The sequence below is a fragment of the Phyllobates terribilis genome, unplaced genomic scaffold (genome assembly GCF_046119375.1).
Source record: "Phyllobates terribilis strain yellow unplaced genomic scaffold, ASM4611937v1 Scaffold_98__1_contigs__length_5973952, whole genome shotgun sequence".
NCBI classification, from domain to species: Eukaryota; Metazoa; Chordata; class Amphibia; order Anura; family Dendrobatidae; genus Phyllobates; species Phyllobates terribilis.
The window spans coordinates 4628722-4700810 of NW_027362858.1; the positions used below are offsets into that span (position 1 = coordinate 4628722).

General features: G+C 47.2%; 1 protein-coding gene across 1 annotated transcript; it reads right to left on the reverse strand.

Moving 5' to 3' along the window:
* Positions 1-21232: 21232 nt before the first annotated feature.
* LOC141198620 (uncharacterized) lies at positions 21233-25986 on the reverse strand. Its single transcript, XM_073663057.1, has 5 exons — positions 25717-25986; positions 25510-25633; positions 25329-25426; positions 25054-25144; positions 21233-22500 (listed from the first exon to the last, which is right to left on the reverse strand). Exons 1-5 carry the CDS (start codon positions 25969-25971, stop codon positions 21380-21382), a joined length of 1689 nt encoding a protein of 562 aa, XP_073519158.1. The 5' UTR covers positions 25972-25986; the 3' UTR covers positions 21233-21379.
* Positions 25987-72089: the final 46103 nt, after the last annotated feature.

Here is a 72089-nt window from a genome sequence, read left to right on the forward strand (position 1 = left end):
TTGCTGGTTGAGGAAGCTCAGCGTCAAGATGAAGCACGGATGGTGGCCAGGAAACGGGCAACTCCATGGGGGGATGCAGAGGTGCGCTACCTGATAGCAGAGCTGGATGCCAGGGACTATGAGTGCCATGAGCACCCAGGACATCCAGTGCTCCATAAGCAGGCGGTGCTGCGGAGGATAAGTCGGGGCCTGGCCCAAAGATTTGGGGTTCAGCGCTCCACTACCCAGATCCGAAAGAAGCTGGCGGATCTGAGGTTCAGATCTAGTGACCGCATCACCAGCATCCGGTCACAGACCCTGCCCCATCGTGGTGAGTGGTGTTAACATAGGTTAGCACAGTATATGGCAGCACATTGGTTACAACTGTAATTACAGTTCAGTACCTCAGGTATGTAATAAGTTATTTTTTCTCCAGCACCTGCAGACCCGGAGCCCCAGCAGGAGTCACCTGCTGACCCAGAGCCCCAGCAGGAGTCACCTGCTGACCCAGAGCCCCAGCAGGAGTCACCTGATGACCCAGAGCCCCAGCAGGAGTCACCTGATGACCCGGAGCCCCAGCAGGAGTCATCTGCTGACCCGGAGCCCCAGCAGGAGTCACCTGCTGACCCGAAGCCCCAGCAGGAGTCACCTGCTGACCCGAAGCCCCAGCAGGAGTCACCTGCTGACCCGAAGCCCCAGCAGGAGTCACCTGCTGACCCAGAGCCCCAGCAGGAGTCACCTGCTGACCCAGAGCCCCAGCAGGAGTCACCTGCTGACCCAGAGCCCCAGCAGGAGTCACCTGCTGACCCAGAGCCCCAGCAGGAGTCACCTGCTGACCCAGAGCCCCAGCAGGAGTCACCTGCTGACCCAGAGCCCCAGCAGGAGTCACCTGCTGACCCGGAGCCCCAGCAGGAGTCACCTACAGGCTCGCCAGCATCACTCCATGATATGGGTGTAGCTTTGACTTCCGGTAATACTTTCACATAAAATAAGGTCCATACAACTTGGAAAGTATAGGGTTGTCATGTACTATGAAGTGTTGTGTCTTTCCCTAGCCGGTGATGCCAGAGGATCCCGGTGGTCCATCAGCTCATCATCACCTGAGCAAACCGAAAACCGTAAGTGTTAAATAACAAACATGTACCTGTTAATTAGATGAATGTACAGAATTATTCGTCTTAAGTTTTACCATTCCCTCTGTAGAAATCCCTACATTAGACGACCTCCTGGCGTCACAGCGGACACTAGCAGAAGCAGTCCAACAGCACGGAGTGATGCTGGCAAGGTTTGCGGCGGCCCAACAGCGGCGCGGCAGCCACTAACTTTTTTGTTTTTTGTTGTTACTATATTTTTGTTTGTTGTTGTTGTTATATTTATTTTGTTTTTATAAAAAACGTTAAAGTTTATATCTACTGTTGTGTAAGCTTTGTTACAAACAAATAACATGTTTCATCACTCACACCCATTATATCTATTCATCTGTATAGATGCACCCTGCCCATTACCCCGCCTAGTAGACCTGCTAATAACTATATGCTGAATTCAGTAAAGCAGGCTGCAAGTTTTAATCCAAAAAACATTTTTATTATGAACAAATATTTTAATAAATAAACAATTAAATTAACTATTAAATAAACAATAACTTAACAATTTAAACATTTTACTTAAACCCTAAAAGTAAAATGTCACTAAAGATCTTGATATTGGTTTTCTGCATTCAAAAATCCTTTCCTGGGCGGAGAAGATAGTTCTTCAAGGAAAGAATGAGGAAACCTGGGATATTGTGGGGGGGGGGGGGGTGGCAAGTGGCAGGTTTTGCTGAGGTACAATCCGTCGTACTGGTGGGCTACGCAGTAGCTCCGGCATTTGGGTCCATGACTGCCTTGCACAAGGATCACGGTCGATCCTACTATGTACAGTTGACGTTTCATCCAGTTGACCGGCGGCCGCTTTAATTAAAGTCTCGAAAATGACCCTTTCGGCATGGATCCTCTGTGTGTCATCCAGCTTCTGAAGTCGATCAGCGGCAAAGTTGGCAAAGCTGTCCATGCCGGTGTTGGTCTGCTGGCTTAAAATTTGCTTTGCCAAAGAGACTAGCTCTGTTGATGGCGACAAGGTGGCCTTTCTCTTATGTGAATTGATTATTTGCCAAGGTACAGTAGCTGAGTTGAGGGTGCAGGGTCTTCACTCGACCCCTCAGTAGCCTCCGCCAGGCTAGGTTCATCGCCCAGGATGTCATCACTTGTTGTGGTTGACAGATCTTGCTGATGTTGCTGCGGGAACAGAAAATTAATGTTAAAGCTAAACCCAAAAATTATTTTACAACATCCAGCACCACACCACAGAAATGTGTTGGCATTGGATATATCATGACCAGCATGGGTAAACGTGCACTGGAAACAAATGTGTGGGGAAGCACTAGCAGTACAGGATATGAAATGGCATTCAACAATATGAGAAGTGAGTGGGGCGAAAATAGTAAAGGAGTGTACTTATCTGAACTGGAAGGGATAACTTTTGTAAACTGCAGAATTAAGCAGGTAAAACATTAGTTAATATTTTCTATTCAACTATGGCATGTACATACCAAGTTTAAATGCTATTTACAGGGAAGCAAGCAAAGAAGCTACTTACATCTCCAACAGGGGTGTCAGTCGGGATCACAGGGTCTTGATCCAGCGTCTGCCGCATCGAAGATACCATTGTGCGCAGCAGCTCCTGGTCACGGGTGAAGCCAAGCAAGTCATAGTACCATAACGAGGGCACATAAACCTCATCTGTGCCGGCACCAGACTTCATTGACTTCTCCACCTTGTCCAGCTCTTTTTTATAGACTGTGCGAAGACCCTGGATCTTTTTCCGAACAGCAGTCTCATCGACCTTCTCGCAGGAATTATGCTGCTTAAAGAGAGCAACTAGTTTCCCATATGCCTCCCTTTTTTATTTCGGTTACTGTACTTGGCAGGGACCGATACATCTCGATTAGTTCACGGACAAATTCCTCGCTATTGTAAGACATCTGAAATAAAAAATAGCATACAGTGAGCATACATGGAACATTTGAAAAAAAGAAAAAAATACTGTTTGAACCACACTACCGTGTACACACGAGACCCCCTAAAATGGCTGCCCATGCAAAAGCATATGTACACAGATAGAAGCCAAGCCCTCCCTCCCTCCAGAGCAATGATTACAGATGCATTAAGCATGTCCTATTCTAATCCTCAAAATTGCACCAGAACAGGACATTCTCTGACCCTCTTAGATCTCATTCTCAGATACGTGATTTTCATGGATGTGTGAATGGATCTATAAAACTGTACGAGTCCATGGACCATCCGATAAAAAAATCTGGCAGCACATGAACATTTCACACAAATGTGAAAATGCAGCCTAAGGGATTTTAAGATCACGCCTAGTCACACAGTGCAGATACAGAATAATATCTACATCCAGGCACTTACCGCTGACGTGATCAGAGTCGGTTTCTGCTGCTTCTTCTCCATCTGGTCAGACCTTCATGTCGACATCTCCCAGCCACGATTAGTCTTGTCATGATGCTCTCCAGCCTAGAAAATAACAAGGTTACATATATTGTATACATACATGTCTCCCCCGCACTGCGGTCCTGAATACAGATATGTACCCCCCCATTAATATACTATTAGCCACTTAGTAATCAAAATATAAAGTGATAAGCAGCACTGTGCCCCCCCATTAACTATAATCTCCACCGGCCAATAATATAAATTATTCAGTCTCTGTGACTCTCCCCAATTAACTGTAAGGCTATGTGCACATGGAAAATATACAAGACTTTACAGTACAAGCAAAGTGAAACCCCCATCATTGCTCTCTCCCAGCACCCTCGTCATTGCTCTCTCCCTCCATCCCCATCATTGCTCTCCCCAGCCCCAGCATTGCTCTCCCCAGCCTTCTCTCATTGCTCTCCCCAGCCTCTTCCAATTGCTCTCCACAGTCTTCTCTCATTGCTCTCCCCAGCCTCCTCTCATTGCTCTCCCCAGCCTTCCCTCATTGCTCTTTCCAGCCCCTCATTGCTTTCCCCAGCCTTCTCTCATTGCTCTCCCCAGCCTCCTCTCATTGCTCTCCCCTGCCCCCTTTCATTGCTCTCCCCAGCCTCCTCTCATTGCTCTCCCCAGCCTCCTCTCATTGCTCTCCCCAGCCTCCTCTCATTGTTCTTCCCAGCCTCCCCTCAATGCTCTCCCCAGCCTCCTCTCATTGCTCTCCCCAGCTTCCCCAGTTTGTTAAAAAAATAAAAAACACAACTTACCTCAGCTCGCTACACCTGCACCTCCTCGTCTCCGGTAACTTCCTCCCTGACACACAGGCTCGCACCAAATGATGACGTCATCAAGCAGCGCGGGCCTGTGTCAGGGAGGAAGCACAGGGCAGGAAGCAGAAAACGGATCTCTGCAGCTCTGCTGCCATTTTCCTCCTGTCAGCAGCGGAGCTGCAGGGATCGCTCCATGCCCACCACATATGATGATGGCAATCTGGCCATGGGGCTCCGAGAAGCAGGCCAGATTACCCTCATTATCAGCCGCCCGGCAAGGGCCCCCCTGCACCGTCGTGCCCCGATGCAGTTGCACCGGCTGCACCAGCAGTAGGTGCACACCTGGTCAGGACTGTCCATTAATTGAGGTAAGTCGGTTATTCTACCATTTGATGATATCCCTAATTTGAGCATTTTAGAACATACACGAATACAAACGGTTGAGAAATTCTAATACCGGGTATAAATATAACAAAAAGATCTCTGGATTACATTGTACTGAATCTATATCTTCTTCTGGAACAGTTTAACCCTTTCGCGCCAGAGCCGGTTTTCGCCTTCGTGACCGGGCCAATTTTTTCAATTCTGACCACTGTCACTTTATGAGGTAATAGCTCTGGAACTCTTCAACGGATTCCCCTGATTCTGAGATTGTTTTTTCGTGACATATTGTACTTCATGATAGTGGCAAAATTTCTTCGATATGACTTGCGTTTATTTGTGAAAAAATCTGAAATTTGGCGAAAATTTAGAAAATTTAGCAATTTTCAAACTTTGAATTTTCGTGCCCTTAAATCAGAGAGATATGTCACACAAAATAGTTAATAGATAACATTTACCACATGTCTACTTTACATCAGCACCAATTTTTTTTTATTAGGAAGTTATAAGGGTTAAAAGTTAACAACTGATTTCTCATTTTTCCAACAAAATTTACAAAACCATTTTTTCAGGGACCACATCTTATTTGAAGTGACTTTGAGAGGTCTTTATGACAGAAAATACCCAAAAGTTGACACCATTCTAACAACTTCACACTAGAGATGAGCGTTGTTCGACTCGAACTGTTCGCCAATCTCAAATTCGAGCTGTTTTGGGCGGTGTTCGAGCCGTTCGGCGAACACGAACGATTTGAGAAAAATTCGGCTGTTCGAGGTTATGTTCGATAACTGTTCGTGCACCAAAATCATAACTGGATTTTTTCTCAGTAATGATGAAAATTAATGTTAATACGCAGTTTGAGTGTACAGCGGGGTGGGGGGAGGGGCAGGGGATGGATCTCTGCAGGAACAATGAAGATCTCCATTTTTTTTTCTCTTTCCCGCATTTACAGTGGGGAGGTGCAATCTGTCAGCCTATCAGCAGCGCACACACGGAGCGAAGTGCTTTTTTTCACACAAGCAAGGGCATGTGTCATTGGCAGTGTATGTCACATGTCCTTGCCCTATAAGACCAAGCCATTTTCTCCGTCGCCACCATTTTCTCACTGCTGCAGCTGCGTGTTAGACGGCACCGCTGTTGCTGTGTGCGCTATACCTTGTTAATTTCAAGCCAATTTTCGCACAAATCTACAGATAGCTTGGGAGTAGGGAATAGTTGTGATTGCAGTCCTTTTAAGGACTAGGTTACAGCATTTCCTATGACTTTTATCAGGCAGGTCTGTGCTCTTAAATAGATAGATTGTGGGAGTAAAGACTAATTGTAATTGCAGTCCTTTTCAGGACTAGGTTACATCAGTTCCTATCAGTTTTTGCCAGGCAGGTCTGTGCCAGTGCTGTGCAAGTTTTTTTCACAGCATTTGGCTGAATCTATAATCCTTTTTGGCCTATTGCAGAGTGTGTTAGTCAGTGGAGTAGCCTATCTGTGTTGCAAGATATACCACCTGTGTATAGAATACCAATTTTTTTACTGCACCTAGTGAAGTAAAATCTTTTGGGCATAGCATCATTCTATTAGTCCATCTATACTGACCTCCATCAGGTTGCAAACTGAATATAATTTTTTTCTGCATCTAGCTCTGAAAAAATATTTGGCCTTCTAGCAGTGTGTGGGACTTGTTCTATTAGTCCATCTATACTGACCTCCATCACGCTGCAAATTCAAAATAATTTTTTGTCTGCATCTAGCTCTGAAAAAATATTTGGCCTTCTAGCAGTGTGTGGGACTTTCTCTATTAGTCCATCTATACTGACCTCCATCAGGTTGCAAATTAAAAATAATTTTTATCTGCATCTACCTCTGAAAAAATATTTGGGCTTCTAGCTGTGTGTGGGACTTGTTCTATTAGTCCATCTATACTGACCTCCATCAGGTTGCAAACTGAATATAATTTTTTTCTGCATCTAGCTCTGAAAAAATATTTGGCCTTCTAGCAGTGTGTGGGACTTGTTCTATTAGTCCATCTATACTGACCTCCATCACGCTGCAAATTCAAAATAATTTTTTGTCTGCATCTAGCTCTGAAAAAATATTTGGCCTTCTAGCAGTGTGTGGGACTTTCTCTATTAGTCCATCTATACTGACCTCCATCAGGTTGCAAATTCAAAATAATTTTTTGTCTGCATCTAGCTCTGAAAAAATATTTGGCCTTCTAGCAGTGTGTGGGACTTTCTCTATTAGTCCATCTATACTGACCTCCATCAGGCTGCAAATTAAAAATAATTTTTATCTGCATCTACCTCTGAAAAAATATTTGGCCTTCTAGCTGTGTGTGGGACTTGTTCTATTAATCCATCTATACTGACCTCCATCAGGTTGCAAATTAAAAATAATTTTTATCTGCATCTACCTCTGAAAAAATATTTGGGCTTCTAGCTGTGTGTGGGACTTGTTCTATTAGTCCATCTATACTGACCTCCATCAGGTTGCAAACTGAATATAATTTTTTTCTGCATCTAGTTCTGAAAAAATATTTGGCCTTCTAGCAGTGTGTGGGACTTGTTCTATTAGTCCATCTATACTGACCTCCATCAGGTTGCAAATTAAAAATAATTTTTATCTGCATCTAGCTCTGAAAAAATATTTGGCCTTCTAGCAGTGTGTGGGACTTTCCCTATTAGTCCATCTATACTGACCTCCATCAGGTTGCAAATTTAAAATAACTTTTTGTCTGCATCTAGCTCTGAAAAAATATTTGGCCTTCTAGCAGTGTGTGGGACTTTCTCTATTAGTCCATCTATACTGACCTCCATCAGGTTGCAAATTCAAAATAATTTTTTGTCTGCATCTAGCTCTGAAAAAATATTTGGCCTTCTAGCAGTGTGTGGGACTTTCTCTATTAGTCCATCTATACTGACCTCCATCAGGCTGCAAATTAAAAATAATTTTTATCTGCATCTACCTCTGAAAAAATATTTGGCCTTCTAGCTGTGTGTGGGACTTGTTCTATTAGTCCATCTATACTGACCTCCATCAGGTTGCAAACTGAATATAATTTTTTTCTGCATCTAGCTCTGAAAAAATATTTGGCCTTCTAGCAGTGTGTGGGACTTTCTCTATTAGTCCATCTATACTGACCTCCATCAGGTTGCAAACTGAATATAATTTTTTTCTGCATCTAGCTCTGAAAAAATATTTGGCCTTTTAGCAGTGTGTGGGACTTTCTCTATTAGTCCATCTATACTGACCTCCATCAGGTTGCAAATTAAAAATAATTTTTATCTGCATCTAGCTCTGAAAAAATATTTGGCCTTCTAGCAGTGTGTGGGACTTTCTCTATTAGTCCATCTATACTGACCTCCATCAGGTTGCAAATTCAAAATAATTTTTTGTCTGCATCTAGCGCTGAAAAAATATTTGGCCTTCTAGCAGTGTGTGGGACTTTCTCTATTAGTCAATCTATACTGACCTCCATCAGGTTGCAAACTGAATATATTTTTTTTCTGCATCTACCTCTGAAAAAATATTTGGCCTTCTAGCAGTGTGTGGAACTTTCTCTATTAGTCCATCTATACTGACCTCCATCAGGTTGCAAATTAAAAATAATTTTTATCTGCATCTACCTCTGAAAAAATATTTGGGCTTCTAGCTGTGTGTGGGACTTGTTCTAATAGTCCATCTATACTGACCTCCATCAGGTTGCAAACTGAATATAATTTTTTTCTGCATCTAGCTCTGAAAAAATATTTGGCCTTTTAGCAGTGTGTGGGACTTTCTCTATTAGTCCATCTATACTGACCTCCATCAGGTTGCAAATTAAAAATAATTTTTATCTGCATCTAGCTCTGAAAAAATATTTGGCCTTCTAGCAGTGTGTGGAACTTTCTCTATTAGTCCATCTATACTGACCTCCATCAGGTTGCAAATTAAAAATAATTTTTATCTGCATCTACCTCTGAAAAAATATTTGGGCTTCTAGCTGTGTGTGGGACTTGTTCTAATAGTCCATCTATACTGACCTCCATCAGGTTGCAAACTGAATATAATTTTTTTCTGCATCTAGCTCTGAAAAAATATTTGGCCTTTTAGCAGTGTGTGGGACTTTCTCTATTAGTCCATCTATACTGACCTCCATCAGGTTGCAAATTAAAAATAATTTTTATCTGCATCTAGCTCTGAAAAAATATTTGGCCTTCTAGCAGTGTGTGGGACTTTCTCTATTAGTCCATCTATACTGACCTCCATCAGGTTGCAAATTAAAAATAATTTTTTGTCTGCATCTAGCTCTGAAAAAATATTTGGCCTTCTAGCAGTGTGTGGGACTTTCTCTATTAGTCCATCTAGGGCCGGCGTCAGCACCCGGCGTACCCGGGCAAGTGCCGGGGCCCTGGAAAATCAGAGGGGCCCAGCCGCCTACTCACTGTCGGGGCCCGTGCCCACACACCCACCCGCCCACTCACTGTCGGGGCCGGGCCCACACACCCACCCGCCCACTCACTGTCGGGGCCGGGCCCACACACCCACCCGCCCACTCACTGTCGGGGCCCTGGCCGCTTCCTCGGCACCTGTTCAGGGACGCAGGCGCTGCTTGATTGCCGGCACTCCCCCCAGACATGGCCGCGCGCTGTCCGGCTGTGTCTGCTAGTAATGACACGGCAGGGTCGACGGCACTGCACCTTTAATTGTGCTTGTGTGTCGCCCCTGCCGCGTCATTACTAGCAGACACAGCCGGACAGCGCGCGGCCATGTCTGGGGGGAGTGGCGGCAATTAAACACCGTCGGAGCGGAGGTCCTGCACAGATGGGCGGGAGGGGCCCGGACCCGACCGCAAGTGCCCCGCAAGTGTCCCGCAAGTGGGCCCCTCTGATGTTCCAGGACCATGAAGTCTGTGACATGCCGGGGGCCCTGCACTGCCCCATACCTGAGGAGCTGCTGGACAGGACACTGGACCGGGGACAGGTGAGTGAGGCTTCCCCAATCCCCATATTAAAAATACTTGTAATGGGTCTGTGTGAGTGCATGTATGTGAATGTCAGTGTATATGACTGTGTATATATATTTGTCTGTTTTATCTATGTGTATGTCTGTATGTGTACATATGTCTGAGTACCGTGTGTGCGTACCGTGTGTCTGCGTACCGTGTGTGCGCGCGTGTTTCTGCGTACCGTGTGTGCGCGCGTGTGTCTGCGTACCGTGTGTGCGCACGCATATGTCTGCGTACCGTGTGTGTGCGCGTGTGTCTGCGTACCGTGTGTGCGTGCATATGTCTGCGTACCGTGTGTGCGCACGCATATGTCTGCGTATGTGAAGGATGAGGGGGCAGGCTGGGCCATGTGTACTATATATATATATATATATATATATATATATATATATAATATATATATATTTCTCCGCCGTATCTGTGCATCATGAATCGTGTATGTGTTAAAAGGGCCCACTGAGACTCTTTCGCCCAGGGCCCAGAAAAACCTGGAGCCGGCCCTGAGTCCATCTATACTGACCTCCATCAGGTTGCAAATTCAAAATAATTTTTTGTCTGCATCTAGCTCTGAAAAAATATTTGGCCTTCTAGCAGTGTGTGGGACTTTCTCTATTAGTCCATCTCTACTGACCTCCATCAGGCTGCAAATTAAAAATAATTTTTATCTGCATCTACCTCTGAAAAAATATTTGGCCTTCTAGCTGTGTGTGGGACTTGTTCTATTAGTCCATCTATACTGACCTCCATCAGGTTGCAAACTGAATATAATTTTTTTCTGCATCTAGCTCTGAAAAAATATTTGGCCTTCTAGCAGTGTGTGGGACTTTCTCTATTAGTCCATCTCTACTGACCTCCATCAGGTTGCAAATTAAAAATAATTTATATCTGCATCTAGCTCTGAAAAAATATTTGGCCTTCTAGCAGTGTGTGGGACTTTCTCTATTAGTCCATCTATACTGACCTCCATCAGGTTGCAAATTGAATATAATTTTTTTCTGCATCTAACCCAGCCAATAGTTTTGGCCTAATACCACAGTTTGGCCACTCAGCTCTGCTCGGTTCCCATCCATTGTTTTTTTGTGCAAACAACTCCAGAGTTGTGAATTAGTTAACCACCAAAATGAGTGGAAAAAGGCCTGCTGCTGGTGGAAAGGGGAATAGGCGTGTTGGGAAGGGGAAAAAAGGTTGTGTCCGTGGGGTAGGTGTTAAAGCAACAGTAACATCTGCAGAAGAAAGACCATCTTCCAGCCAAACTAAAATGTCTACTTCTTTTAGCGGACAATGTGATAAGATCCCTTTCTTACGGCCACGCCAATCGCTACAAATTCCAGATGAGGCACAAAAACAGCAGGTGCTTCAACGGATATCAAGTGCTCCTTTAAGTGGGCTCTCCTCCACATCAACTTCAACATCACAAATACTCCAGTCCTCAAAGGTGTCACCCCAATCGCACTTGCTTCCTCACAGCTCCCAAATCTCCAGCTGCCCGTCTGAGTATGAGGTAGAACAGATGGTTGAGTCTGCAGAGCTGTTTACTCATACTATAGCCTGGGAATCAGAGGTCGACTCCAGCGCTTCTGTGAATCCAGACGAGGAAATGATCTGCACTGATGCCCAGAATCTTTATGAGTCGGATCCAGGACCAGACGCAGAAGGTTCTGACCATAATGTAGACCCTCATTCCCAAACTGTAACTCCTGTTGGTGGAGACAATGAGGAAGACGATGATGAGACTCAAATACCTGATTGGAGCGACAACTTTAGTTTTTTGTCAGGGCAGGAACAGGTTGGCTCTGAGGACGACGGGTGTGATAACGCACAGGGTGATGATGATGAGGTTGGAGATCCCACTTACTGTCAACCCACAGTCAGCCAAGAGATGAGGTCAGCAGAGGAGGTGGAGGAAGATGCTAGTGACGACGAGGTCAGGTTGCGCCTTCCTGGACAGAGACGTAGTACTGGAAGCACGTCAACAACTGCATCCTCAAACACAACTCTGCCTCTCACCACAAGTCGTGGTGGCTCTTCAGGTCGCATGGGTGCTAAGCCTTGCATAGCCTGGGCATTTTTTCAGATCGATAAAGATGACCCAACTCGTGTTATCTGTAACATTTGTCAGCAAAAGCTAAGTAGAGGCCAAAAAATACATAGTTTGAGTACTTCATGCATGAACCGGCACATGGACATGAAGCATAAGTTGCAGTGGGAAGCTCAGTGTGCTACAATGCGGCCTAGCCGGCCGGGCCAACCACCGTCTGCCATATCTTGTGCATCTGCGGCCTCTTCATCCTCTGTGACTGGGGGGACAGCAGTCACACCTGTTTTGGGGCGCAGACCTGCCACCTCTTTACCCGCAACAGCCAGCGTGATTGGCAGGTCATTATTTTCTTTGGAGGTGGTAACACCAGCTGGTGTTGAGCGCTGTCCGACATCGATAGCACCACCTTTGGATCAAGGCAACCTAACATGTCCGCCTGCATCTTCCTCACAGACCGGCAGTTTGCCGGGGACACCCTTATCAACCCCGTCTAAGCACAATAGCCAGCCCTCGGTCCCTCAGATGTGGACAAGTAAAAGACCATTTCCTCCTAGCCATGAGAAAGCTAAGAGGTTGAATTTCACCATCTGCAAGCTCTTGGCTACAGAAATGCTGCCTTTCCGCCTGGTGGACACAGAGGATTTTCGAGACCTTATGTCCGTCGCAGTGCCCCAGTACCAGATGCCCAGTCGGCACTACTTCTCAAAGAAAGGTGTGCCTGCGCTCCACCAGCATGTCGCACACAACATCACCGCTTCTTTGAGAAACTCTGTGTGTGACAGGGTGCATTTCACCACAGACACTTGGACGAGTAGGCATGGACAGGGGCGTTACATGTCGCTGACTGGGCACTGGGTAACTATGGTGACAGCAGGACAAGGGGCTGTTGTCCAAGTCTTGCCGTCCCCACGAGTTGTGCGTCAATCCTCTTTATGTCAAAGTTCCTCCACTGCTTCTGCCTCCTCAACCTCCTCTCGGTCTTCCACCTGCACCCAAAGCCTGTCTGGTCATGCCACAAGCTTTCTAACTGCGCAGAAGGGATCCTGCACACCTCCTTACTATGCTGGCAGTAGGGCTCAACGTCATCAGGCGGTTTTTACTTTGAAATGTCTGGGAAATGTGAGTCACACAGCTGAGGAGTTGTGGTCAGCTCTGGAGAACCAATTTCATGAATGGTTGTCTCCACTGGACCTGAAACCAGGGAAGGCCGTGTGCGACAATGCTGCAAACCTGGGTGCGGCCCTTCGCCGGGGCAATGCCTTGTATGGCTCACATGTTGAACCTGGTTGTCCAGCAATTTTTAGCCCACTATCCCAGACTAGATAGCCTTCTGCAGAGGGCACGGTCGCTGTGTGCTCACTTCCGCCGTTCGCATCCCGCAGCTCAGCGACTTACATCTCTACAGAAGTCGTTGGGCCTGCCACTTCACCGGCTAAAATGCGATGTGCCTACCCGGTGGAATTCAACTCTGCACATGTTGCAGCGACTGTGGCAGCACCGACAAGCCCTGGTGCAATACGTTCTGACGTATAGCCTGGGCCAACGAGATCCAGAGGTGGGGCAAATCACGCTGGAGGAGTGGTCTCAGATCAGGGACCTATGCACCCTTCTGCACAGTTTTGAAATGGCGACGAAGATGTTTAGTGCTGACGATGCCATTATCAGCATGACTATTCCAGTGATTTACATGCTGGAGCACATGTTAAACAGAATTCAGAGTCAGGTGGTGGCACAAGAGGAGGTGGAGGAAGTAGAGGAGGAGGAGTTGTATGCGGAAGGGCTAACATCTGCAAGGTCCAGACGGTCGGCAGCACCAAGGCGGCAGGCATGTGAGGGTGGGGGAGATGGTTTTACCAGGGCGCATGGTAGCAGCCAAACTAGTGAGGAAGGTGCAGGAGCCCAGGAAGAAGTGGAGGACGAACTGATGGAAGACTCATCAGATGAAGGAGACCTTGATCACATTTCTGTTGTGCGAGGTTGGGGGGAGAGGACAGAGGAAGGAAGCATGATTGTTACCTCGCCACCAACACAACAGGGACTTGGTGCTCCTGGATGCGCAACACACATGAGTGCCTTCTTGCTGCACTACCTGCAACATGACCCTCGAATTGTGAGAATTAGAAATAATCCTGACTACTGGGTTGCCACACTGTTAGATTCCCGGTAAAAAAGTAAATTTGCAGAAATTATTCCTGCCATAGAAAGGGATGCACGCATGCAGGAGTATCAGCATAGACTGATGCCGAAATTTTACATGTGCTTTTCCACAAAACACCAGTGGTGCACGTAGTGAATCTCACAGTTCCAACTTGCCAACCGTGGGACCGTCAAGTGTTCAGCACTCAAACCGTAACAGAACCACAGTATCTGCTGGTAACATCAATTTTGCGGAATCATTTCACCACTTTTTTAGCCCATCCTTTGCAAGGCCACAGGAGACAAGAAGTCTGACACATAGTCAACGCCTAGAGACGATGGTACAGGAGTATCTCCAAGTAAACATTGAAGCCATGACTGTGTCACTGGACCCTTGCTCTTTTTGGGCTTCCAATCTGGATAAATGGCCGAAGCTAGCCACTTACGCCTTGGAAATCTTGTCATGCCCCGCAGCCAGCGTTCTGTCTGAACGTGTGTTCAGCGCTGCTGGTGGTGTGCTGACAGATAAGCGCACGCGGCTCTCCACTGATAATGTAGACAGACTCACGTTCATAAAGATGAACAAATCATGGATCCGAAACGACTTTTCTACCCCTGTGTCATCCTGGGGAGAGTAAAAGCTTGATGATTGGTTAAAATCACCCTACCAACCGTTTTAAGCTTTCAAATTACTAATCATGTTTATCTGTATCTTGGCTGGAAAATAATTTGGGCTTTGTAGCAGTGTGCAGCACTGATTCTATTAGGCCATCTATAATAAGCTCCACCAGATTTAAAATTACTAATCATGTTTATCTGTATCTTGACTGGAAAATAATTTGGGCTTTGTAGCAGTGTGCAGCACTGATCCTATTAGGCCATCTATACTAAGCTCCACCAGATTTAAAATTAATAATAATTTTTAGCTGCATCTAGCCCGGAAAATAATTTTGGGGCTCCGAGATGCGCAAGACACATAAGTGCCTTCTTGCTGCACTACCTGCAACATGACCCTCATATTGTCAGAATTCGAAGTAATCATGACTACTGGGTTGCCACACTCTTAGATCCCCCAAACTTTTCGATCAACCTTTTCATTTTAATAAAGACCAAAAAAATGGTCATTTTTGAAATTATAAGCATTAGCAGGTTATTAGAAACTGAAATCAAACAGTTTTCAACTCAAAACTTTATTCTAGGTGATGTTACATTTTCACATAGGACCCCTTGTTCGAAAGGAGCTTCTGAACTCTCTCGTCCATTGAATTTGTCAGGTTTTGGATGGTTTCTGCTTCAATTGTTTTGCATGAGGACAGAATACCCTCCCAGAGCTGTTGCTTAGATGTGAACTGCATCCCGCCATCATAGACACTCCTTTTGATGATGCTCCAGAGGTTCTGAATGGGGTAGAGGTCAGGGGAGCATGGGGGTCACACCATAAGTTTGTCCCCTTTTATGCCCATATCAGCTAGAGATGCAGATGTTTTATGTGCAGCATGAGATGGTGCATTATCATGCAAAAAAATGATCTTGCTGTGAAATACACGGTTCTTCTTCTTGAACCATGGCAGGAAGTGCTGTTTGAGAAAATCCACATACATTATGGAGTTCATCTTTAGCGCCTTCAGGGATCCTAAAGGGGCCGACAATCTCTCTCCCCATGATTCCAGCCCAAAACATTACTCCACCTCCTCCTTGTTGGCGCTGTAGCCGTGTTTGCGTGGGGTGTCCATCAACCAGCCATCCTCCACTCCATCCATCTGGACCATCGAGCGCTGCACGGCACTCATCCGTGAACAAAACAGTTTTGAAATCAGTCTTCATGTAATGTTTGGCCCACTGGAGCCGTTTCTGCTTGTGTGAAGTGGATAGAGGAGGTCGACAGGATGGCGTATGCACAGCTGCAAACCTCTGAAGGACCCTGCATCTTGTTGTTCGGGGGACGTTGGAGGCACCAGCAGCTTCAAAAACTTGTCTGCTGCTATGACAAGGCTTTTTTGCCGCTGCTATTTTAACCTGACGTAAATGCCTGTAGGAAAGAGTCCTCAATTTGCCCTTATCAGCACGCACACGTGTGTACTGTGAATCAGCTACATACTTCTTGATTGCCAAGACACTTCATCCTGATCATCGCACAATGTTGATTGTAGTCATGCCTTGACCTAAACACTCCACAATTTGTTGCTTCTCAGCAGCCGACACATCCTTTTTCTTTCCCATTTTGGCAGAAAATGTAGGCTGCTTAATAATGTGAGACAGCCTTCTTAAGTAGTCTTGCCTTTCATTGGACACACCTGCCAAACTAATTAGCACAGGTGTCTGCAATTGCTTACAGTGATATAAAGAGCCCTGACACACATCACCATCAATGAGTTTAACTGACAAACAAATTCTTCCCTTATCACTCCTAAACACTTTTTGCATAATAATTTGGAACACAGTGTACATGTGCTTTTCCACAAAACACCAGTGGTTCACGTAGTGAATCTTACAGTTCTAACTTGCCAACCGTGGTCTGTATGGAGTTGTTCAATAAAGGGCCCAAAATTAAGATAACATAGATGGGAGAGGTCTCTATGAATAGGAATTCCTAAGTATTTGATACCCTGTGAGGGCCAGGCAAAGGGAAAGTTGGACTGGATGGAATCCTATATGGATTTGGGGAGGGAGACATCGAGGGCCTCAGACTTCGCTGCATTGATTTTAAAATTTGACCATGTAACAAAGTGATCTATTTCAGCCATAACAGCATGGATGGATATATGTGATTGAGTGATATATACTAGGACATCATCAGCAAATAGAGAGCACTTGTACTCGGTGCCTCCCACCTCAATCCACCTAATATTGGGGTTATGGCGAATTGATGAGAGCAGGTGCTCCGTCACTAGGATGTATAAGAGAGGGGACAGAGGACATCCCTGCCTTGTCCCATTGGTGATTGTGAAAGGTGATGAAAATGTTCTGATGCACCCCCTGGGCCTTGGGACACCCGGAGCCGGACCCTTTTTGGTGGGTGGATGCTGGTGGTTGTAGTCTTCGTGGCGGCGACCTGGTTCCGTGGCTCAGGGTGGTCAAACCAGTGGCGGAACTATTTATGTGGTTTTGATGTTTAAATGTCCGACTACGCCACCCGTGGATTGCGGTCAGAGTGAACCGCCGCTGCAGGGCAGACCGCTGAGGCTGGTGCTGTGGGTGCAGCAGAGCGTAGCATAACTCCCCACGGGAGGAGTATAGCCTCAGGGCAGTGTATGCGGAGGATGGGGGTGATGGTGCAGGGCAGCAGCAGTAACGACACGGAGTCAGTGATGCAGTCCAGGGCCTTTACTCACAGTTCTTATTATCCAGACCACGTCTTCAGGTAACGGCTGCCCACGTCGTACTGTGCTCACCAGGTGAGGGGCTCAGACAACTCCCAGATAACTTTGGAGCACTTCACAGGACCCCCTTTGTGTGTCCTTTGTCTGGCCCTTCTTACCAACCCTTCTGTCCGGCAGCCTCAGGCCTCCTCTTGGTAAACTTGGCGCCAGTTTCCCTGACCCTATGTGGTGCCTTCCTAGCGGGTGTAGCGAGGGGCTGCGCCACATAAAATGTCACAGCCTCCGGTTTCTAGCTGAGGGTCGTTTCCTGCCTCCACTAGTTTCGGGGACCGGTCTCCCCCTTTGACCTGACCCCTCCACGCAGGTGGATTCGGGCGTGCGGTGGCGACTCGCCCGTCCGCACCCCTGGGATCCCTTCATTCCTCGTTCCTGGAGCCTTCTCCGCTCCTCTTCCTTCCTTCTCCCTCTTCCAGGCCTGGGCCTCTGTTACTAGGCCCGCCTCCGGAGCAGAGCTCATGCAGAGCCCCTGCTCCCTGCCGCTCAGACTTCTCTGCACTGAACTAAGATGGTGCCCACCTTTTATACTCCCTTCTCAATGCACCCAGGAACTGCTTCCTCCCTGCTCCTGCACTACAGGGTTCCCCTTCCTCAGTGTTCCCTCCCCCCACTCCAGCCAGGGACAGGGACTGTCGTGCCCATCTCAGAGGCATATTGGTCGCCCTGCCCCACGGCAATGTGGTGTAATGCATGCAGGTGTCGGGTCCTGATCCACACTCCATCCTTACCTGAGAGTGAGATATCACACCTCTGGGTGAGGTGCAATACCTCTGTAGCAACCGAGCCCTCAGGGTGCTACAATTCCATTTATCTTCAGCCTAGGTGACGTATTGTGATACAGGGCCGTGATTTTGGCTATAAAAGGGTCCCCTAGACCCCTACCCCAAGCTTTTTAAGAGAATCATATATGGCGTGCCAGGAGACTCTATGGAATGCTTTCTCAGCATCCAACGAGAGTATCTAATTACAAATTTTTAACTGCATCTAGCCCAGGAAATATTTTGTGCCTAGTAGCAGTGTCTGCTAGTCAGCGGATTATCCCGGCTGTTAAGCAAGCTACACCACCTGTAGTTTGGACACTTAATTTTTTCAAAGGAAATGCTTCGGGACCACGGGATACTCAGTGAAGAGCATCAGGAGGCACCCCAAGGCATAGGGGCTGGGACTGGCAGTAGGATGCCTTGCGGTGGACAGCCGAGCTCGATCCTTATAAAAGCTTTTTAACTGCAGCAGCTTTAGTGGACGCTACTGGAGCTGGAATTACGCGGCTGCTGGCATGAGACTTGCCCTCCAATAGATCCTTGTAAATGGATTTAAAGTGTATTCATTCAAATTAGAGAGACAATTTAAATGAAAAAGCTTAGAGCTGCCTACACCACAGGGGGGCTCGCTCGACCCACCAGCGGACAGGCACCAGTATTGGGAGAGGGGGGCTGGCCGTCAGGGTTCACCGCGGCTCTGGCACAAACCCGGCGACACAGAGGTGGCACGGGCAGGAGTGGACTGAACGTGTCGGCTTCTCACTTTTTGGATTTTAGAAGGGCATGACATGCCTATATCTGTGTCTCCCCCTCCTTTTACTCCTCCACCTCTTTTCTTTTCGCATGACTATATGTACTTGTCACTTTTCCATGTGTTAGTTGTGTCTTCTGAGCAGTTTGTCAGCTTTTAGACACCTTTGAAGGTGTTTTCTATGGGTTTCTATGTGTTTTTGTTTGCCTGCCATTGGTTTTAACGGTGTTCGAAGGTGTTCGACGAACAGTTCGGCGAACACACGGGTGTTAGACGAACCGAACTCGAACACTACGGGGGTGGCTCAACACTACTTCACACCTCAAGGTGCTCAAAACCACATTCAAGAAGTTTATTAACCATTTAGGTGCTTCACAGGAATTTTTGGAATGTGGAAGAAAACAATGAACATTTAACTTTTTTTCACACAAATGTTACTTTAGATGCAAAATTTTTTATTTTCGCATGGGTAACAGGAAAAATGGACTACCAATTTGTAGTGCAATTTCTCCTGAGCACGCCAATACCCCATGTGAGGGAAAACCACTGTTTGGGTGCACGGCCAGAATCGGTAGGGAAGGAGCGCCATTTGACTTTTTGCTCCTCAGGGAACTTATCTAGATGTGTTGTTAGCACCTTGAACCCCCAGGTGCTTCACAGAAGTTTATAATATTGAGCCGTAAAAATAAAATTTTCACATTTTTCCCACAAAAATGTTTTTCAGTCACCAATTTGCATTATCATAATAGTAACAGGAGAAATTGCACCATGAAATTTGTTGTGCAATTTCTCCTGAGTGCGCCGATATCCTATATATGAGGGAAAACCACTGTTTGGGCGCACGGCAGGGTTCGGAAGGGAAGGAGCGCCATTTGACTTTTTGAATGTAAAATTTGCTTGAATAATTAACGGACGCCTTGTCGCATTTGGGGAGCTCCTGATGTGCCTAAACAGAGGAACCCCCCCCCCCCACAAGTGACACCATTCTGGAAACTAGACCCCTCAAGGAACTTATCTAGATGTGTGGTGAGCACTCTTTCCACATAAATGATCTTTTAGCCCCATATTTTTTATTTTTACAAGGGTAAGAGGAGAAAATGCACCCCAAAAACTGTTGTGCAATTTCTCCTGAGCATGCCGATACCCAAAATGTGGTGGAAAACTACCGCTTTGGTGCACGGCAGGGCTTGGAAGAGAAAGGAGCGCTATGTTGGCTGGGATAGGTTGCAGACACCGTATCACATTTGAAGAGTCGCTGACATGCCGAAACAGCAGGAACCCCCACAAGTGACCTCATTTTGTAAACTATACCTCTCAAGGAATTTATCTAGGGAAGTAGTGAGTATTTTTACATTTTTAAAGTCATACCATTGGCAGTGAAGAAAAAATAATTATATTTTTTACCACAAAAAAATTGTTTAAGCCTCATATTTTACATTTTCACACAGGGCAATGGGTAAAAATGGTGCCAAAATGTGTCACACAATTTCTTCTATACAGAGCCCTTAAGTGCAAGAAAAACAGAATCCACCCTCAAGTGACCCCATTTTGGAAACTATACCCCTTTGGGAATTTACCTACAGGTGTAGGGACAAATGGGTGTTTTCCAGAAACAAGCAGCATTGGATGTTGCTGAGTGAAAATTTCAAACTGCCGTTGAAGTGACCACTACGTTGTAGTGTCCAGTACATTGTGCCCACTATACATACCAGGATGGGGTTGAGGGGGGCCATACATATCAGAATAGAGATGAGAGGTACCATGCATACCAGGATAGGGATGCGGGGTACCATGCATACCAGGATGTGGGATGGGGTGCCATTCATACCAGAATGAGGGATGGGGTGCCATGCATACCAGGATGAGGGGTACCATACATATCAGGATAGGGATGAGGGGTACCAAACATACCAGGATGAGGGATGGGGTGCCATGCATACCAGGATTGGGGGATGTGGGGTGCAATGCATACCACGATAGCGATAAAGGAAACAATACATACCAGGATGAGGGATGCGGTGCCATACACACAAGGATTGGGGATGAGGGAGCCATGCATACTAAGATTGGGATGAGGGGTGCCATGTATTTCAGATTTGGGATAAAAGTTGCCATGAATACCAGGATTGGAGATGAGGGGGCCATGCATACCAGGATGAGGGATGGGGTGCCATGCATACCAGGATGAGGGATGGGGTGCCATGCATGGCAGGATTGGGGATGGATGAGTGGTGCCATGCATACCAGGATTGGTGATGAGGCAGCCATGCATACCAGGATGAGGGATGGAGTGCCGTGCATACCAGGATTGGGATGTTTTGTCAAAAAAAAAAACTAATGAAAAAATCTCAATAAAAATTTATTGGATTAAAAAAAAAGAATAGGAAAAAGGCTTCTCCCCTGTGTGGGTTCTCTGGTGTTTATTAAGATGTGATATATGGTTAAAACATTTCCCACATTCTGAACATAAAAATGGCCTCTCCCCTGTGTGGGTTCTCTGGTGCGTAACCAAAACTGATTTTTGGTTAAAACATTTCCCACATTCTGAACAGGAAAAGGGCTTCTCCCCTGTGTAGGTTCTCTGGTGCTTAATCAAACTTGATTTCCTTGTAAAACATTTCCCACATTCTGAACAGGAAAAGGGCTTCTCCCTGTGTGGGTTCTCTTGTGACTTTCAAGAATCATTCTATGATTAAAACATTTCCACATTCTGAACAAGAAAAAGGCTTCTCCCCTGTGTGAGTTCTCTTGTGTCTATCAAGAATCATTTTACGATTAAAACATTTCCCACATTCTAAACAGACAAATGGCTTCTCCCCTGTGTGAGTTCTCTGGTGGTTATTAAGATGCGCTTTCCGGTTAAAACATTTCCCACATTCTGAACAAGAAAAAGGCTTCTCCCCTGTGTGAGTTCTCTTGTGGCTATCAAGAATCATTTTACGATTAAAACATTTCCCACATTCTGAGCATGAAAAGGGCTTCTCCCCTGTGTGAGTTCTCTTGTGTCTAAAAAGATCTGATTTCTGGATAAAACATTTCCCACATTCTGAACAGAAAAAAGGTTTCTCCCCTGTGTGAATTCTCTGGTGGCTATTAAGATGCGCTTTCTGGTTAAAACATTTCCCACACTCTGAACATGAAAAAGGCTTCTTCCCTGTGTGGGTTCTCTGGTGGCTATTAAGATGTGCTTTCTGGTTAAAACATTTCCCACATTCTGAACATGAAAAAGGCTTGTTCCCTGTGTGGGTTCTGTGGTGCTTAATCAAATCTGATTTCTGGCTAAAACATTTCCCACACTCTAAACAGACAAATGGCTTCTCCCCTGTGTGAGTTCTCTGGTGGTTATTAAGATGCGCTTTCCGGTTAAAACATTTCCCACATTCTGAACATGAAAAAGGCTTCTCCCCTGTGTGAGTTCTCTGGTGATTAACAAAAACTGATTTCTGATTAAAACATTTTCCACATTTGGTGCAAAAAAATCTATTGTCCGCTGAGTGTTGTTTTTGATGTTTAAGAATAGACTTCTCGAAAGTAAAACTATTTCCATTTTCTGAAAGTGAAAATGACTTCTTTGCTTTAGGAGCAGTTCGTTTTGTAATGCTTATTTTATTTTGATTTTCCTTAGTAGTTGGTAATGAATCAGAAGACAGGACCTGTTTCATAGAATTAGATGATAGATCTTTGCTTTGAAGGGATGATGGTATATCTGGAGTAATGATATTCACTTCAATTGTATCCTGTGGGATCTCAAGATCATTCGATTTAAAAATCTCCTGTCCCTCTGACCTCCTGGTACAGTCATCTGCCAAGAAAAAAAACAATTACTAATTTTGAATAAAATATCCTTGAAATTTATATTTTTGAACATTTCTACTTAAAATGTCTAAACAAACACATCCCTGGGCTACATGCTAATCCAGGGAAATGAAGAGATATATGCTCAAGTTTAAAAATCAATTTTATTAGACACAAATCTAAAAAATAGAGGAATATTTAAACTTGAGCATATATCTCTTCATTTTCCTGGACTAGCATGTAGCCCAGGGATCTGTTTGTTTAGATTGATTTAGAAGTGGTATGCAATCTTTATTTATTTTTCTATGGGATTCTTGTGTTAATTGTACTTAAAATGTCTGTAGAAATGGCAAGTTATTGATAGAATGACAGTTCACAGTCTAATAGAAAACCTCATAGGATGAACCAGTAGAGCGTGGTGTCCAACTGTTTGTTCATTCAGCCTCCAAAATATGGAACATGGTTTCCATAAACCAATCCAGCAATATCTGCTTTTCCGAAGTCAAATCTCACCATCGCTTCTGAGCTTTGCAGTGTGACCAAACCACATTTAGCATCCATGTATTTGGCATTACTATAGTGAGAAGAACCCACTTAATTTACAGTGTATGTGTCCTGGAGCACAATCTGGGCACTATGTGTTGGGTAATCAAATGGCCAATATGCAATTTTTACGCTCCAGCATCCACTGCGTGCTAATTTTCGGAAAGTGCCTGTGTAGTCAAAATAATCACTACTCCTATAGATTATTTCACTGAGGGTTGTAATTTCCAAAATGAAGTCACTTTATGGGGATTTCTACTGCCCTAGTTTTCTGACATTTTGTAATATTAGGGCTTCTGCAAATGGTTTGTCCCATCTCCTCTGGGATCTGATCCTGTGAATCTGCTTCTGTCACCAGGAGCCGCCTTACTCATTCTGCAGGCGGCGCTGGTGATGGGAGTAATTAGAGTATGGGGCTCGGTGGCTCTCGGCAATGTAAACTATCGTAAGGGACAATATTTTCTGTCAGATGAGTTTCAAGAAGAAATATTAGACATTCAAAGACAATTTTTTAGAATAGTGCAGAGCTGAGGTGTCTTAAATTTAGATCTCGGGCATTTGGAAGAGGCAATGGAGATCTTTTTGAAAGGCTACCAGGGAGTTACAGAGTCACATAAGTGAGGAAGGACGATCCCAATACAATGAAACTATCATACAGAATGAACTTGTAAAAAAAAGAAAGAATATAAAAACATGTAACATCCCCAACAACAACGTGTTATGATCTGCAACAAGTACTAAGGAAAGAAGGGGAAAGCTTTCCCTACAATAAGACTAAGCTGAATCCCTACGATGTAGGGGGCTGCCTGTTCCTAGCGAACGGACCCGCCTTAGTCCTAGGCTAGTCTGAATGGAGACCTATAGAATAAAGGTAAGGGGTCCCTAAAAGAACTAAGGACTGGAACAAAAATGGGACACCTCCTGAACAGAGAAAGTTGTTGCAGAACACAAAAAGATAAACTGACAAAAAGGTACTAGAGGGCCCAAAAGGACCAAGCGAACTGACAGAGATAGGCACAGAAGCACCTGGCCAGCAAAACAGTCAAAAAACAATGAAGTCCACCACAGCCAAAAGGGCGGAGCTGGAATATAAAGGCAGATGGTCACGTGACCGCAAAACACAAGATGGAAAAACAAACAGGAGGGTTCTAACACAACGTATGTATGAAGGGAGAAATCCAACACTAAACTGGAGTTGCACTCATTTATGATAAACCATTGGAGCTACGATGAATTCTGACCAGAAGAGTAGAGAAAGTATTAGCGCCCCCATTTCAGGAGAGATTGTGCAGTAATCTGAATTCCTTAGGATTGAAAACATAATGGAATTTATGACGTGGAGAGAATCCATGAAACCAGGGCTCGAGCCAACATCTCCTGCAGACGTGAATAAATGTATATCACAGCCATCAGCCACGCACAGCTTAGAGATATATCATGGCACAGGTGTAATGTTTTCTGTATAGTTTATCACAATCCTGTTTGAAGTTAGTTGGTTTAAAAAGAAATTGAAAAGTCAGGATAAAGGGAAACTTTGTTGTTATTGTACAGTGTCTTGTAGGTACCATATGAGCACATTCAGCAGCACAGAAGGGAGAGAAGGTAGATTCATCCAATAAGATATCAGGGATCTAGGAAGCCAACAGCATCATTACCCTCCGCTTTCTCTTACAGACCCATCATAATATTTTTCTTCAAGTGATTTTCTAACTTGTCAGCACATTCTACGTACGCTGTCATTTGGCTTTGTAGTTTACAGATTTGGGCAGGTAACGAACAGTGTCTTCTAATCCCAGGGGGTAGGTAGATCCTCCAGGTTGTAAGTTCTATAGAAAAGGGCTTTCACGATTTCACAAAGTAATTTGAACATTTTCGGATAAAGGAGAATGTTGTGGTCGAGCGGTAAAATGGTGATCACACGATTGTGATACGGCCGGACTACACTACCGATAAAGCAGCCACAGCGGGTGACTGAGAAGAATCAGTAACTTCTTTGCATTTAGTGGTTACTACTCACCTGGGTAGTCATATGTAGGAATCTCTTCTTTACAGCGCTCATCACCCGTCATATATGTCTCTGTAGCATTAATATGGGTCTGATCTTCACTCTGGAACAAATATTATAAAAGTCAGATGGAGAAGTCCCATCTATAATCAGCTCTAATCCCGTCATCTCCACCGTTCTCATTACACAAATATAAATACTGGTGGATAAAACAAGACTGAGCACAAAACCTTCACAGCCGTCTACACATCATAGGGGAGATCTCATGACACCTTCTCTCCATCTACCTGATGATCCTGAGGAACATTGGGATCTTCTTGTTTACAGTCCTGTGGAAGAAGAGGACAGGGACATCTCTCTGGTGTTGTCCTCTTACTGGATCGATCTGGAGGAAACACATACAGGGACTGAATTAATTATTTTCATACAGATAATTGTAGGCCATGTGTATTTAGTCCTGTCATTTACCTGGTGTTGTGAGAGGCTGGGGAATCTCCATCATGACGTCCCTGTACAGATCTTTGTGTCCTTCTAAATACTCCCACTCCTCCATGGAGAAATAGACGGCGACATCCTGACACCTTATAGGAACCTGACACATACATTGATACTGTCATCTCCCCGATCCCTTCTTAGCGTTACTGTATAATGTCCCAGCATTCCCAGTAATGTCACCTCTCCAATCAGAAGCTCAATCATCTTGTAGGTGAGTTCTAGGATCTTCTGGTCATTGATATCCTTATGTATAATGGGGTGAGGTGGAGGCCCCGTGATTAGTCTCAGGGGTTTTCCCCATCCCTCAGACACAGGGTCCTGACAGCGCTCACTAGAGGTCTTCTTCACTACTGTGTAATCCTGGTTATGGAGAGACACATTAATAAATCTCACTACAGACATTTCCAGAGTCCTCACCTCTCCAGTTCTGTCCATCTGTTATTCCCATAGATAAGAATGATGTAATGTGACGTCATCAGAATCTCTCACCTCTCCAGTAAGCCGGAAGAGGATCTCTAGGGTGAGGTGTAATATCCTCTCCGCCATCTTGTCCCTGTCCATATCCATCTTTGATGGATAAATCAGGAAAATATTCTTATATAGAAGATCTCCACTGAGAGGATTCGGTGTTGTAGATACCTGAATGAGTAGAAGATAAAAATCCTGTTGGTATAATACAACTATTGGAGATAATGAGGGGAAACATATAAGGATATTTATTATTTTATAGTATTTAGTTTTTTCTTTACATCTAGTAATAAAACCTTTATATTTTAGGCCACAGACAACAAGCAATTTCTTCCTCGGAGTCTGCAGCTGAATACGTTTCTCATAGACTTATCTTCCATACCACTAATTCTCGTCTCATTTTTCGACACTGGAATTGGCATCAGCAATACTGCAGGAGATATTCATTTCACGTGACATGAGAAATAACTACATGATGAGGCAACATCTTCTACTACAGCTCTAAAAACATATTTAGCCACAAACCGTCATTGAACACATCACCACCGGCTGTCTGTATGAATGTTTCCCGTCTTCCCCAGACTGTAATCTTCTATCAAGTTACAGCTCATGTCTGATTCACACACAGAAGTTTGAGGCTTTTATAAAAGCTGTTTTGATTGCACAAACACTGCGGACAGCAATTATTTGATACCAAAGTCTGCGTGTACAGTGTATTATGAAGTTTATTTCTGGCCTTAGGCTTTCCAATATTACAAGAGAAAAAAAAAAAAGCAGATATTAAAATGTTTCAAAAGAAAATTGTCACCAACAATTCTTGTAAAAAGAAAAAACATGCAAAAAGCAGAAAACACATTTTATTATTTCTTAACACGTTAAACATTTTTTGGGGTTTTTGTTTTTATATGAACTCTTTTGGGCACCAGAACATACATGTACACAGTAAGGATGGCACAGATGCGGCTGCAACAAAATCCCTGGCAGCTTAACCACTTGCTCCTGCGAAAAGCAAACATGGCATCTAAGGTGTGACAGAGTTCAGCCCAATGTCCCTTCTTCCCCAAATGCTCAATAGTATGGGGCTGCCTAGTTCCTACAATACTTAAATGTTTAATAATGGTTTCTGGGCCTGCAATGTACGAAAGTCTATTAGGCCAGGCCAGAGGCAGAGTCCAATAAGTTACTTTTTAACGCCACCCTTAAATATTAGACTAAAGTTGCATGAAAGCATTGATTTTGGGGGTTTTGGTTGACTACAAATGCAGTCAGTCATACAGACCACAGGAAAGCTGGAATATTTGTGAGTATGGGGGAGTCAGGAGAGATAGCTGTCTGCCAAATGACCGTTCAGCCAAAACGTATCTCATCTGTATGGGGCCGTTACTATTACACTGACAAGTGATAATACATGGCACAACAGTAGTACAGTGCATCACCTGAGAAATAAAAGGCTTGTATGTTGTACGATCGCACTAATGAGAGTTGTTTAAAAAAGTTTATAAAAAAAGGTTTAAAAAAAAGTTTTAAAGTGAAAATATCACAGTTTTAGCAAAAATAAATATTCGTCACTATAGGGAAAACATGCATATAATGGGAAAATGAAGAGGGAGGTAAGCTCACTGTTTATTCAATGCACTTTGTCTGAAGATCACCGCATGGAACCGCCCTGGTCAGGGACATTTCAAGTAGAGAAAGGAGGAGAGATGAATTCTCCAGTATTGTCTATATTGTTAAAACCTCACATTTATTGTAAATTCATAAAAACTGTTGTGATGGCATACCACCAAGTGCCCACATATGAAACCAATGCTTATTCATGGTTGGCAACATGTGAGTCTCTGTGATACTTTTATATCCTTCCCTTTCAAACACTTGGGTGTCCATTGATTACTGAGTACTTCTCAGACAATTTGACTCTGTACTGTATGGAAGAAAATGATAATTGTCACAGTTTCACCCCTCACTGTGTCTGGGATGCAGTTACTGACAGCTCAGCTGTCCAATCTTGTACAGGGGCGTGCTGGAGCTGTCGGTACTTTGATTGACAGCTTGGTGGTCCAATCTGGTTGAAATATCCCTGGCGGCGTGCTTGCATGGTGCACCACCTCCCACCATGCAAGACCGCAATCTTACCTGTCAGTCCATGCTGCACTCTTTGCTCCATTACCTGCTGTGTCCATGTCTCTTGTCTGATTGCTTAGGGCGTCGGTGCGGCTTTCTGCTTGTTTCTTATAGCTACTGTGTGCACAGTCCTAATGCGTCCCCAGCCTATTGCTGTGAGTCACTGGATACTTAAACCCCCTCCACCCAGTAGGAGGTGCCTGAGCAACACTTTCACTCAGTTTGTCTTTTGCAACTGAGGTGCCAGGTCCTGTCCTGACTCTAGTCTGTCTGCCACCCTGGGGGCTGAGTACCCAGGGCCTTTTCCTGTACCTGTGACTTCTAGTCTGTTTCCGCCACCCTGGGGGCCGAGTACGCAGGGCCGCTACCTGTATCTCTGACTTCTAGTCTGTTTCCGCCACCCTGGGGGCTGAGTTCCCAGGCTCGTTCCTGTATCTTGTTCTCGGTTCAGTTCCTGTCTGAACAGTGTCCTAGCCCATTACTTATTTCTATGTTCGTACCTTCCCTTTGCCTGCAGTGTCTGAACCTGCACCTAACTCCAACTTCTGTACTTCTGTTTGTGAGTTTTGTGTCCACTCGCTACTTCATTGTAAGTACCTTGTGTGTATCTGGTTCTGCTTGTCCCCTTTCCCTGCCTCCATATCTACCTCCTGTGTTCAAACCATCTTCCTGTATTTTCCAGTCTGTTCCATGTGAACAGAGCCCTGTCCTGTCTGCCTTCACCTTCTGCTCTGTTCTGCTTGTTCACCGCTCCGGTGGTTCCGCTCTGCTCCGCTTGTTCACCGCACCTGCGGTTTTGCTCCGCTCTGCTTGTTCACCGCACCTGCGGTTTTGCTCCGCTCTGCTTGTTCACCGCACCTGCGGTTTTGCTCCGCTCTGCTTGTTCACCGCACCTGCGGTTTTGCTCCGCTCTGCTTGTTCACCGCACCTGCGGTTTTGCTCCGCTCTGCTTGTTCACCGCACCTGCGGTTTTGCTCCGCTCTGCTTGTTCACCGCACCTGCGGTTTTGCTCCGCTCTGCTTGTTCACCGCACCTGCGGTTTTGCTCCGCTCTGCTTGTTCACCGCACCTGCGGTTTTGCTCCGCTCTGCTTGTTCACCGCACCTGCGGTTTTGCTCCGCTCTGCTTGTTCACCGCACCTGCGGTTTTGCTCCGCTCTGCTTGTTCACCGCACCTGCGGTTTTGCTCCGCTCTGCTTGTTCACCGCACCTGCGGTTTTGCTCTGCTCTGCTTGTTCACCGCACCTGCGGTTTTGCTCCGCTCTGCTTGTTCACCGCACCTGCGGTATTGCTCCACTTGTACACCGCACCTGCGCTTGTGCTCCACTCTGCTTGTTCACCGCACCTGCGGTTTTGCTCCGCTCTGCTTGTTCACCGCACCTGCGGTTTTGCTCCGCTCTGCTTGTTCACCGCACCTGCGGTATTGCTCCACTTGTACACCGCACCTGCGCTTGTGCTCCACTTGTACACCGCACCTGCGCTTGTGCTCCACTCTGCTTGTTCACCGCACCTGCGGTTTTGCTCCGCTCTGCTTGTTCACCGCACCTGCGGTTTTGCTCCGCTCTGCTTGTTCACCGCTCCTGCGGTATTGCTCCGCTCTGCTTGTTCACCGCTCCTGCGGTATTGCTCCACTTGTACACCGCACCTGCGCTTGTGCTCCACTCTGCTTGTTCACCGCACCTGCGGTTTTGCTCTGCTCTGCATGTTCACCGCACCTGCGGTTTTGCTCCGCTTGTACAGGGGCGTGCTGAAGCTGTCGGCAGTGGCTGTGACGTTAGTACCCTCTGATGTACAGTTGGTCTCTCCGGAATCTGTATTAGACCTCGCTGATAAATTTTCTGGAGAGAAAGACCAGTTTAGGGTCTTCAGGGAGAGCTGTAGGTTATTTTTTACCCTGCGCCCCTGATCGTCAGGGGAAGAGTTCCAGCAGGTGGGAATAATCCTGTCCCTTCTGCAAGGGTGCCCTCAGACCTGGGCATTTTCCTTGTCCCCACAAGCCCCAGAACGGTTTTCTGTTGACGCCTTCTTTGACAGTTTAGGACTGACATATGACGAACCCAAGAGGATCCAGGTCGCTGAGGCTAAGATCATAAACCTGGTTCAAGGCGTCGCACAGCTGAGGACTACTGTACTGAGTTCTGGCAGTGGTCCACTGCAGTTCTGTGGAACAATGCAGGTCTCAGGTGCCAGTTCCACAAAGGCCTTTCCAAAACCCTTAAGGACGCCCTGGTCCTCCATGAAGCGCCTTGTTCCCTGGCGGAGGCCATGACCCAGGCCATACGAATGGACTGTAGAATCCATGAGAGACATGAGGAACACCAAGCTGCCCATTATATATCCCCGGAGCAGGTCCATTTACCGGAGGTGGAGCCATTGGAGATTAAAGTTGCCAATCTTCGTGTTGTAGACGTAGACAAGATCTCAGACTGCCTGTACTGTGGTCTCTCTGGACATTTTCTCAAGAATTGCCCTACTAGCCCTCAGGCTAGCAAACCATCAGGAGAACGTCTGAGTGTGGGTGATGGCCAAGGAGGTCACCCAGACTCCCAGGTACCTTTTTCTTCTAAAGTACTGATAAATACAGTGTTATGCTTTGAGAACCAGGTGTTATCAACATTGGCTTTCATTGACTGTGGGTCTGCTGCTAACTTTACTGATTCGGGACTGGTTCGGAAGTTAGTGTTAGGGACAGTTAGTTTAGAAAGACCCATGCAAATCTTCGCCCTTGACAAGACACCATTATCTAGGAATTTGATCAAGAAGGTAACAGTGGATTTCACGCTTCAAGTGGGAGCACTCCACTTTGAATCCTTCTCATGTTTTGTGTTGGATAATTTACCTGTTGGGTTGGTACTAGGGCTTCCATGGTTGCAGATTCACAATCCTGTTATTGATTGGTGTCAGAGGGAGATTGTTAAATGTGGCCCTAATTGTTCTAAGAAATCGCTAAAAACTGTACAAATATGCTCCTCTAGTCTGAAGGGTCTGCCGGGGTACCTGAAGGACTTTGGAGATGTGTTCTTGGAGAAAGAGACGGAGATACTACCTCCCCATCATCCTTATGATTGTGCTATTGATCTTATTCCTTGTGCCAAATTGCCTAAAGCTCTCCTTTACAATTTGTCTGGGTCTGAATGGGCAAGAATATGCTAACAAAAGTTTACGGAAGGGTCATATCTGTCCTTCCTCCTCTCCGGTAGCTGCCGCTTTTTTCTATGTATAAAAGAAAGATGGGGGTCTCCGTCCTTGCCTTGATTTCCGAGAACTCAACAAAATCATGGTTAAAAATACGTACCCACTTCCACTCATCCACAACCTATATAATCAGCTTCTGGGGGCCATGGTGTTCTCTAAACTTGATCTTAGAGGGGCTTACAATTTGATACGCATCCGGGAGGGTGATTAGTTTTTAAGGTCTGAGGGTCTGTTTGAAAACCTTGTCATTAGTGTTGAGCGAATTTGTTCAGCATTTCGGAGCCAATTTTTTGGCGCGAACAAGTCGGGACCCTGCACACGAACACAATTTTTAAATGACAAACAAGTTAGCTCAACACTACTTGTCATGCCATTTGGGTTATTAAATGCACATGTCCCTGTTGTGTTACAAAGATTAAGGGAGAACTCTTTGTGTGCTAAATTAGAGAAATGTGTTTTTGGAAGGTACAGGCCATAATTGACTGGGTTCAGCTTTGTGATCTCAAGCCTTTGGAGCATTTTGTGGGAATCGCCAACTATTGTAAGAAATTTATGAAGGGGTTTTCTCAGATTGTGTAACCTCTTACTGACCTTACATGTAAGGGGGCAAATCTCAAGGTGTGGTCACAGAGTGCTATCAGGGCTTTTGAAACATGAAAAGAGTGTTTCATGTCTCTTCCCATTCTGATCTAACCGGATCTCAAAGAGCCATTCATTGTAGAGGTGGATGCTTCGGAGGTCGGAGTGGGGGCGGTTTTGTCGCAGGGGTCCAAAACACTGACTAACTTGCGTCTATGGGCTTTTTTGTCTAAAAAATTTTCGCCGGCGGAAAGAAGTTATGATGTTGGGAATCGTGAGTTATTTTCTGTAAAATTAGCCTTTGAGGAATGGAGGCATTTTTTGGAGGAGCGGTTCATCCAGTTACTGTGGTCACTGATCACAAGAATGTAGCTTACATTGAATGAGCTAAAAGATAAACTCCCACAGAGGCATTACATTCAGACCGGGGTCTAAGAATGTGAAAGCTGACGCATTATCTCGTAGTCTCAATTCAGTTTCTCCTTCAGTACCTCCATCCTCCATAATTCCTCAGGGTATTGTAGTTTCTATGGTAACCTCAGAATTGGAAAAGGAGATCCATAACGCCCAGTCATTGGCTCCTCCCACCACTCCAGGATCTAAATCATTTATGCCTGTGTACCTAAGATTGTGTGTGTTACAAGAATTTCATGATTCCGTCTTAAGTGGTCATCCTGGGGTTACTGCTACATGGAAAGCCATTGCCAGACTTTTTTGGTGGCTGTCCATGCATAATGATATCAAAGAGCAGCTATATTGCAGGCACCAAGGTTGTGCAGCGTCCCTCAACCCCAAGGACGCTGCACAACCTTGGTGCCTGCAATATAGCTGCTCTGTGGTATGTTTATCATCTTGTTACACCATGTTTTGCATTTTGCACTGTTAGGATATCTTTAACTCACAGCTTGCACTTTAGCACTTTATGGAAGTATAATATTAATTTTATACCATATACATATAATATTAGGCATATATATGCAGTGGTTGATCCCTCATAGCATGGAGGTGCTTTTTATCTCTTTTCTATTTTGTGTCTGTGTATTTTATTAATAAAAATTTAATGTTTGCTGAATTAAATTTGGTCTCTGACTAATTTATCAGATTCTGGACCAAATTATTTGATATTTTTGGAAGGAATAAGTCATGTGCTAGACCTTTGTACTGACCACACATATATTTATACCTGTAGATGAGATCCCCTCTGAGGCGTCGTTTTTCTAAGCTAAACAAGCTCAACTTTTTCAACCTCTCATCATATGAGAGGTCTACCATCCTACAGTGCTGGCCAAAAGTATTGGCACCCCTGCAATTCTGTCAGATAATACTCAGTTTCTTCCTGAAAATGATTGCAATCAGAAATTCTTTGGTATTATTCTCTTCATTTAATTTGTCTTCAATGAAAAAAACACAAAAAGAATTGTCCTAAAGCCAAATTGGATATAATTCCACACCAAACCTAAGAAAGGGGGGTGGACAAAAGTATTGGCACCCTTTGAAAAATCATGTGATGCTTCTCTAATTCGTGTAATTAACAGCACCTGTAACTTACCTGTGGCACCTAACAGGTGTTGGCAATAACTAAATCACACTTGCAGCCAGTTAACATGGATTAAAGTTGACTCAACCTCTGTCCTGTGTCCTTGTGTGTACCACATTGAGCATGGAGAAAAGAAAGAAGACCAAAGAACTGTCTGAGGACTTGAGAAACCAAATTGTGAGGAAGCATGAGCAATCTCAAGGCTACAAGTCCATCTCCAAAGACCTGAATGTTCCTGTGTCTTCCGTGCGCAGTGTCATCAAGAAGTTTAAAGCCCATGGCACTGTGGCTAACCTCCCTAGATGTGGACGGAAAAGAAAAATTGACGAGAGATTTCAACGCAAGATTGTGCGGATGGTGGATAAAGAACCTCGACTAACATCCAAACAAGTTCAAGCTGCCCTGCAGTCCGAGGGTACAACAGTGTCAACCCGTACTATCCGTCGACGTCTGAATGAAAAGGGACTGTATGGTAGGATACCCAGTAAGACCCCACTTCTTACCCTGAGACATAAAAAAGCCAGGCTGGAGTTTGCCAAAACTTACCTGAGAAAGCCTAAAACGTTTTGGAAGAATGTTCTCTGGTCAGATGAGACAAAAGTAGAGCTTTTTGGGAAAAAGCATCAACATAGAGTGTACAGGAAAAAAAAAGAGGCATTCAAAGAAAAGAACACGGTCCCTACAGTCAAACATGGCGGAGGTTCCCTGATGTTTTGGGGTTGCTTTGCTGCCTCTGGCACTGGACTGCTTGACCGTGTGCATGGCATTATGAAGTCTGAAGACTACCAACAAATTTTGCAGCATAATGTAGGGCCCAGTGTGAGAAAGCTGGGTCTCCCTCAGAGGTCATGGGTCTTCCAGCAGGACAATGACCCAAAACACACTTCCAAAAGCACTATAAAATGGTTTTAGAGAAAGCACTGGAGACTTCTAAGGTGGCCAGCAATGAGTCCAGACCTAAATACCATAGAACACCTGTGGAGAGTCTCAAAATGGCAGTTTGGAGAAGGCACCCTTCAAATATCAGGGACCTGGAGCAGTTTGCCAAAGAAGAGTGGTCTACAATTCCAGCAGAGCATTGTAAGAAACTCATTGATGGTTACCGAAAGCGGTTGTTCGCAGTTATTTTGGCTAAAGGTTGTGCAACCAAGTATTAGGCTGAGGGTGCCAATACTTTTGTCCGGCCCTTTTTTGGAGTTGTGTGTGAAATGATCAATGATTTGATTTTTGCTTCATTTTCTTTTGTGTTTTTTCCTTGCAAGCAAATTAAATGAGAGAATAAGACCAAAGAATTTGTGATTGCAATCATTTTCAGGAAGAAACTGAGTATTATCTGACAGCATTGCAGGGGTGCCAATACATTTGGCCAGCACTGTATATAATAATCTAGTTGTCCACCTTTGAACTGACTCTACTTTCTGAATATCCTTTTTAAAATGTGGAGCCCAAAACTGGATCTCATATTCCAGATGTGGTCTCACCAGTGATTTATAAAGGGGTAACAATACGTTGGGATTGCAGGATTTTATTTCTCTTTTTATGCACCCTAAAATCTTGTTTGCTTTTGCGGCTGCTGCTTGACATTGAGCACTGCTGCTCAGCTTACTTGTAACTAGAATACCCAAATCCTTCTCCTGTTCTGTAGTCCCGAGTATACTCCCACTTAATGTATATGCAGCATTAGGATTACTACATCCTAGGTGCATTACTCTACATTTATCTACATTAAACCTCATCTGCCAAGTGTTTGCCCATTCAGTCATCTTATCCAGATCGTTCTGCAATATCGTAATGTCAAGATCAGATTTTAATATCCTACATAGTTTGGTGTCGTCAGCAAAAACTGACACTTTACTTTCAATCCCATCCCCAAGGTCATTAATAAAGAGGTTAAAGAGAATTGGTCCTAGCACAGATCCCTGTAGCACCCCACTGCTGACTATGTCCTATTTAGAGAATGTACCATTTATGACGACTCTTTGTTTCCTATCATTTAGCCAATTCCTCAACCATCTACATATAGTTCCCCCAAGTCATTGCTTCTGTAGCTTCAGTATATGTGGTACAGTATCAAATGCCTTTGCAAAGTCCAGGTAAATCACATCAGCCGCATTACCAACATCCAGATTTCCACTTATCCCCTCATAGAACCCCAACATGTTGGTTAGACACAACCTATTTTTCATGAATCCGTGCTGATTATCATTTATTATATTATTCTCTGCAATATATCTCTGCAGGTCATCTCTTATGATGCCCTCAAAAACTATGCACACTACTGATGTCAGACTTACTGGACGGTAGTTACCTTGATCCACCTTCTTACCTTTCTTAAATATCGGTACCACATTAGCTATCCTCCAATCCTGTGGCACTACCCCTGTTACAAGAGTGTCTAAGAATATGAGATGCAGCGGTTTGTCAATTACTGAGCTCAATTCCCTCAGTATCCGTGGATGAATACCATCTGGTCCAGGGGATTTGACAATGTTTAATTTGCTCAGACGCAGGCGTACTTCTTTTGTGTTAAACTAGTTATATTAGGAGGTGAACTTTGATTTTTGCCCTCTTGAAAGAACCCTGAAACAGACTGTTTGAAGGTGAGCACGTATGAAAAGTGTCTGCTTAATATCTCAGCCTTTTCTTTGTCCTCTATAATTATCTTGTTATTATTGTCTTTTAAGGGGCTAATACCATCTGATTTACTCTTTTTGGCATTGATGTATGTATAACATTTTTGGGAATTTAATGTCCCTGTCAATTTGTTTCTCTGTAGATAATTTTGCTAGGTTGATTTCTTTTTTACATTTCTTATTTAGGTCTTTATACTACTGAAATGCTATTTCAGTATTCTCGGCCTTCAAGATTTTGAATGCCCTTTGTTTTTGTCTTATTTATCCATAATGGTTTCTTTTTATTCCTGGTTCCTTTTTATTCCAGGGTATAAATTTTCTACAGGAATCTAGTAGTATTTCCTTAAACATGACCCATTTACATTTGGTATTCCCAGTTACCATGATATGGTCCCAGTCTACACAATTAAGCTCTTCCCTTAATTTGTTGAAATCAGCTTTCCTAAAGTTCCAGGTTTTAGCATTTTCGTTTTGAAATGTTTTATTAAATATTACATTGAAACTTATCATATTATGGTCGCTGTTTCCCAAATGCTCCCGGACCTCTAGATCTGAAATTGTATCTGGTCTATTTGACAGCACCAGATCCAGCAGATTACCTCCCCTGGTTGGTTCATCTACCAACTGAGAGAGGTAATTGTTCTGAACTGTGGATAAGAATTTGCAGCTTTTAGCACAAAAGATTCTATGTCCCAATGAAAATCTGGATAGTTAAAATCCCCCATAATAAGGACCCTATTATTATTTGCTGCATTTTTAATTTGTTCTAACATTTCGTCCTCTAGAAGTTCAGCTATATTAGGAGGCTTGTAGCAAACTCCTCTTAGCAGCTTTCCATTATTGCCATCCCCATGTACATTTACCCAAATTGACTCTACATTGTCGCAATGTTGTCATTGAGCACAGATTTTAAGTTGGATCTTACGAAAATACACATCCCTCCACCTTTTTTCTCTTTCCTGTCCTTTCTAAATGTAGTGTATCCCTCTATATTTGTCACCCAGTCATGGCTTTCATCCAGCCAGGTTTCTGTAATACCCACCACATCGTATTCTCTGACCGACATAAGAGTCTCCAGTTCAGCCATTTTGTTTGCAAGACTTCTTGCATTTGCTAGCAGACATTTAATACAATTAGCAAATTTCCTACTCAACTCCTTACTTTCCTTGCTTATCCCAGCCCCCCCTACTCTCCCACTCTGTCTAGTCTATCTAACCCCTTATAAGCATGACTACCCTCCCCCCAGATCTTAGTTTAAAAGCTCTCCCATCCGTCTGACCATTTTTTCCCCCAGCAAAGCTGCACCTTCCCCTATTGAGATGCAACCCATCCCTACCGTAGAGCCTGTAGCCAACCGCGAAATCGGCACAGTTCTCCATGAGCCCAAACCCTTCCTTCCTGCACTAATTTCTAAGCCACTGATTTATCTCCCTAAGCTCCCGACGACTTTCTAGTGACGCAGGTGGAGAAAGACGCAGGTGGCACCGGCAGTATTTGTGAAAACACCACCTTTGAGGTCCTGGTCTTCAGCTTCCCTGTACTCATTTTTAAAGGACCTTCCACCTCCCTCTAACTTTGTCATTAGTACCAATGTGTACCATGAACGGTGGGTTTTCCCCAGCTCCACCCAGCAATCTGTCTATCCGATCCGCAATATGTTGAACCCGAGCACCCGCGTTATGTTTTTGTGAAAAGTGTCTTGAAACCACAGACACGTTTAATGTTGTGGGATTGATGGTGTCGGATAATTGTCTGCTAATATAGTTTTTTGCGGACCTGACGTGCATCCCACATATTGTAGTTAACTCTCTATACACTCTATTAAATAGATGACCCCTATAGTGTTACAATTGATGAAATTGTGTATTGCAAATTGCTGTCCCATTAGGTTTTCTTCAAAGGTGTCGGTTTTATAAACATAGTTGCATGCTTTACAGGATGAATGTCCACATTTAAAAAAAAAACTTATAGGATAACCAAGTCACATTGCGTTTGATAATTGTTTCTTGAAAATAACTAGTTGAAAGTATTCGGCCTAGTGTAGAAGCCTTATTGGATACAAAACTCAAAATATGCAAAAGAATTTACAAAGTCTGGAGGAAGGATCTCCGACATCAAAAAAACTAAGTTTGAAAGAGATATCAAAGACTACGAGTCAAATTCAATTTACACATAGAAATGAAACAAACCAAGAGCTACTGTTATGAAATACAGGTCACACAATAAATTCAAAGGAAATAGAGGAGAGCGGAGGTCAGCTTCACAAATCCTAAAGTGTCCATGGGTTCCTCTAATTAAAATTCTCTGAGGACTTATCTGATGTATCAGTGGGATCAACTAAAGACAGATGGAACAAAAATAAATTCTCAAGTACTCCCCAAAATTCAGCACAAAACAACGGAGAGGGGCGGGCAGAAAGCACAAAAGGTGCCCGGACATGTGCGTTCCATGCCGGAGTGCATCACAGTCTCGGAAGCATGCGTTCCACACCAGAGCGCATAATGGTTTTGGATTGCATTCCACCAACATAGGATTTTTCTATCTCTGAGATCAGCGTCATGGGAGACTAAAAACAAGTATTGCACATTCTCCCATCATGCAATAAGCATGTAGGTCTACTTTATCACTACAAAAAATATGGGATGAGAGCCCACAGTATATTCCTAAATGGTCAAATTTCCCCTCTATTGCACAATTAGAGATACACAAGGATCACCACACTTGTTAATTATGAAATAGTATAAGTGGAATATAATTGATAAGTAATAATTCAGATATAGAAGCTCAGATATCTAGATGAAGTACAACAATATGTAAACCCCATTCACAGGGAACCAAGTAGCAATGGGTAGAGTATACAATCCAAAAATATAATCCAGAATGGGTCTGTATTCACACAAAACAGGCATAGGAAATTTGCTCATTGAGTCCCTTAGACTGGATTCACTGGCCCCTAACAATCCACTCACTTTCTTTTTTGAGGATACATCTATTGTGATCTCCTCCTCTCACATTGGGTTTAACAACCACAATGATACAAAAGGAGATGTCTCCGGTTTCACCGCAATGTACACTGTTCATGTCTCTCGCTAATGGGGTTTCCCAACCATGGCATATATCACACAAATGCCCCCCCCCCACCGTCCTCCTAGACTATCTCTTGATCTTGCCTACATAATCTAGGGGGCAGGTGCATGTGACCATATATACTAGTCCTGAGGTTTTACAGTTCGAATAATCCCACTGGAAAAAAGATTTCAACCATGGAGGAGCTCAAGAAACATTTACATGGTCTCATCCAATTACATGTACAATGTCCTTCAAATCTAAAGAAACCGCAGATTCCTCTATCTAGCCAAGTCCCCTTGGGTGCAGGTTTTTTATAGAAATTATGCACTAAATGGTCCCTAATGGACCGACCCTTTCTGAAAGTTATTGTAGGAATAGATCCCACAGCACCCTCAGGTCCGGGATAGTCACAAGTATATCCCAGTGTTTTCTGAGGATATGAAAGATACAGTCACTCTGTCATAAGTTTTTCTTACTCGTGTAGTCCAATATTTTTCTTAGTCTCATGGATTGGTATGGAGGAGCGTTTGGCTCTCCCATTTTTCTGCAAACGATGTGAAATCCAAAATGTTCCGTGAGTACCCTTTTTCCCTGAATCTGATGTTCAGGTCTATTGCCTGTATATTAAAATCTGTGACATTAGAGCAGTACCCTCTCAACCATAAAAATTGGCCCTTGGGTATTCCTCTTTTTATGGAGATGGGTTGGTGGTTATCCCACTTCAATAGTTTATTAGTGCTTGAAGGTTTATGGTAGATGTGTGTTCTTAGGGTCCCATCCCAATCTTTCTTGATTAGTACATCCAAGAACGGCAACTGGTAATAATTAAACTCTGATATAAATCTCAGGCCCACTCTATGGATATTGAGTTCCCTGACAAATTCAAAACATTGTTCACTCGTCCCTGACCAGATGATAAAAATGTAGTCAATATATGGATGTCATCACTTATGATCATCCTTGAATATTGTGGATTCCTCCCACCAGCCCAGGAATAGGTTAGCAGTACCCCTGAGCTGGTGGAAGTACTTCCTGTCAAAAAGCAATACGTAATGAGTAAGAGTGAATTTTAGAAGATTCTCCATGAAGTCATTATGTCTGCTACACTCCATTGATCTCGATTTCAATAAATGTCTTACTCCTCTGATACCATCCTCATGCGGTATATTAGTGTACAAAGCCTCGATATCTAGAAAGCCCTGCTCCCCTACATGCATGTATATGTGGCGCCCCTGCGAGTTCAGTCGCCACAGAGGTACTGCATCTCACCCAGAGGTGTGGTATCTCACTCTCAGGTAAGGATAGAGTGCTGCCCAGGACCCAAACACTTGCATCCAACACTACACTACTCCAGACCAGCAGGAGGGGCAAGATTCGTCGCGCTTCCTGCTGAGCCCTGTCCCTGGCTGGAGTGGGGGGGACCAAAATAGGGGGAACCATGTAGTGGGTGTGGGTGGAGGAAGAATTTCAGATGAGCACTTGTTAGGACAGTATATAGAGTGAAGCCATCTTGAAAGGACAGGTCAGTCAGTCAGAGCAGTCTGAGAGGAAGAGTTGGGAGCAGGAGCTCTGCAGGTGCTCGGCTCAGGAGGAGGGCCTAGAGAGAGGCCCAGGACAGACTGAGGAGGAGAGGAGCAGGAGGAAGGCTCCAGGAACGAGGAAGGGATCCCAGGGGTACGGGCAGTGCTGGAGGCCACCCGTACGCCCGAATCTGCCAGGCGGTGGAGGGATCGAGCCGCAGAGGGGACCGGCCCCTAACTAGTGACAATTACAAAGTTCAACTAGAAACCGGAGGCTTCTGTACTTTCAGGGTGCAGTTGCCACATCCGCACTCAAGTCGCCAAAAAGGTAACCACATAGGATCCAGGGAACTCCAGGTTGCCCAGAAAGATCCGAGGATACCGGCTTGGGACATTGTTTGGCGAGGCTCAGGGCAAGGAGGGTGAGCGCCAGTGTGGCACCCCTGAGGGTTCAGTCACCACAGGTGTACTGCACCTCATGGAAAGAGGTGTGGTACTTCCTCTCCGAGGTAAGGATGGAGCACCACACCGGACCCCACCACACATCCACACTACACACTCCCATTCTGAAGGGGGTTTAGAGCATAATGTGCTGCCCCGGTCCTGAATGGAGGAGTATGGGGGGAACCAAAAGTAGGGGGAATCTTAGTGAGTGAGGATGGAGGAAGCACTTTACGGTTACACCAATGGATCCATATAAATATGGAGTCCATCTTTAATACAGGGTCTTTGGTCGCAGTTCCCTGGAGGAGCCAGACAGTACAAGCTGCAGATGCCTCAGGAGGCTGCGATGCCCGGTCTCAGGCCTTGAGATAGGGGACTTGGGCAGAATTGAGTCACAGCAAACTCTGTCCAAGTAAGAGGGCCTAGGAGGGGAGCAGAGGAAAAGAGCTCCACAGGCGAAAGGATCTCAACGGGTGCTGACGGAGCGGAGTCGCCACCGGCTACCCTTGTTCTGACTGGGTCAGAGAGACTCCCGCCGCAAAAGGGGGTACCGGTCCCCGATTATCTGACTTTGTACTCCATGTCTCTGTCAGAAAAGTCCGGAGGCTGAAGTGGATCCCAGGGGGAATACGGACGGAGCGGAGTCACCACCTGTATTCCTTTAATCTGCGTCTATCCAGAGGGACCCCAGCCTTGAGCCATGTTTACACTCCAGTCACCAATAAAGGACTTAGGCGGTCCAGGTGCTAGAAGTCACCTTCAACGGACATTGCAGTACCTGTACGGGACTTTAATGGGGCACGAGGCGGTTCTAGTACGGTAGGAGAGAGGAACATTCCGGTGCAGGGGTTTTGTCTGGTGCAGCCGAGCTACCCGGAGTGTGCTGAACCCCATCCTGGTGGCCGCAGTATGCCGTGAGGAACAAAGAGAAGCTTTGTGGCTGAAAACAAGTCTACCGTGAGTAAAAACCTGGATGACTTCATACACCGCCTCTTCTCTCTCATTTCTGCGCGGCACCGCGACCACCATTCCTCTGCACTGCACTTCTTCTACCCTGCCCTGAGGCCTAGCTCCACCTGCGGGGAGCTATAACATCCTGGCAGCCAAAACACCGGCCTTAGAGGACTGCTGCAGCGCTGGTGGTCCTCACCAGAAACCACAGGTGGCGTAGTCGACAAATAACCACTCTTCCACTAAAGCCCATATTTTTAATGTGTGCGCCCTGGGCACGGACAGGGCCAAGGCCGCGACTGCATCCACCCCTACAAACACTGGCCCGCCGTCCGAGTACACCTTTTCCCAGGGAGGGCTGACGCTACCGAGTAGTGGGTCACACACCAGCGCAGGAAGACGGCTGAGAAGGACATATAGAACGGGGTCCTGTCAGGCACTCTTGAAATACCTGAGGGATTGCTGAACCCCTGTCCGGTGAAAGCAGCACGACGTGGGTGGTTGTAATCCGGAAAGTGTAACCTGAGGAACTTAACAACTGTGAGTAAACCCTGAAGACTGCACCCCGCTGTCTCTGAGAAATAATTGCTGCGCCATCACCCCCTGCACTACACCGCACCACAATTGCAACATCTATAACATCTCAGCACAGCCCTGGAGCTAAGGTCTACCTGTGGAGAGCTAAACCAACTCAGCTACATTAACAACAGCTCCAGAGGACCTGCTCCGCAGCGGCGGCTCCCTTTAGCCGCATACCACAGGTGGCGTCATGAACATTTATATAAAAACTATAAATCCCCTGTAAATTATCACCTTTTTATTGACCGCCCTGGGTCATGGACCGGGTCACCACCACTGTGACATCTCCCCTAGCAACGACCGGCCGGGCACCGAGTACCCCACGACCCAGGGGGCGCGTCATATACATGCTCGAGGGTATACATATAGGGGAGCAGGCAAAGGTAAAACCAATTCTAGAGGGATTATTCCAACTGTAAAACCTCAGGACTTATTCTAACTGTATGACCTCAGGCGGTACTGTGGGTACATTACACTGTGTGGGGGCATCGTACATCCTGCATAAGGGGCATTACACTGTGTGGGGGCACCATACATCCTGCATAAGGGGCATAATGGTGGCATTACACTGTGTGGAGGCATCATACACAATGCATAAGGGGCATATTGGGGGAATTACACTGTGTGGAGCATCATACATCCTGCATAAGGGGCATAATGGGGGCATTATACTGTGTGGGGGCATCATACATCCTGCATACAGGGAATAATGGGGGCATTACACTGTGAGGGGCATCATACATACTGTATAAGGGGCATAATGGGGGCGTTACACTGTGTGGGGGCATCATACATCCAGCATAAGGGGCATCATACACACTGCATAAGGGGCATAATGGGGGGCATTATACTGTGTGGGGGCATCATACATCCTGCATAAGGGGCATAATGGGGGCATCATACATCCTGCATAAGGGGCAAAATGGGGGCATTACACTGTGGGGGGCATCATACATACTGTATAAGGGGCATAATGGGGGCATTATACTGTGTGGGGCATCATACATCCTGCATAAGGGGCATAATGGGGGCATTACACTGTGTGGGGGCATCATACATCCTGCATAAGGGGCATAATGGGGGCATTACACTGTGTGGGGGCATCATACATACTGCATAAGGGGCATAATGGGGGCATTACACTGTGTGGGGGCATCATACATACTGCATAAGGGGCATAATGGGGGCATTACACTGTGGGGCCAGTAAAGGGGTCCTGTACTATGAGAACAATACGTTTCCTCCCTTCCTGTCTCCATAGTTGGGTCGTATGTATCTATTACAGGAAACAGAACAAAAACCTTATGATTCTTATAAAGGGGCAACACAAGACCCCAAAAGAGTCTCCGTGCTGAAGGGGTTAATGCCCCCTGCGCCCAGTAATGGGGTCTCCACATACCTCCACCTGCAGAGCCGCCACCACATATATGGCTGCTCTGTGCGCACAGGACCTGTGATGAGGTCACAGGAGGGGAGGAGTCAGGGGTCACATGATCAGGGGCCTCAGTGGATGCAGGACTCTGCTGTGCTGGTTGTCATGGTGCTGGATGAGCTGAAGTTTATGTGTGGGGTCAGGAGGGGTTTACAGTGTGGATGTAGCAGAGCCGTGTGTACGAGGTGTACGGAGCAGAGCCGCGTGTGTACGAGGTGTACGGAGCGGAGCCGCGTGTGTACGAGGCGTACGGAGGGGAGCCGCGCGTGTACGAGGTGTACGGAGCAGAGCCGCGTGTGTACGAGGTGTACGGAGCAGAGCCGTGTGTGTACGAGGTGTACGGAGCGGAGCCGCGTGTGTACGGAGCGGAGCCGCGCGTGTACGAGGTGTACGGAGCGGAGCCGCGCGTGTATGAGGTGTACGGAGCGGAGCCGTGTGTGTACGAGGTGTACGGAGCGGAGCCGCGTGTGTGCGAGGTGTACGGAGCGGAGCCGTGTGTGTACGAGGCGTACGGAGCGGAGCCGTGTGTGTACGAGGCGTACGGAGCGGAGCCGTGTGTACGGGGCGGAGCCGCGTGTGTACGAGGTGTACGGGGCGGAGCCGCGTGTGTACGAGGCGTACGGAGCGGTGCCGCGTGTGTACGAGGCGTACGGAGCGGAGTCGTGTGTGTACGAGGTGTACGGAGCGGAGCCACGTGTGTACGAGGCGTACGGAGCGGAGCCGCGTGTGTACGAGGCGTACGGAGCGGAGCCGCGTGTGTACGAGGCGTGCGGAGCAGATCCGTGCGTGTACGAGGCGTGGGGAGCGGAGCCGCTTGTGTGTACGAGGTGTACGGGGCGGAGCTAGGCGTGTACAAGGTGTGAGGAGCGGAGCCGTGTGTGTACGAGGCGTGCGGAGCGGAGCCGCGTGTGTACGAGGCGTGCGGAGCGGAGCCGCGTGTGTACGAGGCGTACGGAGCGGAGCCGCGTGTACGAGGCGTGCGGAGCAGATCCGCGCGTGTACGAGGCGTGGGGAGCGGAGCCGCTTGTGTGTACGAGGTGTACGGGGCGGAGCTGGGCGTGTACGAGGTGTGAGGAGCGGAGCCGTGTGTGTACGAGGCGTGCGGAGCGGAGCCGGGCGTGTACGAGGCGTGCGGAGCGGAGCCACGTGTGTACGAGGCATACGGAGCGGAGCCGCGTGTGTACGAGGCGTGCGGAGCAGATCCGCGCGTGTACGAGGCGTGGGGAGCGGAGCCGCTTGTGTGTACGAGGTGTACGGGGCGGAGCTGGGCGTGTACGAGGTGTGAGGAGCGGAGCCGTGTGTGTACGAGGCGTGCGGAGCGGAGCCGCGCGTGTACGAGGCGTACGGAGCGGAGCCGCGCGTGTACGAGGCGTACGGAGCGGAGCCGCGCGTGTACGAGGCGTACGGAGCGGAGCCGCGCGTGTACGAGGCGTACGGAGCGGAGCCGCGCGTGTGCGAGGCGTGCGGAGCCGCGCGTGTGCGAGGCGTACGGAGCGGAGCCGCGCGTGTGCGAGGCGTACGGAGCGGAGCCGCGCGTGTACGAGGCGTACGGAGCGGAGCCGCGCGTGTACGAGGCGTACGGAGCGGAGCCGCGCGTGTGCGAGGTGTGCGGAGCCGCGCGTGTGCGAGGCGTACGGAGCGGAGCCGCGCGTGTGCGAGGCGTACGGAGCGGAGCCGCGCGTGTACGAGGCGTACGGAGCGGAGCCGCGCGTGTACGAGGCGTACGGAGCGGAGCCGCGCGTGTACGAGGCGTACGGAGCGGAGCCGCGCGTGTACGAGGCGTACGGAGCGGAGCCGCGCGTGTACGAGGCGTACGGAGCGGAGCCGCGCGTGTACGAGGCGTACGGAGCGGAGCCGCGCGTGTGCGAGGTGTACGGAGCGGAGCCGCGCGTGTACGAGGTGTACGGAGCGGAGCCGCATGTGTACGGAGCGGAGCCGCGCGTGTACGAGGTGTACGGAGCAGAGCCGCGTGTGTACGAGGTGTACGGAGCAGAGCCGCGTGTGTACGAGGCGGAGCCGTGTGTGTACGAGGCGTACGGAGCGGAGCCGTGTGTACGAGGTGTACGGGGCGTAGCCGCGTGTGTACGAGGCGTACGGAGAGGAGCCGCGCGTGTACGAGGCGTACGGAGCCGGGCGTGTACGAGGCGTACGGAGCCGGGCGTGTACGAGGCGTGCGGAGCGGAGCCACGTGTGTACGAGGCGTACGGAGTGGAGCCGCGTGTGTACGAGGCGTGCGGAGCAGATCCGCGCGTGTACGAGGCGTGGGGAGCGGAGCCGCGTGTGTACGAGGTGTACGGAGCGGAGCTGCGCGTGTACGAGGTGTACGGTGCGGAGCTGGTCGTGTACGAGGCGTGAGGAGCGGAGCCGTGTGTGTACGAGGCGTGCGGAATGGAGCCACGCTTGTACGAGGCGTACGGAGCGGAGCCGCGCGTGTACGAGGTGTACGGAGCGGAGCCGCGCGTGTACGAGGTGTACGGAGCGGAGCCGCGCGTGTACGAGGTGTATGGAGCGGAGCCGCGCGTGTACGAGGTGTACGGAGCGGAGCCGTGCGTGTACGAGGTGTACGGAGCGGAGCCGCGCGTGTACGAGGTGTACGGAGCGGAGCCGCGCGTGTGCGAGGTGTACGGACCGGAGCCGCGCGTGTGCGAGGTGTATAGAGCGGAGCCGCGTGTGTACGAGGTGTACGGAGCGGAGCCGCGCGTGTACGAGGTGTACGGAGCGGAGCCGCGCGTGTACGAGGTGTACGGAGCGGAGCCGTGTGTGTACGAGGCGTACGGAGCGGAGCCATGTGTATGAGGTGTACGGAGCGGAGCCGCGTGTGTACGAGGCGTACCGAGTGGAGTCGTGTGTGTACGAGGCGTACGGAGCGGAGCCGCGCGTGTACGAGGCGTACGGAGCCGGGTGTGTACGAGGCGTGGGGAGCGGAGCCGCGTGTGTACGAGGTGTACGGAGCGGAGCCGCGCATGTACGAGGTGTACGGTGCGGAGCTGGGCGTGTACGAGGCGTGAGGAGCGGAGCCGCGCGTGTACGAGGCGTGCGGAGCGGAGCCGCGCGTGTACGAGGTGTACGGAGCGGAGCCGCGTGTACGAGGCGTGTGGAGCGGAGCCGGGAGTGTACGAGGCGTGTGGAGCGGAGCCGCGCGTGTACGAGGCGTGCGGAGCGGAGCCGGGAGTGTACGAGGCGTGCGGAGCGGATGCTGCCCCTCTCCAGGAGCGATCACAGCAGCACGGCATGAGACATTCTTGTACTACACTGACTGTCCTGACAGAACACAGCTCGTCAGGACATAGCCCCGACCTCCAGCGACAGCCGGACAGTCCCATTGGATCTGGGACGGTTGGGGGGTTACTGTATATAAGTTGTGTGTGATAATTGTAGAATTATTAATGTCTTAGCATAAAAGGATGGACCTGAGTGTTTGTGCCGGGGTCCACATGCATGGAGGGGTTGAGGCGGTGCTGGCTGTATTATGCAGACGGTATCTGCCTGTAACAGTAGGAACCAGAAACTACTAGAAACTCTGCACCAAAATGAAGCAAACCCTTATTCTGGGGACTTCGCCTTGTACGTAACACCCCCGGATCCGGTACAAGCCGGGCAGATGTTCTCATTCATGTCATTTTCTGCTTAAGGTTCTGCGGTTTTCTGGCCAACTATAAAAAAGAAAAAGCGTAAAACAATATTTGTTTCTGCTGCATTGACATAAGTACAATCTTTCATTATATATAAATCTATTACACGTCGGGTCAATGCTGTAAAGGACAGTAAAGTGCCATGGTTGTGGTTGTGGTTGTGGTTTTTGGGTCACTCTACTTCCCTCCCAAAAATGCAATCAGAAACTTGTAACTACTGATCTCTCCACAAGAAGAAGCCGACAACTCCATCAATGGGATCATTTTATAAAATTAGGTCTTCGCAAGATGAAAATGGTCTCACAAACCACATTTTTTTTTAAATGTTCTTAAAAAAAAACAAACAAACAAAAATAATAACCTTACTTTGATTTTTTCCCCCATTTTTCAATACTTTATGTGCTAAATTGAATGTTGTCATTCCAAACACCAACTAGCCCCACAAAACACAAGCCCTCCGTCTATGTGAATGGAAAAACAAAGTTATATTTTTTTGGGATAAAGGGGAGGAAAATAACAAAAAATTGCTCTTGTCAGAATAATGTAATTGCTATATATATATTTTTAAAAAATTGAATAATTTTACCCCAAAATTGTGATCTGTTATAATATTATCATTCTTCATGCGAGATTAATCATTAGTCTGTAGATAAATCCAAACATCTGGAAGATGTAGAACAATATATCTGTGATTCTCTTCTGCCAGGATAAGCGCGTCCTTTCTGTCCTTTCTGTGATGGAGAAAACGCTTGAAAGATTCAGAAAGTCCGATGAGTTTTTGGAGCTTATTGTAAAGGGCCTTAATGACGACCTGGGAAAGAAACAACCAGAAACAAAGGATCCAACCAGGTAAGTTCTAATGATCCCGTCTGATAAAATGATCAGCTTTATTTCCAATGGATTGTTCTGTAGTAGAGATGGGACCTGCAGCATTTTGATCCTGAACTTCACTATGTATAGATGTAGCAAAGCTTCATGTGACAATTCACACACCGCATTGATAAACTGTCTCAGAAGGTTAGCTCTCATAACAGAATTAACATCACTTATAGTGGAACTAAACTTACAATTTTTTTTTCAGAATTGTGAAAATTCTGGCACTTTGCAAAGCACTTCATTAGTTTCTTTGGCGTCATATCCATAAAATGATCATATTAAAGTGGCCTCCAGACCCTGCTTTTCCCCAGTGCAGGAGCGTTGCTGGGGTCCTAAGAGATCAGGGACCCCAGCCCCAAAGTACATGTTTCCCCATATAACCTCCCTGCCACTTAAAAGAGGATTTATACATATATAATTACACTATGCCACTGTTACTAATCTAAAATACACTATACAAAGACCAATATTCCAAAATTACTACTATGCAAGGCCAAAATGATCCTGCTACACAATGTCCTCTACCATCACCACCACACAGTGAGTCCATATATGAGAGAAAACCCCGCAGGGTAAAAGACCATCAAAGGAGTCCAGGGAGTATAAAATCTATCATATCTATTCAGCAATAGAAAAATAGGATGATGGGGGAAGGGACACAACACATATGTGATTGTTAGACATGTAAGCCAAAAAAAAAGCAAGGCACGCAAGGAAGGGGCCATTCCAGGTATAATGGCTGTCTATAGTATCATCATGGGTATACTAAAATATCCCAAAATAGACACCGCATATATTCCACTGGGGGCAACAGTCATCATATGCAGGTGCATCTCACTAAATTAGAATATCATCAAAAAGATAATTTATTTCAGATCTTCAATACAAAAAGTGAAACTCATATATTATATAGAGTCATTACACACAGAGAGATCTATTTCAAGTGTTTATTTCTGGTAATGTTGACGATTATGGCTTACAGCCAATGAAATCACTAAAGTCAATATCTCAGTAAATTAGAATAATTAACAAAAAGCACCTGCAACGGCTTCCTAAGTGTTTAAAAATGTCCCATAGTCTGTTTCAGTAGGCTCCACAATCATGGGGAAGACTGCTGACTTGACAAATGCCAAGAAGGCAGTCATTGACACCATCCACAAGGTCCCAGAGTTCCAATTTTCCTTTGGAAATCAAGGTCTCAGAGTCTGGAGGAAGAGTGGAGAGGCCACAATCCAAGCTGCTGGAGGTCTAGTGTGAAGTCTCCACAATCAGTGATGGTTTGGGGAGCCATGTCATCTGCTGGTGGAGGTCCACTGTGTTTTATCAACACCAAAGTCAGCGCAGCCGTCTACCAGGAAATTTTACAGCACTTCATGCTTCCCTCTGCCGACAAGCTTTTTGGAGATGGAAATTTCATTCTCCGGCAGGACTTGGCACCTGTCCACACTGCCAAAAGTACCAATACCTGGTTTACAAACAACAGTATCACTGTGCTTGATTGGCAGCAAACTCACATGACCTTAAACCCATAGAGAATCTATTATAGAGAATCTATGGGGTATTGTCAAGAGGAAGATAAGAGACACCAGACCCAACAATGCAGATGAGCTGAAGGCTGCTATCAAAGCAACCTGGGCTGCTATAACACCTCAGCAGTGCCACAGGCTGATCGCCTCCATGCCACGCCGCATTGATGCAGTAATTGATGCAAAAGGAGCCCTGACCAAGTATTGAGTGCATTTACTGAACATACATTTCAGTAGGACAACATTTCGGATTTTAAAAACATTTTTCAAGCTGATGTTATAAAGTATTTTAATTTACTGAGATAATGACTTTTGTGATTTCATTGGCTGTAAGCCATAATCAGTGGCGTACCGCCAATGGTGGCAGGCCACACCACTGCTATGGGGCCCGTGAGCCTCGGGGGAGCGAGGAGGATAGGTGAGTATTGGGGGGGTGGGAGGTTTTGGCGACGGAGGAGCGGGCACACGCAACAGCGGCTGCTGTAGCTACCACGTGTGCCCGCTGCTAAAGGGACATGAATATTCCCTCTTCTCCACTTCCATGGGCGTGGAGAAGAGGGAATATTCATTCTCTTTAGTAGCAGGCATGGAGGAGCGCTGAGCCGTGGCTCCTGCTTACAGTGCCCGCTGCTAAAGAGAATGCATATTCACGCTTGTAGTCCCGGCGTGGAGAGGAGTGAATATGCCGGCAGCAGCAGCAGCTCACCTCGACAACTGAGAGCGCGCGCTGCTCAGATACCAACATGAGCTGCTGGCAGACAGAAGACAGCAGCTCTGGAGCAGAGGTGAGGAAGGAAGGTGAGTATAAGTGTTTATTTTTTGTGTGTGCAGTGATGGGGCCACACATACCAGGATTGGGGGGTGAGGAGGCCATACATACCAGGATTGGGGGATGAGGGGGCCATGCATACCAGGATTGGGGGATGAGGAGGCTATACATACCAGGATTGGGGGATGAGGGAGCCATACATATCAGGATGGTGAAATTTTCCAGTAGCTGCTGCATTTCCCACCCTAGGCTTATACTCAACACGTTTTCCCAGTTTTTTTGTGGTAAAATTAGGGCCTCGGTTTATACTCGGGTCGTCTTATTTAAAACATACGGTATTTTAGAATCAGTGAGTACGTGGTGCCCATAATACTGCAGGACTGTGTAGTGCATTATACTATATGGGGGCTGCATTTTACCCTTTGGGGTGTGAAATATACTGTATGGAGGACTATGGGGAGTGCATTATATTCTATCGAGGACCATGGGAAGTTCATTATACTATATGGAGGATTATGGGAGGTGCATTATACTATATGGAGGATTTTGGAGGGTGCATTATACTATATGGAGGATTATGGGTGGCATATTATACTATATGGAAGTCTATGTGGGGCCATTATGATATTTTGAGGGCTATGTGGGGGGCCGTTATACTGTATGAAAGCAATTATACGGTGTGAAGGTTTGTGTGGGGTCCATCATACTGTTTGGAGGGCTGTGTGGGGTCCATCATACTGTTTGGAGGGCTAGTGTGGGCCATTATACTGTATGTAGGCCCATTATACTGTATGGAGGGCTGTGTGGGAGTCATAGTTGGGGGAATCATACTGTGTTAGGGTCACCATACTTTGCCTTGGGAGTTGAAGTGGGGTACAATAAGGTCATTATACTGTTCATGTAGAGGCTAATGTGGAGGAATGCACCATGGGGGTATCATACTGTGTTTGGGGGGCACTTTTATTGGCATCATACTTCATGGGGGCAATGAAAGAGGGATCTAGGACTTCAGTAGGAGGAAAGTTAGAAAAATGAAGTAAAGGCTGGAAAGTGGTGAGATCGGCTCTTCTGTGACACAGACAAATATTTCTTTATTTTTTTGGTGGGGGGGTCCAATTAGAGCTTCTGCTATGGGGTCTCATGATTTCTATGTGCGCCCCTGGCCATAATCATCAACATTAACAGAAATAAACACGTGAAATAGATCACTTTGATTGTAATGACTTTATATAATATATGAGTTTCATTTTCAGCATTGAAGAACTAAAATAAATAAACTTTTTGATGATATTCTAGTTTAGTGAGATGCACCTGTATATATAAGGGGTGTGGGTGCCATCATACTATAAGGGGCTATGGGAGTCATCATGCTATATATAAGGGGCAGTGGGGCCATCATATTATATAAAATGGGGAGTGGGTGCCAGAATACAGTTTATAAGGGGCTGTGGGGCCATCATACAGTATAAAGGGAGCTGTAGGGGCCATAATATAGTGTACAAGTGGGTGTAGGGGCCATCATACAGTATATATTGGGCTGCGGGGGCCATCATACAGTACTATATTTATGGGGCTGTGAGGGCCATTATACAGGATATAGGGAGTTGTAGGGACCATCATGCCAGTTATAAGGAGTTGTAGAGACCATCATACAGTGCATAGGGAGCTGTGGGGACCATCAGATAATGCATAGGGAGCTGTGGAGACCATCATACAGAGCATAGGGAGCTGTGGAGATCATCAGACAATGCATAGGGAGCTGTGGGGACCATCATACGGTGCATAGAGAGATGTGGGGACCATTATACAGAGCATAGGGAGCTGTGGAGACCATCATACAGAGCATAGGAAGATGTGGGGACCATCATACAGTGCATAGGGAGCTGTGGGGACCATTATACAGGGCATAGGGAGCTGTGGAGACCATCATACAGAGCATAGGAAGATGTGGGGACCATCATACAGTGCATAGGGAGCTGTGGGGACCATTATGCAGTGCATAGAGAGATGTGGGGACCATTATACAGAGCATAGGGAGCTGTGGGGACCATTATACAGGGCAAAGGGAGCTGTGGGGACCATTATGCAGTGCGTAGGGAGCTGTGGGGACCATTATGCAGTGCGTAGGGAGCTGTGGGGACCATTATGCAGTGCATAGGGAGCTGTGGGGACCATTATGCAGTGCGTAGGGAGCTGTGGGGACCATTATGCAGTGCATAGGGAGTTGTGGGGACCATCATACAATGCATAGGGAGCTGTGGAGACCATTATGCAGTGCATAGGGAGCTGTGGAGACCATCATACAATGCATAGGGAGCTGTGAAGACCATCATACAGTGCATAGGGCACTGTGGGGACCATCAAGCAGAGCGTAGGGAGCTGTGGGGACCATCATACAGAGCATAGGGAGCTGTGGGGACCATCATACAGAGCATAGGGAGCTGTGGGGACCATCATACAGTATCTAGGGAGCTGTGGGGACCCTCATACACTATCTAAGGAGCTGTGGGGACCATCATACAGTGTGTAGGGAGCTGTGGGGACCATCATACAGTGTATAAGGAGCCGTGGGGACCATTATATAGTGTATAAGGAGCCGTGGGGACCATCATACAGTGTATAAGGAGCTTCGGGGACCATCATACAGTGCGTAGAGAGCTGTGGGGACCATCACACAATGCATAGGAAGCTGTGGAGACCATCATACAGTGCCTAAGTAGCTGTGGGGACCATCATACAGTGCATAGGGAGATGTGGGGACCATCATACAGTGCATAGGGAGCTGTGGGGACCATTATGCAGTGCATAGGGAGCTGCTGGGACCATCATACAGTACATAAGGAGGCGTGCGGACCATCATACAGTGCATAGGGCACTGTGGGGACAATCATGCAGAGCGTAGGGAGCTGTGGGGACCATCATACAGAGCATAGGGAGCTGTGGGGACCATCATACAGTACATAAGGAGCCGTGGGGACCATCATACAGTGTATAGGGAGCTGTGGAGACCATTATGCAGTGCATAGGGAGCTGTGGAGACCATCATACAATGCATAGGGAGCTGTGGAGACCATCATACAATGCATAGGGAGCTGTGAAGACCATCATACAGTGCATAGGGCACTGTGGGGACCATCAAGCAGAGCGTAGGGAGCTGTGGGGACCATCATACAGAGCATAGGGAGCTGTGGGGACCATCATACAGAGCATAGGGAGCTGTGGGGACCATCATACAGTATCTAGGGAGCTGTGGGGACCCTCATACACTATCTAAGGAGCTGTGGGGACCATCATACAGTGTGTAGGGAGCTGTGGGGACCATCATACAGTGTATAAGGAGCCGTGGGGACCATTATATAGTGTATAAGGAGCCGTGGGGACCATCATACAGTGTATAAGGAGCTTCGGGGACCATCATACAGTGCGTAGAGAGCTGTGGGGACCATCACACAATGCATAGGAAGCTGTGGAGACCATCATACAGTGCCTAAGTAGCTGTGGGGACCATCATACAGTGCATAGGGAGATGTGGGGACCATCATACAGTGCATAGGGAGCTGTGGGGACCATTATGCAGTGCATAGGGAGCTGCTGGGACCATCATACAGTACATAAGGAGGCGTGCGGACCATCATACAGTGCATAGGGCACTGTGGGGACAATCATGCAGAGCGTAGGGAGCTGTGGGGACCATCATACAGAGCATAGGGAGCTGTGGGGACCATCATACAGTACATAAGGAGCCGTGGGGACCATCATACAGTGTATAGGGAGCTGTGGAGACCATTATGCAGTGCATAGGGAGCTGTGGAGACCATCATACAATGCATAGGGAGCTGTGGAGACCATCATACAATGCATAGGGAGCTGTGAAGACCATCATACAGTGCATAGGGCACTGTGGGGACCATCAAGCAGAGCGTAGGGAGCTGTGGGGACCATCATACAGAGCATAGGGAGCTGTGGGGACCATCATACAGAGCAAAGGGAGCTGTGGGGACCATCATACAGTATCTAGGGAGCTGTGGGGACCCTCATACACTATCTAAGGAGCTGTGGGGACCATCATACAGTGTGTAGGGAGCTGTGGGGACCATCATACAGTGTATAGGGAAGTATGAGGACCATCATACAGTTTCTAAGGAGCTGTGGGGAACCATCATACAGTGCATAGTGAGCTGTGGGGACCATCATACTGTACATAAGGAGCCGTGGGGACCATCATACAGTGCATAGGGAGCTGTGGAGATCATCATACAATGCATAGGGAGCTGTGAAGACCATCATACAATGCATAGGGCACTGTGGGGACCATCATGCAGAGCGTAGGAAGCTGTGGGGACCATCATACAGAGCATAGGGAGCTGTGGGGACCATCATACAGAGCATAGGGAGCTGTGGGGACCATCATACAGAGCATAGGGAGCTGTGGGGACCCTCATACAGTGCATAGGGAGCTGTGGGGACGCTCATACAGTATTTAAGGAGCTGTGGGGACCATCATACAGTGTGTAGGGAGCTGTGGGGACCATCATACAGTGTATAGGGAAGTATGAGGACCATCATACAGTATCTAAGGAGCTGTGGGGACCATCATACAGTGCATAGTGAGCTGTGGGTACCATCATACAGAGCGTAGATAGCTGTGGGGACCATCATACAGTGCATAGGGAGCTGTGAGTTCCATCATACAGGGCATAGGGAGCTGTGGGGACCATCATACAGAGCATAGAGAGCTGTAGGGACAATTATGCAATGCATAGTGAGCTGTGGGGACCATCATACAGTGCATGGGGGAGCTGTGGGGATCATCATACAGTGTCTAGGGAGCTGTGGGGACCCTCATACAGTGTCTAGGGAGCTGTGGGGACCATCATACAGTATCTAAGGAGCTGTGGGGACCATCATACAGTGTGTAGGGAGCTGTGGGGACCATCATATAGTGTCTAGGGAGCTGTGGAAACCATCTTACAGTATCTAAGGAGCTGTGGGGACCATCATACAGTGTGTAGGGAGCTGTGGGGACCATAATACAGTGTGTAGGGAGCGGTGGGGACCATCATACAGAGCATAGAAAGCTGTAGGGACCATTATGCAATGCATAGGGAGCTGTGGGGACCATCATACAGTGCATGGGGGAGCTGTGGGGACAATCATACAGTGTGTAGGAAGCTGTGGGGACCATTATACAGTGTCTAGGGAGCTGTGGGGACCATCATACAGTGCATAGGGAGCTGTGGGGACCATCATGCAGTGTGTAGGAAGCTGTGGGGACAATCATACAGTGTGTAGGAAGCTGTGGGGACAATCATACAGTGTGTAGGAAGCTGTGGGGACCATCGTACAGTATCTAAGGAGCTGTGGGGACCATCATACAGTGTGTAGGGAGCTGTGGGGACCATCATACAGGGTATGGGGAGCTGTAGGGACCATCATACAGAGCGTAGGGAGCTGTGGGGACCATGATACCAGTGCATATGGAGCTGTGGGTACCATCATACAGTGCATAGGGAGCTGTGGGGACCATCATACAGTGCATAGGGAGCTGTGGGGACCATCATACAGAGCGTAGGGAGCTGTGGGGACCATGATACAGTGCATACGGAGCTGTGGGGACCATCATGCAGGGTATAGGGAGCTATGGGGATCATCATACACTGCGTAGGGAGCTGTGCGGATCATCATACAGTGCGTAGGGAGCTGTGCGGATCATCATACAGTGCGTAGGGAGCTGTGGGGACCATCATACAGTGTCTAGGGAGCTGTGGGGACCATCATACAGTGTCTAGGGAGCTGTGGGGACCATCATGCAGTGTATAGGGATCTGTGGGGACCATCATACAGTGCATAGGGAGCTGTGGGGACCATCATGTAGTGTATAGGGATCTGTGGGGACCATCATACAGTGCATAGGGAGCTGTGGGGACCATCATGTAGTGTATAGGGATCTGTGGGGACCATCATACAGTGCATACGGAGCTGTGGGGACCATCATACAGGGTATAGGGAACTATGGGGATCATCATACAGTGTGTAGTGAGCTGTGGGGATCATCATGCAGTGTATAGGGAGCTGTGGGGACCATCATACAGGGTATAGGGAACTATGGGGATCATCATACAGTGTGTAGTGAGCTGTGGGGATCATCATACAGTGCATACGGAGCTGTGGGGATAATCATACAGTGTGTAGTGAGCTGTGGGGACCATCATGCAGTGTATAGGGAGCTGTGGGGACCATCATACAGTGCATAGGGAGCTGTGGGGACCATCATACAGTGTGTAGTGAGCTGTGGGACTATCATACAATATACAGGGTGCTATGGGGGCACTCAGGACATTATTTCTTTTAAATGGGTGCATCATCAGAAATTTCTTCTTTCATCACCCCGAAATCATCGTCCATAGACTTGAAGAAGAACTTTGTAGTTGGGTGTAGTTTGATTGTGGCTTTAAGGGGGCATTATTACTTAAAGGGGATTCTCAACGGTATTTGTTGCTTGGAGGGAACACTTCAGATATTGAAACTTTCATAAGAGCATATCTGTCATTATTACTTGCTAGGTAGCACAGTGGGGTCTTTACTACTTTCTATGGGACGCTATTATTTTTATCGGTCCCCTCTATCTGGCACACAGTCTTTGTAGCATTAGTTGGTGGAGGGTAATCATAGTAATGACATAATTTTTGAAGTATTGAGGTTCCTATTCCACGTCGGAGGAGCAGGCAGCATGGGGAGGTTGTGCAGGGTGGGAATAGATGGGGATGGTGCTGGAAATGTGAGAAGTCAGATGGTCTTTGTACAGTGTGTTTTTTATGTAGAGGCAATGGTCATATCATAATACTATGTCCTCACTGTGTAGTGTTGATGGTAGAGGGCATTGTGTAGCGGGATTATTATTGCCTTGTATAGAAGTAATTTTGGGAATATTGGTCTTTCAGTTGTGTATTTTAGGTTAGCAACAATGGTGTACTGTAATTATATATGTATAGGTCGTCTTTTAAGTGGCGGGGAGGTTGTATGGGGAAACACCTACTTTGGGGCTTTGGCCCCTGATCTTTTAGGACCCTAGCAATGTCCCGGCATACAAGGGATATCGGGGGGCACAAAGTGTTCTGGCCGTTTCCTTTACAGTATGAAGCATTTTCCACACAGTATCCTTCCTCTGTAATATACTCCAGGACTGGTGAGGCGCACTGTCGCTCCCTATTTCACCATAACTCGGCCTCAGCACTGCAGTGCTGATCAGCCGGTCTGCTTACTTGTTCTTCGGTTTCGTGCACTATGTCTTCCACTACTGGCGCCCTTGAACCCTTGCACTCGTGACTCCCACTAGTACATCATATTCAGTGCTGCTTTGGGGTCCGTAACTCGGCGTCCAATCCAAGGACCCTTCTCTGTAAGGCCACTCTATCTCATCGGTCCAAAAAAGTCAGGCGCACTTCATGGCCGCCTCATATAGAATGAATGGAGCAGCATTTTAGCATGCGGACCACCGTTCCAATCTAAAGGGGATGAAGGTTCCTGTAGATTGGAGCTTGTTTTCATTGGACAACCCCTTTAATTTTTCACACCCTGTTTCTGCATTTAAGTCTATTTTTTGGTAAATATTCGATGACCTGGTGTAATTTGTGATGTGTTGTTGTTCACCTGAGGTTGTATTGACCTCATTTTATAACTTCTAAGGACTAGACTTTTTTTTAATATATCCTGAATAGAACACAATAGAATTGTATGGAAAACATTATTGTGTTCTTCACAATTCAAGGCAACGTGTCCTTATGAGATCTTTTTCTTGAAGGTATATGGCCCTCAGGTTCTTTATCACCATGCAATCTGAAGAGCCATCTTAAACTAAGAGTGGCCACCACTGGGCATACACCATGGTGCAGCAAGGGCTAGCAATCTGTCCCTCCAATTGTGTGGGTACTTATTGTTTAGGGAATGTCAGTCCAATTCTTCTTTTTAAGAGGGTTCACTGTCTGGGCATCTCTGTGCCCGAAGAATATTAACCTGGTGTTACTGTATTACTGCTGTTCCAAGTGGCAAGCACATGGTTCTCTTAGAGACAGGACCCTTGTTTAAACCCAAGTAGACTTGAATTGGAAAGGCCACTGGTCTGGACCAGGACTCTGGTTGTGTCCGGTGATGGCGGCATGCACGGTTTCTATGGACGTGTCTGTGTGTAGTCAGAAAAGAATTTCAGTGGTGGCCTAATAACTGCAAGGACTGACGGAGGTGTTGGACAAAGGTAAACGAGTGGCTGCAGAACGGTTGGTAAATGTGGCCACTTCATGGGAATATTGGCCACTGATGACTGAGGCCTCCCTCCTGGTTTGGTCCTGGAGCCCCCCGGCCACTTGTTGAGCATCTTTCCTGTTTTTTACTGTTACACAAGACCCTGTGTCTCCTGTATTCTGCAGCTGCGTCCCGTTCTTCAGTCTTCTTTCTGTAGCATGGTGTGTACGACGTCCTGGATACAATGTTACTGCTCCATCACATACTGAACCCCAGAACAATTGTCATGGAATTTGGTACCAGAGTTCTCTCTGTGTATGGAGCCCCCATATTTTGTGATTACTCTTATCATTCTCACTGTGTAAGGTGAAATCCAGGAAAAAAAACACACAAAACAATATATATATATATATAATTAATTTTTTTATTGAAATAGCAATAAGCAACATTGTAATGAAAATATTACTGGTCCTTTAAGAAATTAAACTATGGTCACAGTCACTCTCAGATTGGCCCCGGTGGAGACCACAAAACGAGCTGCGGTCATTGGGGACCACCTGAGAGTCATTGGGACCCAAAGATCCAGAAGAAGGCAAAGAAACCCCCCCAAAAGAATTCTGATTCAGGGGGGAAAAAAATTCCTTCCTGACCCCATTTCTGGCGATCGGATATTTCCCTGGATCTCGTGTATCCTGCTGCATATTGCTGTATATAACATAAGGTTACATCATGTGAACAATGGCCAAATAGCTGTTGGCTGAGAACTCGTCCTGTATGATAAAATCTGCGATGGAGGTTCCTAATACGGCTTCCAACGAAGATGTGACATCATCCAAATGTGTATAAGAAGTAGCGAGTGATAAAGGAGACAATGGCTGGTAGGTAATAAGTCATTACCTGTCTGCCAATATCTTCTTCTGGAAGACTTCAAGATATCATGTATTACATATTACATATTATTCTGAAAGAGCACCATGTAATACCACATGTGTCCTGGAGAGGCCACTACGTCCAGCAAAACACAGCTGATTGCTGAGGGGGTTCACTGCCGGACCCCCGACTATCAACTGATCGCCTGCAAGTCCTCATTTGGGGACAGGAGCTGTTCACACTTGGCATATTTTGTGATTCATGAGGGGAGGACAGTAGCCGGATATAGACTTTTTCTATAAAGTCAGATTAAAGGGGTTTTCAGGAATGTTTTTATGTAATATATAGGAGGTTCCCAGTGGTAGAGAAAACACACAGAGCTTTACTTTCTCCTGCTGCTCCAGCTCTGGATCTTCAGCGCTTCCTGTGCTCTATTGTGACAGGCTGCAGGGGTGATGGCTCAACTTCAGCACACATCAATGCTGCAGCCAATCACTGAGCTTAGAAGCTCTGTCAGGGTGTCCCACTGAGCCAAAGATCAGCGGCAGCGGTGAAGTGCTGGAGCAGGAGGTAGTAAAGCTTCATCTCTTCTACTTAAGTGACGATTTATATAATTTATATTTAAGTGATGAAAAAAATTCAGAAATTTGTAAAAAAAAAATAATAAAAATAATTTGCTTGTGTCGCCACTTTCCGAGATCCGAAAGCCGCGGCGTTTTCATGTTTCGGGAATGGGGCGGCGTGAGGGCTGGTTTTTTGCACCACAGACTGATGGTTATATTGATATCATTTTGGGGTATATACAATGTTTTGATTGTCTGTTATATATTTTTTTCTTGTTGCAACGACTGAAAATCTGTAATTCTGGCATTTTATGTAATTTTCTAGTTACGCCGTTTACTAAATGGATTAATTTATTTTATATTTTGATGGATCTGACTTTTACAAACGCAGCGATACCAAATATGTGTATTATTTAAATGTTTTATATTTCTTAATTTTTAATGGGGGGAAAACTGGGATGATTTGAACTTTTATACTTTTTTCATTTTTTTTTTTACTTTTCACTGTATTTGTTCGTCTCTTTAGGGGGCTTGAACCTGCGATCATCTGATTGCTTGTGCTATATACAGCATTGCTATATATAGCAGAAATCACGGTCTCCTATGAACACTAGCAACAGGCTGGCTGTCACAGGAATCCAGTGATGACAGACACAGGGATCTTCAGTGATCAAGTCACGGGTGCGCCAATGAAGAGATGGAATGGTGCACCCCCTGCTGGCGCACATTAAATGCCGCTGTCACACACTGATAGCAAGATTTAATAGGCTAACTGTCGTGGGCAGAGCTCCGCTCAACCTGCGACTGTTAGAGGCATATGATTGCTGAATAACACTGCCATCATCTGCCGAGAAAGATGCAGACTCGGCGTGTGAGCCTGCAAGAAATGCGGGGAGCAGAATTATGACGGATATAGTCCTTCATAAGTTAAGATGCATTTCTTAGTTAAAGAGTGACCGTCATTAACTGTATTTTCTAGACTATATGACGCACTTTTTAACAACAAAAAATCTTGCTGAGTATTGTGTGCGTCCTATAGACCAGAAGCAGCGTCCTATCAAGTATGCTTATCATGTGTCTGGCACCTGCCGGAGCAGATTTCAGCTGATCGTGGGGGTGCCAGGTGTCAGACCCTCCGATCTCATACTGATCAGCTATCTTACAGATAGGTCATCAGTTCTTAAGTCCCAAATAACCCTTTAAGGGGACTGGGAATGAAATCACCACCAAGGCACCAACAGAATAATAAATATGTCCTTGTATAAACTGTTGGTTCATTATAAGCTCATTGTCTACACAATGCAGAAATGAATGATTTATACAGGGGCATCTTTATAAACTCATTACACAGTGGTATTTCACAATGGTGGTGGTTTAGGGGCCTGAAATGAAGTGATGGGTTACCTTTAATACAGCCATGAACATTCACACACATACACACTCACCTCAACACACACATACATACACACACAAACACACAGACACAAATACACACTCACCTCTATACACATACATACACACACACATACACACACACACAGACACAAATACACACTCACCTCAACACACACATACATACACACACACACACAAATACACACTCACCTCTATACACATACAATAAACACACAGGCACACACCCCTTCAGTGCTGCAGTGCTCGGTACAAAAACACACAGACCGTTAGTCCAGGGACACACAAACCATCACACAGCCACCCCTTTATTGAAAGGGTCACAGAGACACACCCCTTCATTTCTGGGGTCACAGACACACATCCCTTTGGTGCTGAGGTCACACAAACAGACACAGACACACACCTTCAGTGCTGGAGCCACACACACAGCCCTTCAGTGCTGCATTTCTGGGGACATGTGCATGTGTGCCAAACACACGTGCACACATCCCTTCAGTGCTGCAGTGTTGAGGACACAAACACACACCCCATTAGTGCAGGGACAGACAAACCATCACACAGCCACCCCTTTATTGATGGGGCCATAGAGACACAGCCCTTCATTGCTGGGGTCACAGACACACATCCCTTTGGTGCTGAGGTCACACAAACAGACACAGACACACACCTTCAGTGCTGGAGCCACACACACAGCCCTTCAGTGCTGCATTTCAGGGGACATAAACACATGTGCCAAACACACGTGCACACCCCTTCAGTGCTGCAGTGTTGAGGACACAAACACACACCCCATTAGTGCAGGGACGCACAAACCATCACACATCCACCCCTTTATTGATGGGGTCACAGTGATACCCCATCATTTCTGGAATCACAGACACACATCCCTTTGGTGCTGAGGTCACACAAACCGACACAGACACACACTTTCAGTGCTGAGGCCACACACACAGCCCTTCAGTGCTGCATTTCTGGAGACATGTACATGTGTGCCAAACACACGTGCACACACCCCTTCAGTGCTGCAGTGTTGAGGACAGAAACACACACCCCATTAGTGCAGGGACACACAAACCATCACACAGCCACCCCTTTATTGATGGGGCCATAGAGACACAGCCCTTCATTGCTGGGGTCACAGACACACATCCCTTTGGTGCTGAGGTCACACAAACAGACACAGACACACACCTTCAGTGCTGGAGCCACACACACAGCCCTTCAGTGCTGCATTTCAGGGGAGATGTACACATGTGCCAAACACACGTGCACACACCCCTTCAGTGTTGCAGTGATGAGGAAACAAGCACACACCCCATTAGTGCAGGGACACGCAAACCATCACACAGCCTCCCCGTTATTGATGGGGCCATAGAGACACACATCTTTATTGCTGGGGTCACAGACACACATCCCTTTGGTGCTGAGGTCACACAAACAGACACAGACACACACCTTCAGTGCTGGGGCCACACACACAGCCCTTCAATGCTGCATTTCAGTGGACATGTACGTGTGTGCCAAACACACGAGCACAAACCCCTTCAGTGCTGCAGTGTTGAGGAAACAAGCACAAACCCCATTAGTGCAGAGACACGCAAAGCATCACTCAGCCACCCCTTTATTGATGGGGTCACAGAGACACCCCTTCATTTCTGGGGTCACAGACACACATCCCTTTGGTGCTGAGGTCACACAAACAGAAACAGACACATACTTTCAGTGCTGGGGCCACACTCACCGCCCTTCAGTGCTGCATTTCTGGAGACATGTACATGTGTGCCAAACACACATGCACACACTCCTTCAGTGCTGCAGTGTTGAGGAAACAAGCACACACCCCATTAGTGCAGGGACACGCAAACCATCACACAGCCTCCCCGTTATTGATGGGGCCATAGAGATACACATCTTTATTGCTGGGGTCACAGACACACATCCCTTTGGTGCAGAGGTCACACAAACAGACACAGACACACACCTTCAGTGAAGGGGCCACACACACAGCCCTTCAGTGCTGCATTTCAGGGGACATTTAGACGTGTGCCAAACACACGTGCACACACCCCTTCAGTGCTGCAGTGTTGAGCACACAAACACACACCCCATTAATGCAGGGACACACAAACCATCACACAGCCACCCCTTTATTGATGGGGCCATAGAGACACAGCCCTTCGTTGCTGGGGTCACAGACACACATCCCTTTGGTGCTGAGGTCACACAAACAGACACAGACAAACACCTTCAGTGCTGGAGCCACACACACAACCCTTCAGTGCTTCATTTCAGGGGACACGTACACGTGTGCCAAACACACGTGCACACACCCCTTCAGTGTTGCAGTGATGAGGAAACAAGCACACACCCCATTAGTGCAGGGACACGCAAACCATCACACATCCTCCCCGTTATTGATGGGGCCATAGAGACACACATCTTTATTGCTGGGGTCACAGACACACATCCCTTTGGTGCTGAGGTCACACAAACAGACACAGACACACACTTTCATTGCTGGGGCCACACACACAGCCCTTCAGTGCTGCATTTCTCGAGACATGTACATGTGTGCCAAACATACGTGCACACACCCCTTCAGTGCTGCAGTGTTGAAGACACAAACACACACCCCATTAGTGCAGGGACACACAAACCATCACACAGTCACCCCTTTATTGATGGGGCCATAGAGACTCAGCCCTTTATTGCTGGGGTCACAGACACACATCCCTTTAGTGCTGAGGTCACACAAACAGACACAGACACACACCTTCAGTGCTGGAGCCACACACACAGCCCTTCAGTGCTGCATTTCATGGGACATGTACACGTGTGCCAAACACACGTGCACACACCCCTTCAGTGTTGCAGTGTTGAGGAAACAAGCAACACCCCATTAGTGCAGGGACACGCAAACCATCACACAGCCTCCCCGTTATTGATGGGGCCATAGAGACACACATCTTTATTGCTGGGGTCACAGACACACATCCCTTTGGTGCTGAGGTCACACAAACAGACACACACCTTCAGTGCTGGGGCCACCCACACAGCCCTTCAGTGCTGCATTTCAGGGGACATGTACACGTGTGCCAAACACACGTGCACACACCCCTTCAGTGCTGCAGTGTTGAGGACACAAACACACACCCCATTAGTGCAGGGACACACAAACCATCACACATCCACCCCTTTATTGATGGGGTCATAGAGACACCCCTTCATTTCTGGGGTCACAGACACACATCCCTTTGGTGCTGAGGTCACACAAACAGACACAGACAAACACCTTCAGTGCTGGAGCCACACACACAACCCTTCAGTGCTTCATTTCAGGGGACATGTACACGTGTGCCAAACACACGTGCACACACCCCTTCAGTGTTGCAGTGATGAGGAAACAAGCACACACCCCATTAGTGCAGGGACACGCAAACCATCACACAGCCTCCCCGTTATTGATGGGGCCATAGAGACACACATCTTTATTGCTGGGGTCACAGACACACATCCCTTTGGTGCTGCGGTCACACAAACAGACACAGACACACACCTTCAGTGCTGGGGCCACACACACAGCCCTTCAGTGCTGCATTTCATGGGACATGTACACTTGTGCCAAACACTCGTGCACACACCCCTTCAGTGCTGCAGTGTTGAGGACACAAACACCCACCCCATTAGTGCAGGGACGCACAAACCATCACACATCCACCCCTTTATTGATGGGGTCACAGTGATACCCCATTATTTCTGGAATCACAGACACACATCCCTTTGGTGCTGAGGTCACACAAACCGACACAGACACACACTTTCAGTGCTGAGGCCACACACACAGCCCTTCAGTGCTGCATTTCTGGAGACATGTACATGTGTGCCAAACACACGTGCACACACCCCTTCAGTGCTGCAGTGTTGAGGACAGAAACACACACCCCATTAGTGCAGGGACACACAAACCATCACACAGCCACCCCTTTATTGATGGGGCCATAGAGACACAGCCCTTCATTGCTGGGGTCACAGACACACATCCCTTTGGTGCTGAGGTCACACAAACAGACACAGACACACACCTTCAGTGCTGGAGCCACACACACAGCCCTTCAGTGCTGCATTTCATGGGACATGACCACATGTGCCAAACACACGTGCACACACCCCTTCAGTGTTGCAGTGATGAGGAAACAAGCACACACCCCATTAGTGCAGGGACACGCAAACCATCACACAGCCTCCCCGTTATTGATGGGGCCATAGAGACACACATCTTTATTGCTGGGGTCACAGACACACATCCCTTTGGTGCTGAGGTCACACAAACAGACACAGACACACACCTTCAGTGCTGGGGCCACACACACAGCCCTTCAGTGCTGCATTTCAGTGGACATGTACGTGTGTGCCAAACACACGAGCACAAACCCCTTCAGTGCTGCAGTGTTGAGGAAACAAGCACAAACCCCATTAGTGCAGAGACACGCAAAGCATCACTCAGCCACCCCTTTATTGATGGGGTCACAGAGACACCCCTTCATTTCTGGGGTCACAGACACACATCCCTTTGGTGCTGAGGTCACACAAACAGAAACAGACACACACTTTCAGTGCTGGGGCCACACTCACCGCCCTTCAGTGCTGCATTTCTGGAGACATGTACATGTGTGCCAAACACACATGCACACACCCCTTCAGTGCTGCAGTGTTGAGGAAACAAGCACACACCCCATTAGTGCAAGGACACGCAAACCATCACACAGCCTCCCCGTTATTGATGGGGCCATAGAGATACACATCTTTATTGCTGGGGTCACAGACACACATCCCTTTGGTGCTGAGGTCACACAAACAGACACAGACACACACCTTCAGTGAAGGGGCCACACACACAGCCCTTCAGTGCTGCATTTCAGGGGACATGTAGACGTGTGCCAAACACACGTGCACACACCCCTTCAGTGCTGCAGTGTTGAGGACACAAACACACACCCCATTAGTGCAGGGACACACAAACCATCACACATCCACCCCTTTATTGATGGGGTCACAGAGACACCCCTTCATTTCTGGGGTCACAGACACACATACCTTTGGTGCTGAGGTCACACAAACAGAAACAGACACACACTTTCAGTGCTGGGGCCACACTCACAGCTCTTCAGTGCTGCATTTCTGGAGACATGTACATGTGTGCCAAACACACATGCACACACCCCTTCAGTGCTGCAGTGTTGAGGACACAAACACACACCCCATTAATGCAGGGACACACAAACCATCACACAGCCACCCCTTTATTGATGGGGCCATAGAGACACAGCCCTTCGTTGCTGGGGTCACAGACACACATCCCTTTGGTGCTGAGGTCACACAAACAGACACAGACAAACACCTTCAGTGCTGGAGCCACACACACAACCCTTCAGTGCTTCATTTCAGGGGACATGTACACGTGTGCCAAACACACGTGCACACACCCCTTCAGTGCTGCAGTGTTGAGGACACAAACACCCACCCCATTAGTGCAGGGACACACAAACCATCACACATCCACCCCTTTATTGATGGGGCCATAGAGGCACACCCCTTCATTGCTGGGGTCACAGACACACATCCCTTTGGTGCTGAGGTCACACAGACAGACACAGACACACACCTTCAGTGCTGGGGCCACACACACAGCCCTTCAGTGCTGCATTTCAGGGGACATGTACACATGTGCCAAACACACGTGCACACACCCCTTCAGTGCTGCAGTGTTGAGGACACAAGCACACACCCCATTTGTGCAGGGACACACAAACCATCACACATCCACCCCTTTATTGATTGGGTCACATAGACACCCCTTCATTTCTGGGGTCACAGACACACATCCCTTTGGTGCTGAGGTCACACAAACAGACACAGACACACACTTTCATTGCTGGGGCCACACACACAGCCCTTCAGTGCTGCATTTCTCGAGACATGTACATGTGTGCCAAACACACGTGCACACACCCCTTCAGTGTTGCAGTGTTGAGGAAACAAGCAACACCCCATTAGTGCAGGGACACGCAAACCATCACACAGCCTCCCCGTTATTGATGGGGCCATAGAGACACACATCTTTATTGCTGGGGTCACAGACACACATCCCTTTGGTGCTGAGGTCACACAAACAGACACACACCTTCAGTGCTGGGGCCACCCACACAGCCCTTCAGTGCTGCATTTCAGGGATCATGTACACATGTGCCAAACACACGTGCACACACCCCTTCAGTGCTGCAGTGTTGAGGACACAAACACACACCCCATTAGTGCAGGGACACACAAACCATCACACATCCACCCCTTTATTGATGGGGTCACAGAGACACCCCATTCATTTCTGGGGTCACAGACACACATCCCTTTGGTGCTGAGGTCACACAAACAGAAACAGACACACACTTTCAGTGCTGGGGCCACACTCACAGCCCTTCAGTGCTGCATTTCTGGAGACATGTACATGTGTGGCAAACACACATGCACACACCCCTTCAGTGCTGCAGTGTTGAGGACACAAACACACACCCCATTAGTGCAGGGACACACAAACCATCACACAGCCACCCCTTTATTGATGGGGCCATAGAGACACAGCCCTTCGTTGCTGGGGTCACAGACACACATCCCTTTGGTGCTGAGGTCACACAAACAGACACAGACAAACACCTTCAGTGCTGGAGCCACACACACAACCCTTCAGTGCTTCATTTCAGGGGATATGTACACGTGTGCCAAACACACGTGCACACACCCCTTCAGTGTTGCAGTGTTGAGGAAACAAGCAACACCCCATTAGTGCAGGGACACGCAAACCATCACACAGCCTCCCCGTTATTGATGGGGCCATAGAGACACACATCTTTATTGCTGGGGTCACAGACACACATCCCTTTGGTTCTGAGGTCACACAAACAGACACACACCTTCAGTGCTGGGGCCACCCACACAGCCCTTCAGTGCTGCATTTCAGGGGACATGTACACATGTGCCAAACACACGTGCACACACCCCTTCAGTGCTGCAGTGTTGAGGACACAAACACACACCCCATTAGTGCAGGGACACACAAACCATCACACATCCACCCCTTTATTGATGGGGTCACAGAGACACCCCTTCATTTCTGGGGTCACAGACACACATCCCTTTGGTGCTGAGGTCACACAAACAGAAACAGACACACACTTTCAGTGCTGGGGCCACACTCACAGCCCTTTAGTGCTGCATTTCTGGAGACATGTACATGTGTGCCAAACACACATGCACACACCCCTTCAGTGCTGAAGTGTTGAGGACACAAACACACACCCCATTAGTGCAGGGACACACAAACCATCACACAGCCACCCCTTTATTGATGGGGCCATAGAGACACAGCCCTTCGTTGCTGGGGTCACAGACACACATCCCTTTGGTGCTGAGGTCACACAAACAGACACAGACAAACACCTTCAGTGCTGGAGCCACACACACAACCCTTCAGTGTTTCATTTCAGGGGACATGTACACGTGTGCCAAACACACGTGCACACACCCCTTCAGTGTTGCAGTGATGAGGAAACAAGCACACCCCATTAGTGCAGGGACACGCAAACCATCACACAGCCTCCCCGTTATTGATGGGGCCATAGAGACACACATCTTTATTGCTGGGGTCACAGACACACATCCCTTTGGTGCTGAGGTCACACAAACAGACACAGACACACACCTTCAGTGCTGGGGCCACACACACAGCCCTTCAGTGCTGCATTTCATGGGACATGTACACTTGTGCCAAACACACGTGCACACACCCCTTCAGTGCTGCAGTGTTGAGGACACAAACACCCACCCCATTAGTGCAGGGACACACAAACCATCACACAACCACCCCTTTATTGATGGGGCCATAGAGACTCACCCCTTCATTGCTGGGGTCACAGACACACATCCCTTTGGTGCTGAGGTCACACAGACAGACACAGACACACACCTTTAGTGCTGGGGCCACACACTCAGCCCTTCAGTGCTGCATTTCAGGGGATATGTACACGTGTGCCAAACACACGTGCACACACCCCTTCAGTGCTGCAGTGTTGAGGACACAAGCACACACCCCATTTGTGCAGGGACACGCAAACCATCACACATCCACCCCTTTATTGATTGGGTCACAGACACCCCTTCATTTCTGGGGTCACAGACACACATCCCTTTGGTGCTGAGGTCACACAAACAGACACAGACACACACTTTCATTGCTGGGGCCACACACACAGCCCTTCAGTGCTGCATTTCTGGAGACATGTACATGTGTGCCAAACATACGTGCACACACCCCTTCAGTGCTGCAGTGTTGAGGACACAAACACACACCCCATTAGTGCAGGGACACACAAACCATCACACAGCCACCCCTTTATTGATGGGGCCATAGAGACACAGCCCTTTATTGCTGGGGTCACAGACACACATCCCTTTGGTGCTGGGGTCACACAAACAGAAACAGACACACACCTTCAGTGCTGGGGCCACACACACAGCCCTTCAGTGCTGCATTTCAGGGGACATGTACACGTGTGCCAAACACACGTGCACACACCCCTTCAGTGCTGCAGTGTTGAGGAAACAAGCACACACCCCTATAGTGCAGGGACACGCAAACCATCACACAGCCTCCCCGTTATTGATGGGGCCATAGAGACACACATCTTTATTGCTGGGGTCACAGACACACATCCCTTTGGTGCTGAGGTCACACAAACAGACACAGACACACACCTTCAGTGCCGGGGCCACACACACAGCCCTTCAGTGCTGCATTTCATGGGACATGTACACTTGTGCCAAACACACGTGCACACACCCCTTCAGTGCTGCAGTGTTGAGGACACAACTTACACCCCATTAGTGCAGGGACACGCAAACCATCACACAGCCACCCCTTTATTAATGGGGCCATAGAGACACAACCCCTTTGTTTCTGGGGTCACAGACACACATCCCTTTGGTGCTGAGGTCACACAAACAGACACAGACACACACTTTCAGTGCTGGGGCCACACACACAGCCCTTCAGTGCTGCATTTCTGGAGACATGTACATGTGTGCCAAACACACGTGCACACACCCCTTCAGTGCTGCAGTGTTGAGGATACAAACACACACCACATTAGTGCAGGGACACACAAACCATCACACAGCCACCCCTTTATTGGTGGGGTCACAGGCACACATCCCTTTATTGGTGGGGTCACAGACACACATCCCTTTATTGGTGGGGTCACAGACACACATCCCTTTATTGGTGGGGTCATAGACACACATCCCTTTATTGGTGGGGTCACAGACACACATGCTTTTAGTGCTGGGGTCACAGACACACTTCCTTTTAGATCTGGGGTCACACAAACCTTCAATGCTGTGCCTACACACACACTGACATGCACGCACACCTACCTTCTTGCTGAATCCCAAAAAGTCTTCTCACTTGATAATTGCGGGACGTATGATAGTTACTCCACAGATCTCAGAACAGCCTTGAGGAAGGTCAGGAAGAAAGAAAACAATGCAGCTAATAATCATGTGGAAATATCATGGGGATGAGGACACAGTCCATACAGCACACACTGCAGATCTCTTCCTGATCCTACTCTGCTGTTTGTGCTGTGCCACAATCCTGTGCAGCCAGTCCTCCTCCCCTTCCGAAGTGACCCGATCCCCAGCGTTCAGTGATGAGCTACTTACCTGGACTGGTCCTCTTCAAGCTGTGACACAAGATGGCTCAGGAATAGAACTTTGTACATTCTGTAGCAGTTATGATGTCATGTGAGGTCTATGATGTCATGTTCTCGGTGCTGTCATGTGCTTTGTGATGTCATCATAACGGACACTGCTGTTTTATGTATCAAGTTTACACTTCAGGAAATAAATTACTAAACAAAAAAGTCACAGACTGCAAATATCCCACAGCCCCATGTTATAATTCATGACAGCTATTTAAATGAACCTTTATTTTAATCCATATAACCTACTGCTATATGAAAAAAACCTCGAGATCTGAACTGGAATTTAAATTGTCGTGCATGCAGCATGTAAGAGCATGTTCACACA

Coding starts and splice junctions, on each gene's coding strand:
- LOC141198620 (XM_073663057.1), bottom strand. CDS start 25,971: ATGGACAGAACTGGAGAGGTGAGGACTCTGGAAATGTCTGTAGTGAGA. Junction 25,634..25,716: donor TTGAGCTTCTGATTGGAGAG/GTGACATTACTG, acceptor TGTATGTGTCAG/GTTCCTATAAGGTGTCAGGA. Junction 25,145..25,328: donor ATGTTCCTCAGGATCATCAG/GTAGATGGAGAG, acceptor TATTTGTTCCAG/AGTGAAGATCAGACCCATAT.